General features: G+C 39.3%; 4 protein-coding genes across 6 annotated transcripts in view; 2 read left to right on the plus strand and 2 right to left on the minus strand.

The window, feature by feature from the left end:
- The window catches only part of ap1m3 (adaptor related protein complex 1 subunit mu 3), a 44,700-nt gene extending 33,762 nt beyond the window's left edge, over window positions 1–10,938 (minus strand). Inside the window, exons 1-3 of the mRNA XM_005923920.3 lie at window positions 10,712–10,938; window positions 2,723–2,879; window positions 2,047–2,114 (exon numbers count right to left, since the gene is read on the minus strand). Of these exons, the coding sequence (XP_005923982.1) occupies window positions 2,047–2,114; window positions 2,723–2,879; window positions 10,712–10,753 (267 nt within the window). The 5' untranslated portion in view covers window positions 10,754–10,938. The remainder of the gene's footprint in view (window positions 1–2,046; window positions 2,115–2,722; window positions 2,880–10,711) is intronic.
- A 775-nt stretch (window positions 10,939–11,713) lies between these two features.
- Window positions 11,714–20,580, minus strand: cunh1orf210 (chromosome unknown C1orf210 homolog). Its single transcript, XM_005923919.2, has 4 exons — window positions 20,394–20,580; window positions 14,701–15,235; window positions 14,311–14,496; window positions 11,714–13,331 (listed from the first exon to the last, which is right to left on the minus strand). Exons 2-4 carry the CDS (start codon window positions 14,747–14,749, stop codon window positions 13,129–13,131), a joined length of 438 nt encoding a protein of 145 aa, XP_005923981.1. The 5' UTR covers window positions 14,750–15,235; window positions 20,394–20,580; the 3' UTR covers window positions 11,714–13,128.
- Window positions 20,581–35,438: 14,858 nt separating this feature from the next.
- tie1 (tyrosine kinase with immunoglobulin-like and EGF-like domains 1) lies at window positions 35,439–59,249 on the plus strand. Of its 2 annotated transcripts, XM_005923917.3 has the most exons (24): window positions 35,439–35,785; window positions 36,712–37,008; window positions 37,168–37,275; window positions 37,372–37,527; window positions 38,153–38,284; window positions 40,120–40,260; window positions 40,393–40,521; window positions 40,984–41,129; window positions 43,751–43,895; window positions 43,977–44,141; window positions 44,680–44,820; window positions 47,713–48,015; window positions 48,430–48,720; window positions 49,034–49,230; window positions 49,313–49,459; window positions 49,546–49,609; window positions 49,767–49,877; window positions 52,196–52,386; window positions 52,635–52,748; window positions 53,456–53,526; window positions 54,539–54,579; window positions 57,742–57,838; window positions 57,940–58,039; window positions 58,224–59,249. In XM_005923917.3, exons 1-24 carry the CDS (start codon window positions 35,722–35,724, stop codon window positions 58,293–58,295), a joined length of 3,423 nt encoding a protein of 1,140 aa, XP_005923979.1. In that variant the 5' UTR covers window positions 35,439–35,721; the 3' UTR covers window positions 58,296–59,249. The 2 variants fall into 2 exon arrangements, with proteins under 2 accessions (XP_005923979.1, XP_005923980.1); XM_005923918.3 differs by lacking the exon at window positions 47,713–48,015.
- Window positions 59,250–65,126: 5,877 nt separating this feature from the next.
- Window positions 65,127–70,945, plus strand: part of mpl (MPL proto-oncogene, thrombopoietin receptor) — a 19,142-nt gene continuing 13,323 nt past the window's right edge. The window contains exons 1-11 of one of the 2 annotated variants that reach the window (XM_042220666.1): window positions 65,127–65,311; window positions 65,584–65,701; window positions 66,056–66,225; window positions 66,687–66,838; window positions 67,711–67,846; window positions 67,938–68,049; window positions 68,281–68,450; window positions 68,895–69,037; window positions 69,403–69,583; window positions 69,819–69,900; window positions 70,062–70,149. In XM_042220666.1, the coding sequence (XP_042076600.1) occupies window positions 65,218–65,311; window positions 65,584–65,701; window positions 66,056–66,225; window positions 66,687–66,838; window positions 67,711–67,846; window positions 67,938–68,049; window positions 68,281–68,450; window positions 68,895–69,037; window positions 69,403–69,583; window positions 69,819–69,900; window positions 70,062–70,149 (1,446 nt within the window). In that variant the 5' untranslated portion in view covers window positions 65,127–65,217. The remainder of the gene's footprint in view (window positions 65,312–65,583; window positions 65,702–66,055; window positions 66,226–66,686; window positions 66,839–67,710; window positions 67,847–67,937; window positions 68,050–68,280; window positions 68,451–68,894; window positions 69,038–69,402; window positions 69,584–69,818; window positions 69,901–70,061; window positions 70,150–70,945) is intronic. The other variant, XM_042220667.1, reaches the window with a different exon arrangement.

Here is a 70,945-nt window from a genome sequence, read left to right on the forward strand (position 1 = left end):
TGAAAAAAAAAATCCATGAATCCACATGGTAGGATTTGTAAAGAATTTATTCGTAAATCAGGGTGGAAAATAAGTATTTGGTCAATAACAAAAATACAACTCAATACTTTGTAACATAACCTTTGTTGGCAATAACAGAGGTCAAACGTTTACTATAGGTCTTTACCAGGTTTGCACACACAGTAGCTGGTATTTTGGCCCATTCCTCCATGCAGATCTTCTCGAGAGCAGTGATGTTTTGGGGCTGTCGCCGAGCAACACGGACTTTCAACTCCCGCCACAGATTTTCTATGGGGTTGAGGTCTGGAGACTGGCTAGGCCACTCCAGGACTTTCAAATGCTTCTTACGGAGCCACTCCTTTGTTGCCCGGGCGGTGTGTTTTGGATCATTGTCATGTTGGAAGACCCAGCCTCGTTTCATCTTCAAAGTTCTCACTGATGGAAGGAGGTTTTGGCTCAAAATCTCACGATACATGGCCCCATTCATTCTGTCCTTAACACGGATCAGTCGTCCTGTCCCCTTGGCAGAAAAACAGCCCCATAGCATGATGTTTCCACCCCCATGCTTCACAGTAGGTATGGTGTTCTTGGGATGCAACTCAGTATTCTTCTTCCTCCAAACACGACGAGTTGAGTTTATACCAAAAAGTTCTACTTTGGTTTCATCTGACCACATGACATTCTCCCAATCCTCTGCTGTATCATCCATGTGCTCTCTGGCAAACTTCAGACGGGCCTGGACATGCACTGGCTTCAGCAGCGAACACGTCTGGCACTGCGGGATTTGATTCCCTGCCGTTGTAGTGTGTTACTGATGGTGACCTTTGTTACTTTGGTCCCAGCTCTCTGCAGGTCATTCACCAGGTCCCCCCGTGTGGTTCTGGGATCTTTGCTCACCGTTCTCATGATCATTTTGACCCCACGGGATGAGATCTTGCGTGGAGCCCCAGATCGAGGGAGATTATCAGTGGTCTTGTATGTCTTCCATTTTCTGATGATTGCTCCCACAGTTGATTTTTTCACACCAAGCTGCTTGCCTATTGTAGATTCACTCTTCCCAGTCTGGTGCAGGTCTACAATACTTTTCCTGGTGTCCTTCGAAAGCTCTTTGGTCTTGGCCATGGCAGGAGTTTGGAGTCTGACTGTTTGAGGCTGTGGACAGGTGTCTTTTATACAGATGATGAGTTCAAACAGGTGCCATTCATACAGGTAACGAGTGGGGGACAGAAAAGCTTCTTACAGAAGACGTTACAGGTCTGTGAGAGCCAGAGATTTTCCTATGTTTGAGGTGACCAAATACTTATTTTCCACCCTAATTTACGAATAAATTCTTTACAAATCCTACCATGTGGATTCATGGATTTTTTTTTCACATTCTGTCTCTCACAGTTGAAGTGTACCTCTGGTGCAAATTACTGACCTCTGTCATCATTTTAAGGTGGGGGAACTTGCACAATCGGTGGCTGACTAAATACTTTTTTGCCCCACTGTATCAGTGCTGAAAAGATATGTATAGGGGAAAAACAAATAGATACGCTTACACTTCATAGTCAACTGGTTAATACTGCAGTTTATTAAGACCTATTCCAATAATTTATACAATGAGCTGGTTACATTTATTCCTCTAGCAAGAAAAGAGCTGTTTGTTTATCTGGCCGTCTGCTAGCAGAATTATGCGAAACAGCTACTAGGCCATATTTCCTGAAATGTGTTGGAAAGGTAGAGGTGGAGATCAAAGAAGGAGTCTATTACAATGTGGTACCACTCCAGGTCACGTTCTTATAAATGTAAGAGTTTGGGAGGGAAGTATTCTGTGAGTGCCATTGTTGTTTTACCGTACATGTCACAAAGTACTTTGCAAGAAATACAACAAAACCCAAACCAAAAACCAAGACTGTCGGTGCAGAAACACCAACTGTTCCTGCATTTCATCAATAGAATCAAACCAAATGTATTGCCTACATAGAAAATCAGACGACTTCATAATGCAAATGCAACTTTTCCATCCTTGGAATAAAAAGTATGAACTGTAAACATCACACTCACCTGTACTATTTTATAAAGGAAGGAGTACACGAGAGCAGCATTAGCATTCTTCTTAGTGATTGCCACCACTGAAAAAAAACTGTTAAGAAACAAAGTTTTATCTACAAGAGGCAAACGTTTTTTAATCTGTTAGAAGACATGAAGCAGGCATGTTTTATTCTTTACTGGGAGTAATTATGAGACGAATGCAGCATAATTGAAAGTTAACAGAATGTGTGAGACTTTCAAGCAACTAAAAACATGGCCACAGGGTGGTAAAAGAGCTCAGCTGTGTAATGCAGTGCACTGGGAATACTACTAACAACTGGAATATGTTCCTGAATTAATAATGTGTAAGTAAGACTGAGTGTGGAATATTGAAGACAGTGAATAACACATCATAGTGAACCTGTGTTCAATTTTTTAAGTGGAGAAGCTCAGAAGCAACCTGAAACACAGGACTTCTTATAGATCTGTCCTGGAAAGATGCAATTAAGGTATATGTATTACATGCTGTAAATGATTGATGGGAGGGCTGTCACTTTGAAGAACTAAAGCAGGAATATCAGCCAGAATGGAAAACTATACTGTGGTAAAGTGGAGAATTCACATAGATATTTATAGTGTCTGCAGTGAAGGCTTCTTTTTAGCAGGCACCACAGAGCACATCACGCAGCAGTAAACTCTCTTTGGATACAGTAAAGGTTGTTGTGTTTGATCCACATGAAGTGTGCGGAGCCATGGCTGATCAGCGGCGTCATCTCAGCGTCTTCTTCTCTCTTCATCAGAATGGGCATGAACTGGTCGATCACATTTATGTCCATGTTTCCCATGTAGTTACGGCAAATCAGAACCTGGATGAGTAACATAAAGACACACAAGATACAGAGGCAGAGGATGATATTAAAGAGGACTTTGTCATTAAATATTTATAGCTTTTGGCAAAGATACCAAACCTGCACTCAAGCTTAAAGAAGCTACAGAAGCCAGTGGCTGACAAAAACCCTCTAACCTCCTGAATGGGGTTATATTTATTTTTTTCATCCTCTGTGGAAATGTGCAAAATGTGTTTCCAGCTTGAATCTCTCCTTTGTAGTTTTAATGGACTGATGGGTATCTGATCATGAATGATGAATGACCAACTTTTCAACTTGAAAGAAGAATAAGAGCAGACCTTAGCAAGGGTTGGAAGATTTCCAGGTTTGAAATGATAGCCAAGGCATGCAATGTCCCCGAGTCCTACTAGACATTTATGGTATATTCTCCTCCTTGCTGTCAATTGGCAAAAAATCAATCAATTTTAAAACCAAATTTAAAATAAATTTTCATTAATTCTTAGCCTTTCCCTTATAAAAATTCATTTTATGTCTGAAAGAAACAGTACTAAGATACTAAGTGATAATAAACTAATAAGAATTACTATCAGTTCAGATACCCATTCGCATTGATACCTTTAACCATTTATATGTTTGCAATTACCAGATAGCAACATTAGCCGTTTCTTAAGTCATCATTGAGGTTGTGGCTAGCGGATGATGTTAAAAGGTACATTGTGACAAATTTCTCCACTAGCTGTCCAAGTTCTGTTTTATTACCCCTCCCAATTCAAGTGCATAATCCTGGCTATGGTGGCCACTGTAGGACAAACAACTCTGGCTGCCATTTGTCTGCATTAAGTGTAGGCTGACAATAGTGTCCATGTCCATTTACTCAAGGCTTTAAAACTTTGTGAAAGGAGTCAAATAAGAAGAGATGAGTCAGTGAAAATTAGCACTGCTGTAGGCTCATAGCACTGTTAGCTGCTATTAGCCTAGTGTTAGTGAAACTTTGGTTGAAGTGTATCTAATGTTGTTGGACTCTGTTCCTTAGCAAATAAATGCAAGAGTGAAAAAATTAAAGGGTTTATTGGAGGGATTTTTAGGACACTCAAACCCAACATAAAGCAAAATGTTAGTTTGTAACCAGCTATTGTTGTTTAGCCAATCTACTGATAATAAGCAATTGGTATAATATCAAGAATAGATAGGCATGGTTAAGCACTTTTTTGTGTATTAGAGCCCCAGTTTAGAAAATATGGCTTGAAGTTAGAAGGAAGAGGATACGTTTTTCATCAGATGATCAGTAAAGAAAAGTGCAAAGTCGTGAGAGGCACAGTACTACCTCAAACCACCTATAAATATTATTGTCCTTTTTTTGGGGGGGGGGGGGGGGGGGGGAGGGGTTGGCACCACGTTACTGTACTCAAATCATTCTTTACCAAAAAAAAAAAAACCTATTGATTTCTTTGTCATTTTTTCCTTCCTCCTTTATTTAAAAAAAGGTGTCAAATATTGAGTATTTTCCTGGGTATCGGTATCAAGTTTTAAATTCTAGTATCACGACAACTCTATTCATCACTATATACCCGCAACACTAATAGCACTTCCATCACTCACAGACACACTTTTAAACAGTTGCAAATTGGAAAATGTGCAAACACACATCTAACAGACCTTTCCCAATGTGAACCTTGAGTCCTCCTCTTTGTCAGTGACTCAACAACCATCGAAAAAGAGCTGGAACCGGTTTGTAATAAAAGGCGGGTGTGAGCTTACACACCCACCACAGCTACTAATCTAGTTAAGTGAGTACATGTTTGTGATTGAACTTCTAAAAGTAAAAAATGAAAAAATTATGACTGCACATATTCTGTTTTTTGGGGGGTTTTTTCAGACCACTGTCACAAGAGATCCTGATATATTGACTTTGCTTTAGTTGACTTTATAAGCCAATTTGCTACATCTACACAAGACACAGTGTCTACTTTGTGAAGGAAAAAAAACTCCACTGTGGACACAATGAAAATAAAACACAGCATGAAAAAGAACAATATGTGACTGAACCAAGAAAAAGATGACCCAGAAACTCTTCTTACACTGTTGTAAGTCAAGGATTTAAAATGATGACAAAAGTGTGCACGTTCATATCACACAAGTGCAGTTTTAAACTATGTTTGAGAACATTTTTCAGATCTGTTCTATATTACACACTGGGGGGTGGGGTGTAATTGTATCAAGGTCTGTCTTGAGACTTAAGGCTGAATGTTGTAACATCTCCAATCAGCATGCGATGCTAGTCACAGATATGACAAGACTTGCTTCATTCAGCCCAGAGAAAGCACCACACCTCCTAATTTTAATGAAAACATACATACACACGCACACAGACACACACACAGACAAACATAACAAGATGAGTTAGCAGTCTTTCTAGTCTCCGGATGCACACGGTGAAATGAAGAAAGAGATCAAAGCTTGTACGCTTCAGGGATCTAGATGGCAAGCATACACACATGCACGCACACACACACACACACACATGCATGCACGCACACAAACACAAAAAGCTTCCCATCTTCTTTAATAGAGGAGCCTCTGTTGCACAAAGGTCACAAAGGGGCAGATGCAACAAAGACAGGAGGAAATAAGAAATAAAAAAAGGACATTCCAGCAAAGTAAAGTAATCTGGGGGAGAAGAAGGATATGAACAGGCCACTGATCAGATTCTATGAGAGGAGAACACACACAGGCAACAGTTCAGAGGTGACCAGACAGAGAGTGAGCTATAGGCAAGTCTATATCAAAAAAGAGCTGCAATATTGAAAGCCCATGGAAGAGTGTCCTTTGAATTGCCAGTTTTAAAAATCACACCTTGATGGAAAAAACACCAGCACACATATGTTCCAGACTTGACTCAACAGCAGGTTAACTATGTGGTGGTCATAATCATTTCTGGTTACCGCATCAAAAAGGGGAATAATTAATTACTTAGTCAACATCTGCTGAGTCCAGCATTTTTGATTTGATAATTCACTTATTTTCTTTGTTTTACATATAACAGTATCAATTTCTAATTGAAAAAATTGAAAAAATAAAGTACAAACAGCCCAATATATAACACTATAACACTTGCCTCCTACTGCACTTACAATGGCATATAGAACATGTGGACCGCAAAGAAAAGGCCACTAACATCGCTGGCCGTACACAACCAATGTGCACATACTTGACAAGTTGGCTGAAGTTAATTTCTATTTGAGACAATAAATCAATAAAAGACCAAGAAAGTTTATCACTCTTTTCATTTACTGTGATGAGCTGTGACGAGTTTCTTATTGACTGCTTTATCCACCAATTTTCCTCTGTGTAATTCTCTCTTTTAGTGCATTGATGTCCACCTTTAAAAAAACAACACAAAAGAAAACCCACCTAAATTGCATCTGAGAGACATTTCACATCATCCGATTATGATGATTCTGAAAATAACTAGTCTGTGATAACAATAATGGTGACAATCATAAGAATGACTTGTAAAAACTTTTATATCACCTTTAGGAAACGGAAGTGTCAACATATCACTGCCGTGCCACTCTGGTTCAAACGTGTGTCAGTTAAACTCATATTTCCAGAAAAACAAGCAGTGCTGCACTGTTTTCAGCAGAGAACCAATCAGTTAGCATATTTCATGCCCCAAAGCAAAGCACAGCTACTTAATAATCCAGGTCTCTTTAGAACCAAGTGGGAATGTATCCCTTTCAAGTTAATCCGCAGTAGTGTCTGCTTAAAGTTTGGGAAGTTTTGCTGGAATATCAACGTGCATCACAAATATTTTTTATATCTAATTGTTTTAAATGGCATTCAACTGTGACAGAGAGCTAAAAATCTTTATGTAGAACTTAGTTAAATTGTTTCAAAACCAAGAAATGTTGTTTTGTTCAGTGGGAACAAAAGGAAAAAACTAAAAAGGAATTAAGAACAATGGAAGCATAATATAAAAACTGAAGTATAAAATACAGCCAATTAGCCCTATTATAAACTGAATTACATGTGCTGATCCATTCTTTGTTTAATCTACAAGACAAAAGGCAATTCTTGGCATTATAATTGGCTTTTACCAGCACAACAAAGTATTATATATTAAAACCATCAGTGGTCTTAAAAAATAAATAAATGAAATAAAACATAATCAGCCGGGGAAAATCGCTGTGGGGATTTGATGGGAGTTTGTTACTGGGTCACACAAGCCAATCAATGACTGTTTTCAATGTTTGAAATCAATAGAAAGCACTCACTGCTAACCTCTAAAGAAACATGGCAACAGACACCCCTCGCTGGGCCGTATGACTGGAAGGCAAACAGGAACAAAACAAAAAAAACAAGAACAGTTTGTGTCACCCATCAACCCTCTTGTAAATTTCACTAAGCCCACTAAATTCAATCTGACTATGAGATAAATTCCTGTACTAAAATAAATTTCTATGTAGAAAATGTTGAATGACATTTCAAAGCTGCTAGTAGTTAACAGTACACAACTTGTAGCTGAAATAATGAACCATTGAAAAGTACAAAAATACACCACTGAGTTGGTCCATCAACTGCAACCATTAAATATTGTTAATACTCAAAGGGCCTCGAGAAGGGGGCTTGTTGCAGCTGCAGCATTCTTTGTCCAATAAGACTAAGTCTACAGTGGCAGCTCTATCAAACTCGTACTTCTGCTTAGCTGGTACAGTGTTTACTATATTAATCACAGTTTAGTGTGTCAGCATGCTAATATGATACCCAACACAAGCAGATGATGATGAGAATGTCATTTGTTTTGGATCTAAATAAGTGACTAAATTACAAATGTGATCTAGCTGTAAGTCAGTCCACAAACTGTTACACTGTTAGCAAAATGTGTATTACCCAAGTCATGCACATTCATCCTCTAAGGTCATGGAATCTATCTAAAACAATCTGAAGGTGATCCCTCCAGTAGTCTTTTCTGCCTGCATATTCTCCCTGTGCTTGCATAACCTTTTTCTGGGTACTCTGGCTTCCTCCCATGGTCCAAAGACATCCATGGGTTAGGTTAACAGGCAATTCTAAATTGGCAATAGGTGTGAAAGTGAGTGTGAATAGTTGTCTGTCTCTCTTTGTTATTCCTGCAAAAGACCGGTATCCAAGGTGTGCAGGGTGTAACCTTCCCCAAAATCATTACTCTTAGTGGGTGCCAGTCATAGAGGATGTGATGTATGGATGGATGGACAGATGGATAAATCAACCAGTATGAAAATAATTAAATTGGGATTCATGGTGGACGCAATTAAATTAAACAAATTAAACAATTAAACAAAAAGCTAATCAAAATGAGTCAGTCTTCTAGAAAGGTTTTGCACATTACCATTATGATGTTGATGAATGTGCATTGTCCAACATAATTGAATATATATTACACAAACTAAGAGCTGTAGCCCCTTGAGCAAATATACTATATGTCTGAAGATGTTAGCCTCCAGCTATTGGAATCTGCCATTACTCATTACAACCCAAAAAGTCAGCTTGAGCATGTTCGCTCATTAAAAATTCTATTGGGAATCACAGAGAACAAATGATGCCATGCTGATTTCAATAGCCTGACATTTAGGTCTACCCAGCAAGTGCAGTCTAGCGCCCATGAGGAGGCACCGAGGGCTTGGGGTAGGTTGGCACACTTGAAAACACAAAAATGCTACAGACTTCTGCAGTAGCAATAGTTCAAAAGGTCTATGGATTTGTACAGTTAAGCAGGTTACCTATGTATCCATAACTGCTTTGGGTTAATGACTACAACCTTAATATTATTTTTTTTTATCTACAGTGTCACTGGGACTGTTCTCATGCTTTTTTCCATCTCAGATTTGTTTCACAATTTTCTGCTACAACAGAGGACCTCATCTAGTCAGGGCAGAGAGAGGGTGAAGACTGAAGGCAAAGAGATACTACTGATTTGCCTCAGGGCAGAGATAGATGGATAGATTGCAAGAGAGGGAAAGAGAAAACCTTTATTCTGTACGATAAGACATCCAGGCAACGACGGGACTGATCCTTCTCCCTAATGGGTAATGTTGTCAAGCATATAAGGCTTCTTCAGCAATTCTTTTTTTTTTGGCCCCACATAAATTAACTCTACAAGCTAATAGAGTCATATGAAGTAGTAAGAAATTGTAGAAATACTTAAAAAAAAAATACAAAAATTAATGAAAGCAGCAAGTACTGCGTCATTTATGATCCTCATGACTTTCAGTATCATTTCAACAAACACTGTTTCATTGTCCTAAGAATAAGTTACGGTTAGAGAAAATGCATGGTGAAGATAGTCTTATCCTTTTAATGAGTTATTGGGGTCATTTATAATTCCAGCTGTATATTTATATGTAACATTGTGATATTTATAATCCTAAAAATGTTTCCCACTGTGAATGTGTACAGCTTTTCATAGTGTTTTTCCGGGAAATAGGCTGCCGGTGGGGCAAGGATAATGGAAAGGTCTTTTCCAGGCTCATCAACAGACCCTAAAAACAAATATATATATTTATGCATAATTTTTTAACCATTTTTGGCAATATTGCTTTTTCAAAATTATTTTATCATTACTTTCCACTTTAATCACCACATTTTAATGTTTTACAGTGGAGCACAGCTATTAGGTCTAGAGTAGCAGGAGCCCTGAAACTAACTCCAATCCTCTTGCAGAAAAATCACTGTAAAACTATAATTACATTAAACCATTTTAGAATAGCTGTCATAGATAAAGGAGAGAGTATATTTACAACAAACACAATAGGAAGTCTATACAACATAATAGGGTCAGAATTTACCACACTCTGTCATTTTAATCACTAAAATAGTTTGGTCAGGTGGTAGACCAAGCCTAGCATTATGGTTACAGATACTTGTTACTTGTTTTGTCTAACTAAACTTACACACATGTTAGAACTGAAACACTTAAATCAGGTGTTTCAGTATTCTGGTAAGATGATCAACATAAAAATAAGTATATTTTTTGCAAAAATAATAAATAAACTTGAGACTTGTCTCCTAATGTGAACGTTAGCTGGTTTTCTCAGGCTTTTACGAGAGCAAACCAAAACAGTGATGGGTTTGTAAGCTACCCAAACAAACTAGATCAACTAAAAACATCACATTTTGCTGTGGGTAGTTGCTTTTTATGACATTTATGGTTGAAATTATTAGATTGGACTGATTAAGGTTATGTAATAATAATAACATCAAATAAGTATTCATGAAATACATAAAAGTGACAAATCCTTACTTTTAGGACTGCAGATTTTTTGTAATTATCTAAGTTAACTGATGAGTACAAATTTACAAATAAATGACATTTTCACCTTGAGATCACTAACCCTCAAGCATTTCACTTGAGTTTGTCTCTTAAGATGTATTTCTAATGTATGTCATCTTCATGTCCACTCACATATCCCCATTATTTTAAACTAACCACTGTACGGTTTATTGCATGCCATGTAAGGGCTGCCCAAGGTAAAGTTTTAGACCTCGAAATAGGACACATCACGTACAATAAAGGCTGCATCGCTGCACAAGAACAAGCCCTCTGTGTATACTGAACATTGGTGAAACGAGTTTGACAAGTTGAGCTTCTCTTCCTGTCTGCTCTGTACGGGTGGTTCAGAGTTAAATTAGGAAAGAGTTTTCGACAAAGAAAAGTGTATGCGGCATGTGATGTACAGCTGCAGATTACGCCAATAAAAATGAAAATATCCTGTGCGACTTTCTCCCCCCCTTTTTTGGCAAACTGACTATCTTGAGGCAGGTGCTGCGTTGATAATGTCAACTTCCTCACCAACAAGTCGCCACAAACTTACCTTTCCCTTCAGGTCCAGGATAAATATCGCTGACGCCGACATCTTCACGGAGAAAAATCCTCGAGAACAAGAAGTAGGCTAAATAATATCTGGGTCTACTGTAAGATATGGGTCACTTGAGTGGAATACGATTCGCTCCCATCATCCTCTTTCCTCCTCTCCTCCACACTGGACAGTCAACGCGTTTCGCTGCAACTCGCTGCTTTTCCGGATCGTAGCATCAAGCTAGCTACTGTCACGGAAATACGACTTCCGGCTATTTTCTTTTTAAATAAATAACTCCAAATACCTTAATCAAATCATATTTTAATGTTTCTGTTCTTCATAAATAATACATTCAGTGGCACATTACTTTAAAAATAGTAATGGTTTCGTTTTTTCTACTCCCACAGCCCACAATAATTTTGCAGGAATAGGCTGATTTACATTACTGTGACATTAAGACGATCTATATCTATAGATTAAACAGCGTAAAAAGAAGTTTAACCTTTTCTGAATGAAAGGAAAAGTGATGATTAATGGGAGTGGTAATATTATTATAAGTATTATTTAGTTATTATTTTTTCTTGATTTTTGGCATGGTAGTGATGGGTGCGTGGGTGGGGGGTTTCTAAGACATGAGACACACCCATCATAGCAAACGACGTTCCATTATCCATTTATTTTGAAGGCGAGATCGTCTTTTTCCGGTTTCGGTGTCAACTTTACACGCCGCGTTTCCGGGTGCCTCGGCTGACAGCTTCACAGACCTGTCAGCCCCTCTCATCATCGGCGTCGTCTCCTGGGATCCGAAGCGCTGCAGGCCTCTGCTCGAGGCGCACTTTCAGGCGTTATTATGGTTGTTTATAGCATCGTCGCAAAGTTTAAATGGACAGGTGAGTGTAATGATTCCACTCTGTGTCCAGTGAGACAAGCAAAATACACAAATTAATGGTGGAGAAATAGCCCTCAGAAATAACCCCGACAGATTTCAGTTGAAAATACATGACAATGCAGCAAGGGTTTCACTTACAGGTAGATATTTATTGAGGTCTAGCTGACTTTGTGTACACATCTCAGTGCAGTTTCTTAAAAACAGGATTCAAAAGGTTGAAAAGTAACTGCAAGTACTGCTTATGATATATGTGAGCTGCAGTACAATTTAATTTAAAAAAAAAATGACTGTGGCAGATTTAAAAAAATAAAATAATAATAATAATAATAATAATAATAATGTACCGTAACAGCACAAATGAATGATATGACTCTTGTAATTTTCTTGTAAGGCAACATCCAAAACCATACAATTATTACAATGAAAGTCAGAAAAAACATTTTAAAAGAAAACGGTGCAAGTGTTGTACCGTACATGGTACTTAAAGTACTCTCACTGAGCAAAGCAATGTATGCTCTTGTTGTCAGTCTTACTTAATTATGGCTATGCGTCGGCATGCGATTAATTAATTAATTAATAATCAGTGCTATCAAATCAAATCAAATCAAGTAATCAGTTAATCAGCTAAAAAAAACTGGCTTAGCTATGTTTCCCACACCAAATGCAGCTTTGCATGAGAGGCGTGAGAGGAAGCTGTACATCTATACTGTGTTACACTAAGGCCTCACAAATTAGGCAGCTTGTCACTAATCAGTCACTGATTCAGCTATGACCTGAGGCCATTCGAGTAAAGGGGGAATAGAACTCAGCACACTCTCAAATATACCAATGAAGAGAAATAAACGGAGTTCTGGAATGGGGGAAAAAATCTTTGAAATGATGCTGAGATAATTGAGAATTTTGAAAGGACAAGTGATCAAGAAAATCGTATGAAGCTGATATCAGAGACTGGCAAAGAATTATGAAAAAAGCTAACTATCCCTGCTAACAGGAAAAATAGTAGCTTTTGAAGCTGAAGGCGTACTTCCTATTTTTCTTTTTTTTAAACAGGGTATACTTCCTTTTTTTTTTACAAAAAAACAAAACAAAAACAAAGGTGTATTTCCCTTTTTAAAAAGGTGTACCTACGTTTTTTTTAAAGGTATACTTACATTTTGTTTGGTTTTGTTTGGTTTTTTTTAAACAAAATTTACTTATTTTTTTAATGGGAGATTTGTTCAAGTACATTTTCAAAAATCCAGCAGTTTCCATGATATGTGTTTGTAACGCAAGCCTATTCTCATAAGAACATGTTGAAATGTTCTCCCACACTGAGAACTACTGCCATGATAATGCGCTTGACATCAGGATATTCCTTTCCAAGCTCTCCAGAAATAATGGATTTTTTTTATCTTTATGCATCTTATCAGTTGTTAACCAAGGATCAGTTTTTGAGATAGAAACTATGAAAACCCATGGAAAAGGATCAGATGGAGTGAAACGGATAGCTCACTTCTGGCCCAAATACCAGAACAGTGGTTCAGAAGGTGTGGAGACATCCCTTCTAACCAATGCTAAACTCACTGTCATAAATCTCTTCCTCCGTGTCCTCTTCTATGTTCTCGGCCGCTCTCTCGGCCCTCTGTCTCTCACTTGTCGGGATATAGTTGTCCTCAATGAAGCCGTCGTCATCCTCCTCGCTCACTGGAGGCATACAGTGAGGGTGCATTCCACGTCCTCCGTGCATGGTAAACCCCACTTCCAGGCCTGAAAACAATGAGAAAAGAAGAAGAGAGCAAATAAAAAAAACCCACAGCCAAGAATCATTAGAAACCAAGTCCGGTAAGTCATTCTGTCCAACCATGTTATCAGCATTTGCAAATATAAAAAGACTCGCCGAGTAAGTCAACAGAGCGCAGACGGCTTTGGATTTGAGGTATCAATTTCTATGAGCTCTTAATTGCTGTATTAGCTCTTAAAGACACAGTTCTTCTAAACAGAAGATCTCCTGCAGCCTAATAAAAGCCTAATAAAAGATTTTCAAAAGATAATTGTGCAGTCTGGTTTTGCTTCAACTGTAAGTCAGCATTTCTCATTTTTGGAAACATTATGCAAGCTATTTGCCTGGACATGGCATCTGAAGTACAAAAATTAATTGTGCCCGTGTTGTTATGTGTTCATTGGCTTAGATGATATTTTCATTTCTACTTGGAGGCAGTTCAATGCACTGTGAACACAGCACTGGACACTGATCTCCAGTAGTGTTTTTGTCTTTTTAAACTCAGATATTTAGTCATTGTTGTGCTGCGTTTTGGTCTCCCTTAGCTTCTAAGGACTGCTTCTGTTTTTATCTGCTTTTAATTTCTGACCATCTACAGGAGCTGGTTGTTTATTTTGTCCACAAGCAGCAGGGCCGGAAAACAAAGACAATGAGCTGGAAACCACTGTAGCGCTAACACTAACTGCAGAGGTAGCCTATAATTCCTGTCATTCATCATACACATAATCTTTTGGTCTATTGTTGATTTAAAAAAAAATGCTTTAGGCTGTGACAAAGCACACTATGAGCACAAGTACACTTTTTTCATATTGCTATTTTTCTTGTGTAATGCTTTCTTATCCAATCTGTTGCATGAATTTATAGATGTTAAATGTACTCTGGGCATTGGCTCAGCTTTCGGTTTTGAACATACAAACAAATGTCAGCATGCAGTAATCTCTAAAATTGAATTCATAAAAAGCAAACCTGATGGGTCACAGTGGCTAATAGAATCACTCTCCCTCAGCCGCGTGTGTCTGTAGCTCGCCAGGAAGCGCCGAAACACCTGATATTTAGCCATAATGGCAATAATAACAGTGACCAAGATGGCTGCGACGAGGACGGCCACGAAGAACTCCCAGCTGTGACCGGTCTGTTTGGCTGTCAAAGTGTCTGTAAGAGAAGACAAGGAGTCCCATTCCAGTTAATCAGTGTGGTTTTGAGGTGGCACAACTGTGGAAAGAACCCAGATACCCGCATTAAGCTTCAACTATGGGGAACTGTATTTACTGTCTTCTGCCGTTAGAGCAGATGCAGAGACAAATTTCCTGCTGATAAACGTTCTATCTGACATTACTAAAACAACTGAACTCTTACCATTTTTTGCTGCTGTTGGTAAAGCTGTGTCATTTAGTGATGGTTCCATTTAGCTTTGCCTCTTATTTGTACAGCCTCTTCTAGAAAGAGACCTCCACTTTGTAGTTCAGTTTGCTTCTTGATGAATGAGGCTTTCCTCTTGCTTTGTGGCACCATTAACTCAAGCGTGAAACCATGGACTGCAGGCGTGTCAAACACATATGTCACTCTCTTTCTACAAGAGCCAGCAGACCCTTGAACTCCTTTTAATTGAAGCTGGCACTTTTCAGTGGTTTGTGTTATATTGCCTTGATCTAATTAAAGCCACTGTAGGATTCAGAAGTGATGTTGTAGGGCTGGCATCTCCCCAGATGAGGGAGTTAGTTGTCTGTTGACTAGTGAGGAGTTTAACTTTCAGAGCGCCGCTTGGCGGCAAGGTTGAGTGACTGGGGGGAGGCCTCAGTTCAGCACCAGCTGAATGGTGCTGGTATCGTAATCGGTTTATGCATGCAATGAAATATGAGCTACAGACCTCTTGCTGTAGTTACATATGGATCTGGAGAAAGTAGAAAAGAGAAGAAAAGAAGCATGAATATTTTTATTTTACACACTTTCCTACAAAGGCATCTTACAAAACTGGGGAAAAAAGCTCCTCAGTTATGTAGATTACCAGTAAACGATACCCATGTGCATTGGTGCTTTGAAATCTTTGTGGCATTAAATGCATATTTCATAACTAAGCCACACAAAACCAAACTGAACAATCAAACGGCTTAAATATTTCACTAAGTATCTATGGAGAGTGAGTGTTTCATCATTAAAGGAAGCTCTTTTAAAGGTTCTTTTAAATACTGAAATTATCACTCAGCACGGGCTGTCAGGAAATCAGGAGGATATCATGCACAATAGGAAAAGTGTGTCACAAACAGGAAGTCCCACATACTGTAGAACCCTTCCTTTATGCTACACAAAACACTGGCAAAATGAGTCATCTGTGAGTGTGTGTGTGTGAAGGAATCTTAACTTCGCATGTTTAACAGCTTCCTACAAAACTTCAGACTTAATGGGCAAGAAGATCTTACATTTGTTGTTTATTATAGAAAAATTAAAATGGAATTTCATGGAAAATCAGTGCTGAGAGGAAATTCCATCTAATTTGAGCCACATGGGAAAAGTGCAGCATCTTGGGACTTCACTTCCATTTGTGTTGTGTAGCAAAAAGAAATGGGGAACAGCCTGCCTAGTTTGGCTGAAAGCCAGAACTCTCTACTGATGTCTGCAAAGATCGCAATTTTTTAAAGCGATAAAACAAATCTTGCTTTTATGAAATGAAACAAACACATTATTAATACACGTGTGATCCTCCCTGACAGAGCCAGAATCGGCGTTTCCACCCACTTTTTCCCCCAAAAATTAGCTAACCAGCTGTCAAATGTATCATCATATTTCCAGAATTGGCAACGCACACTGGATTATAAACCCCCGTGTTCTGCTTACATTCAGGAACTCGCTTGTTCCACTTGTTGTATTTTGTTGACAGTAGCATATCAGCGATGTTCTTAATGCAAATACAAACCTGTCGTCCACAAGAGAACCTTTATGCACAGCTATTTGCAAAGTAGACTCATATTTGCATGCACAGCACTACGGGCTGACCCCCTGTATTTACACTGGAGCTGCAAAAATGCAGTCAAATAAGTTTTGCTCTTGTCCGTGATGTCCATTCTTAACTGTTTTTTACTAGGACCTACAGTATATGTTTATGTTTGTGATCTAGATTTTAGATCATAACATTTTTTATTTTTTTATTTTTTTTTGGGGGGGGGGGTTGCTAAAAACCTTTATATTGACTGTAGATAGATTTATAGCTCACTATAAATATAGAAATGTGTCTTAGTTAAATAAAAGAAGCAACACTGTATTGACACTTTACATCACAAGGCAATTGCCCTTTGCCTGTTGGAAGGCAGTCTTGTTTCCACATAATCACTGTGTCTCAGATGGACTACAGTTACTCTCATACAGATTAGAAAAGGTTTGCAAGTATTGCCACCAAATTTATAATTGCAGACAAATTGTCATAACATTCCAGTTGATCTGGGTAGGTTTGCACTGATGAGCACAGCTTGTCTGCGATGCATCTATCTGCACAGCCGGTTCTCACTCCCGACGCGTAATATACCGACGATTTGTCATGTCCGGAAGCGTTCCATGGGAACGGGAAAGGTGATATCGTGGATGAAATCGAATAGAATGACGCTCCTACGGTAACACACGTTCCAGCTGTGCAATTCAGCCCTAACCATGACCACCACCTTAATCATGTTAGATAGTGTTTTCCAAAGCGATTTAAGTAAAATAAGTGTACATGTGTAGATTCATTTCAAAAGGTTCTCATGTTTCCTAGTTTTTCTGAACTTGTAATATAGGGACGTGTTGGGTGGCCAAAAGGGTAATACACCGACGATTTGTCACCTAGCGTTTAATGTTACACTTTGGGAGTTGTTCTGCAATAGATGCATCGCAACCGCTTGCCAACCTCTTGGATTCTGGGTGTATTCCTATATAAAAACATGGTTGATAAGCACCTATGCTATTTTGTAGTTAAATCGTTGTCTTGCAGGGGCTACCTCTCTTTTTGTGGGCAAGTTAATGTGAATGTGAATTTCTATTTTCTTATACAACAACAGATTTGTTATTTTTATCACATTGCCACAGATGAACCACTGTTTACACTAGTGTGACTGTAGAAAAAGCAGTTAAGTGGCAGTAAAAAAAATCAACATGTAAACTGTAACTGTTATAACATCTAAATTAATTTTTGCAAACCAAACTGATGCATCTTGGTTTGGTTTGCAAATTGGCTGGACTGATTTATAGACAGCAGTGATGGGAAGTGCTGGAGTAGTCATGAATATTGCAGCCTGATTTTATTCAGAAGGCTGACCCACTGAAATTAGGCCTTAGTGACTGGGTGACCTGCTCCGCCACAGTTCACAGGAAGAGCGCAGAACATTGGTTCTCACAATGTGACAACTATGACTTTGGTTTTTATGACTTTGTTCCTGTACCAGCTTCATAAAAAAAGTTCAAATCAACTATGGTTTATAAAGATGTAAAGACAAATTTACAGTGTCTTTCTTTCCCCCAAAATAGTGGTGGTTGTTTTAAAGGGCATGCTTAAAATTTCTTGTTCGCTTTCTTGGCTCTGAGGTGATTTTTCACAGCAAGAGAGCTCCAGCTCCTTAGCTGTGGCCATTAGGCGACTTCCCCTTCATCTTCTTAGGCTATTCTCTTCAGCAGTGTTGGCTGTAAACACACCGACAGAGCTGCCTTTATCTCTTCCCGTTCTGTCCTCACACAGGCGTAGCAAAACATACACATCAACCCGGAGCCAAGAATATGTGTGTCAGAGTGTGACTGCGCACTGCCGCAGTACATTTGTTTGTGCTTGTATGCGAAGTTGCGTCTGTGAAAAAGCTGCATTTGCGCCTGTGTTTGAATATCACTCTCAAACGCAAGGAGCCAGTTTTTGCAGCCTTACTTTGTTTCGCCTCTCCAAATTGTGAGTCCAGCGTCAGTTTGTAGACGCTAATGATGGCCAGAGGGCGTGAAATGCTCTCCCTGTCATCAAACTGTGTGTGATGAGGCTCCTTTGAAAAGGCTAAATGTAAGCGGTTTGATGCTTTCAAATCTGATTACGCAACAGGAGGTGACACCAAATTATATGGTAAACTTCTTTCAACTTATGTAACAGCGAGCCAGAATCAGACATGAAAAACAGGCTTTTTGATAAGCACTTATCACAAAAATGGATTTACTTTTCAGCTCACACTTTACGCTATCTGCCTGGCTGAAATAATCACCAATATTTATATTCAAACCACAAGCCGTCCTCTGGGTGACCCTCACCCCAACAATCCACAGTGCAGCGTGCAGGCCTCCCCCTTTGCCTCTTATCCCACTGCCAAGTTTTGTATTTTTGTCTTCCTTTGTAAATGTGTGGAGGAGTCAGGCCATGCTATTGTTTGTCTGTGATGATAGGCACAAGAACTAATTGAGCAGTGGGTTTAAAAACAGCTGGCAGAGACATTGTTTATTAGCCTGATTATTTAACTCACATACTGGAAGTATGAAAGCTACGCCCTGAAAAATGATTAGTGTATTGTGCTGGCGTTGTCTAACTATACCCAAGATCATAATAGCTTAAATGAACTCGCAAATGACATGTTTGGTTTTTGTCTTTTGGTCCTGGAATAATGGCAGTGTCAACAGAGAAGCCTCAGCCACACAAAGAATAAACCCAAGCTTAGGGATGGCTAATTAAAAAGATAATAATCAACCTGCAGCAAGACCAAAAACTACGTTATTTGATATTTTAAAGTTACTTTTAACACTTCCTTAATGAAACTCCACACATTTAAAGAGGGAAATTATAGACATGTGCTGTTTAAAAGAGAGAGAGCCGTTAATGGTGTTCTTTTGTTTGGGGTAAAAACAGCAGGTGGAAAACATGTCAGTGAGTATTCAGCAAGGGTCATTCGGACACTATATGAGTAAAAGAGTTCATAAATTGTGTGCCATTTTGCCGTGACTTCATGCGAAATAAGGTAAAGGTTTGAGTAGCTTTAAGATGAGTAGCAACTACAGAGTGGGAGAAAGGGTTTAAAGGTTGTAGTGTTTGACTGTTCTCTTAAAGGTTATAATTTTACCCAAACAAATCACTGAGATAAAACATGTACCTGCTCCAAAACCTTTACATTCACCTTTGGTTAAAGGTCGGCATCAAACTCCTTAGGATCTTTGAGTTTTTATTATATCGGTTAAAATGTTTTTGCTGTTGTTGGGGTTGTTTTCTTGAGATATGAACTCTTTTAGCTGCTGTCATATGTTAAACATTAAAGTCTTCTTCTTTTTTCCCGTTTACAGTGACAGCTGGGTAAAAGCCACTAGCTAAACCTTAGCTAAAACTAAAGCTAATCCTCACCTGACTTGGCTACAATTTCTGCTGTCTCTCTTTGGCAGAGAACTTGGTGCTGACAAGTCCTACAGCTCACAGTTTACCAAGCCTGTGGTGTTTTATTCGGAGCCCGGGCTCCAATACAAACAGTATTGTAGGAACTACACACAGCAGAAATACTGCTTATTGCTTTTGTACATTTTGAAGGTGGTGCAGATGCACTCATTTTCGATGGTACAATATACTTTGAAATAATAAAGCACAGCAGTGAGCACACAGTTCTGAACCACTGTGTGCTCAGTTTGTAGGGCAGTGCAGGTCATAGAAATGTAAACACGCTTTGATATTGTGTTTTTTCTGTCTATAGAAAGAATGGCCTTCAGCTGCTGCAGCACTAAATGACTCCACTGCAGGAAAAAAAATATGTTACTGATTTCCACTGTTAATGAAAACCATATTATTTTTTTATATACTTCGGATTTTTCTGGCAATGCGTTCAGGCACGCATTGCCTGTCCTCCTCCTTCAGTCGTAACCAGTCGAGTTGTAAATAAAAGTATGTTACACTTCATGGTTTTGGAACAGCTAAATACTCCTTATTTTATTTATTTAAATTTCTCCCATTGTGATATTGTTGCACAATATTCAGATATAATTCCTTGTCTCAGTTCACAACCAAACCAAAACACATATCCCAGTGTGTGGAAGACACTGGCTACCTCTCTCTTCTACAAGCTGTTGATTTAAAGCCTTACCTGGTCACCTGTCAGAGTAGATCTCCGTGGCTCGCACATTTCATGTCGACCTTAGCCACATTTTCTCCTGCCTTCCCTATGAAATGGAGAAATGTTATGCAAAGGTTGAGCGAGGTGTGCTCAGCAGCTGCTTCCGAGAACATCCAGTTAATAGGTAACTTTGTAACTAAGGTACGCTCTCTCTCACTCCCGCCTCCTGCCTCTTTTCTGGCCAATGGCACGGCTGACCTGGATGGAGCCAATGTTGTTGTTTTTGCACTGCCAAACCAGGAAGAGGTAGAATTTGACTTATGAGCTGTATTCATATTTTCTTTATATGTAAATACCCACATACAGGTGCAACTATATGATCTGGTCTAACCTGTTTTTTGTTTTTTCTTTCTCAAACACTGGTATCCTGTTGCTGTGGATCATATAGTCTTGTTTGTTACGTGCTTTGTGCGTCCCCTCTTCTTGTGTATCGTAACTGTAGTTTAATGCCACCCCTTACTATTTAAAATGCAAACTATTGTCCAAGACCTCCTGAGATCAGAAAGGAAATCAGACAAGATAGATTTTTTTTGGGTTGACAAGGAGTCATGTTTATGTAAGACGCCGCCCGCTGGAGAGGACAGACCTCTGAAAGGCTCTGAAAGGAAAAGCGAGGTGACCCTGAAAACAATAGGGCCACTTCCTGGCCACTCATCAGTGCACCCTGCATCTTTACATCTCCCTTCCTTACTCTTCCTCTTTCCCTCCCTCCCTCCATATGTTCCAGGACGCTTCAGCTGGATGTCTTGGAGCCGATGACATATATGTAGATAGGTTGGGACACTGAAATGATTGTGTGTGTGTGTGTGTGTGTCCACCACCACGTCTAAGGGCTGTTTGATGTCACTTTCAGCCATGCCTTGCGTAAACAGCATTCCGTGTTTTAGTATATGCTGCAAAGACCTAACCTGTGACTACACTTGTGCATTGTGGGAAAATCAGTGAAGTGCAGTAGCAGCAAAGAGTTAAACTGTGAAAAGGGTGTCTTCCTGTACATGCTGAGTAGACACAATATTTAATGTCACATCTGATGATGAACATGTTCAGTATTTCCTCTCATTTCAACCCTGCTTCGTTCTTTTCTGTTAAATACATCGGTATATTAACCAGCTAACCACTTACTTGATCTGCTGTTTGATGCTGTAGTACACAGTACATAGCATTTTTTTCCTTTAATGCTACTTTCTGCCACAGTTTGAAACACCAATGATAAGAACTACAGGAAGGACCTGAATCAGCAGAGAATACATAAGACCATAGAAATGAGCTGAAAGATGTTTAAAGATGCTGTAGATGAGCTGCTTCAACAGACTCTGGGAATGAATGACGTTGTTGTTCAGTGTGAGTGACCTCACCCTGAATCGTGACTTTTAACGTTGTTCATTTTGCGTGACGTGCTGTAAAACATCTACTGTATTTAGCATCTACTGGATTTGTCAGTAAGTTTGGCAAGCATGTGTTTTTCTTTAAATCACTTGTCTTTTGGTCTGAGTGCTATTTCAATAAAGTAAAATGTGAACAGAAAAAAAATCAGATAGTAAAATTAAAGGTTTTTTTTCAGAAACCTTTCAGAAACCAGAGTTTAGTGGTGAACCAGTCGTCCAAGTCCAAGGATTAATGCTTCTTCAAAGCATCTACTTTAATCAAGCCCTTACCTAATTCTACCCTGCCTTAAATGTAGTCTTTGTTAAAATAAACATATTAAAGCAGCTTTAAATGTTAGCTTTAGTGGAAGTACTACACTTTTTTGCTAATGAGATCATTTGTTGTAAAGAAATATGCCATCAACAATGTAATTTGAAGTACGATTTTTCTCAAAGCATGCAAAACTTTATGTAAATAATGAATTTGCTAATACATTACTCGTTTCTCCTCTCCTTATTGCAGTTATGTCTGTCAGAATTTCATTTATGTTATGTCTCAACAAATTTAAAACTCATAAAAGGTTCAGGACAACATATTTACATGTGCAGAAGAAAATCAGTTTGTTCAAAAAAGATCCAGATTTTTCATGATAAGATACAAATGTTTTGCTGCTAATGCTTTGAGTCCATCTACAATGTAAACAAGGTTAAGGTCATCAGTGGCAGGTCTGGAACTGTTCTCAGACTCTGGATAAGACTGTAGAAGGAGGCCAGGGGCTTTCCCCACTTGTGCTGGCATGGGATGTTTATTCTTTGTCCTCTAAGTGAAGTGTTGGGGTCTGAGGTCATGGCCCTTTCTGTAGGGAAGATGGGAAAGCCTTGGTAGGTCCTTAAAGACGAGGGAAATAACAACACGTGCTGAATTGTACATAACAATGGACACTTGGACATGAGGAGGAAGTTATATGTGAGAAACAAACACACCACTGGACATTTAGTGTGCAGAAGAGACAGTCGCACAAAAAAGCATCCAAGTTTGTCTACTCCAATTTAATTTTCTCTAAGTGTATTTTTTTGAAGGCCATGCATACATCTGTATACATTTGTGGGTTTGCATATGTAAGTGTGCTCCACCTAGAAATATGATCATCTGCACAAGGCCGTCTGTACATGTGTTAAAAATCTGTACATTTTATAATTAAACTGTTCTTTTCTTTTTTTAAATTTGTAATTTTAGGGGGTCCTTTATTAGAATGATTGCATATAATCACTGAATTAATATAACAGTAATTCAGGTGTCTTCTAATGAGTTTCTGCAAAAATAGACCCTTTTGTCCTTCTTTCCTTCATATCCTTCACTCTTCTGTAATGACCCAGTTACAGCGCAGAGGTTGTGAAAGTTTCATCCAGTTTAATCTAATATAAGAGTTTCCTCACTAGCTCTTCTCGTTTGTGTGACGTTACATGCCTTGCTGGCACTAGCATACAAAATCAAGAGTGTGTTTGACTTGATCTCCTTCCATATCTTGCAGGTACAGTATTGTATACACCGTTAGAGAAGAAATGGATACTCTCAGTATCACTGTCCCAGCTTCTCTCTTTGATCGTGCTGCAGGGTATTTATTTTCTGCTCTTTTACTCTTCAAGGTGAATGAATACTACTTATCAAATGACCTACTGCATGTAAAAACATAAAGCTGAATACCTGCCAACTTTTAATACATTGAGGTCCATGTTTAATGACCTGAATGTTTCCTCTTTGAGGAAAGTGACTTACCCAAACGCTGTGTTAATCAGTAGGTGCTATCACTTTTCTGTTTGTTTTGGATGTTATGGTTGTGTGAATGTGCAACAGACTTAAACAGCACCCTGACTGATAAACGCACTGCTTAAAAATGGCCCCAGTAGCACAGAAACACACCCTATGTGGAAGTGAAAATATTAGCTGTGTTATAACTCTGTAATGTAGACCTGCTAGTGTTGCAAAATCCATGTAAAAGTCAACTTGTAGTCAATTTTTTTAATAAGCTCCAACTGCATTTTTCTAATCCCTCCGTGAAAGTTATAAGAATATTTATGTGAAAAGTGAGAGTGTGGCAGGATTCAGTTATGGCTCAGCAAGAAATCTGACTTTTAATTATAGACTGAAAGACTCCTTTTTCAGGTTTGCCATGCAGAAAAGCACCCTCTCTGCTAGTATCCACTTTATTTAGGGTGCCCACTTCTTAGGTTTACACTAATATTAAGGTTTGCTGTTGGTTACGTTTAAAATAATGTTACATGGAAACCTTAAAATATTCAATTTAGTTCTGTTTTATTTATGCATTATATTAATGCACAACAACACTCAGACACTCATTTGGGGTCATGCTGAATAAAAAATTGAGTCTACTTTGAAAATCTTGGTCGTCCTATATTTCAAGATCTGTGCAATGAAACCGCACACTCATTGGCTAACAAACTGTCAGTCACAAATCAGTAGCCAGTGTGAATGCGCCCGCTCTATTCTCTGTCCCTGTTTTTTCACTGCCATGTTGGTGACAGGGGAAATGGTCATGTCAACACTTCAAAACAGCTGTTTACAAACCAAGCTACATCTAGACCCATTTTCTCTAGCAACTAGAGGTTTTCAATGAGCTTTAAATTGTAGGTTACAAGCCCTACAATATTAAACAAACAAAAAATTAGAAAAAAAAATACACCAATCAGATGACCTGATAAAAGCAAACAAGCACTTCCCGAGAAAGGGAAGGAAAAACTCCCTTTTAACAGGAAGGAACCTTTGCCAGTACAAGCCCAGGGGAGGGGAAGCCATATTCCACAAGTGGTTAGGGGTGAGCAGAGAGAAACAGGACTAACGACATGCTGAGGAAGAGAGCTACTATTTTTGAACTAATAATTAAATGCAAAGGGATGTATAAACGCATAGAGTTTAAAAGGGGTGAGTGAAGAGGAAACACTTGTTGCATCATGGGAAGCCCCCAGGAGCCTAGGACGATTGCCGACTAACTAAGGGAGGGTTCAAGGTAACCTGAGCCAGAGCATACTATAAACATGTCCAATAGGAAGGTTTTAAGCCTGATCTTAAAAGCTCTGCTGTTGGTTCCACAGGAGAGGGACCTTAAAGTTGAAGGCTCTGCATTCCACTTTTAAATATACTAGGAACTGCAATTAAGCCTGCAGTCTGAGAGCAAAGTGCTCTAGTGTAATATAAGAGCTTTACGGTGTGATCGGACCTGATTTTTTTAAGATCTTGTATGTAAGGTGAAGGACTTTAAATTTGAATCTGGATGTAACAAGAAAGGATTGAGGAGAAGATAAAAATAGAAGAAATAGTTTCTGTCTTTCGGGTCCCTGTCAGTACTCTTACCACAGCTTGAGCCTGAAAATAATAAATGCATGAACTGGTTTTCAGCATCAATAATAATAATAATAATAATAATTGGATTTATATAGAGCTTTTCAAGGCACCCAAAGCGCTTTACACATCCAGTCATCCACCCATTTCCCCCCTTGTTGGGGACAGCTACAGTTGTAGCCACAGCTGCCCTGGGGCAGACTGACAGAAGCGAGGCTGCCATGTCGCGCCATCGGCCCCTCTGGCCAACACCATCACTCTGACACGGGATGTTTCTAATTTTGGAGATGTTGTACAAGTGAAAGAAAGCTGTCCTACGTATTTGTTTAATTAAGCCTGTGTTTCTAAGCTAAAAAGAACTAAGACATGAAAAAAGCCATGCCTAGAAATAAAATTAAAACTGTATTTTAATTTTTCAAACTGAATATCCTATGCCTCATTCTCCTCTTCCATCTTAAATATACAGTCTTTTGGTAAGAACAATGCAGTGTAGCATGGCAGACTTTGTGGATGGGGACCTGCTCCCTCAGTAGATGTGAATTACTCCTTCCAGGGTACTCCAAATCTTACCTGATCAACCTTGACTTCAAACAGCATCGCCAAACCAGCGAAAAATTGTCTTTATAAAATGGCTTTGCATAGCAAAGTGTTGCATTTCTTGGAGGTTCCTGGTACTTTAAAAATAGTCAGTTTCCTGTAATAACAACACTGTGTTAACTTTTGCATGTAATACAACTTAATCCAAGACTTATCACTAACTTCCTCAGTAAATGCAGGGGCATGCATGCTTTGGCACAAGCAGCCATCCAGATCTCACTTGCTGTGTCCCTCCTTCTCACCAGACGCTGGGAACAAGAAACTATGGCCCCCAGACCTGTGTGGCTGAGTGTGCATTTGTGTGTATGTGTGTTTGTCGAACAAGCTATCAAACAGGAGCCGAGACCCGCCACCTCCACCCCCGCCATCACCTCCACAGTCCTTTTCCTGCCTGTAGGGTGATTCCTGCCCCTGCGCTCCCTCCACTTCCTTCACACACATATCAGCCTCCAGCAGCAGTACCTCTTCCTGAATCTGGCTCAAGTTCTCTGGATACTGTGGACAAGCAACAACAGCTCATCCATCTCTCTCTGTGTGTGTTTCCATGCCTCCATGCACTCTCTTGCTTTCCCTCTCACTTGCTTTCTCTGCTTGAATTCTCACTTAAAAGGAACGCAGCCTGAGAATATTTTAACACATTATCTTTCATCATGTGTCCCCAGGTGACACATAGTTGACTTCCGGGGCCTCTGCAAATATATTCTCAACATACATATGCATAAAATCTTACACTCCAGCTTAGCACTCTCAGGGTGTTATTTAACTTCCTCAAAACTGCCTATAATATTCCAGAGACACGTTGGCTGTACTCAGTACCACTCCCTTTCCACAGTTTCCTCAATGCCCATGTTCACGTGGGACAGATAGTCTATTTCTGTAATTAGGATTTGTAGCCCTAACTTGTATGATAATACTGATGAAAAACGAGCTCAATATATAGTGATGGCTAGCCAACTAATAAATCACAGAAAAATTAAGCACAACAGCCATTCGGCGAGTGGTTTGAATTTGATCACATTCATACAAAGAATGTGGATTTCAAACAAACCCAATAATATGAATAAAAGGTGATTTCAGTGCTGTAACCTGAACTGGAACCAAAACTGTGACCAAACCACAGAAAGAAGGACAGGAATTTGGGATATAACAAAGGTCTTTTTCTTCTGGGAGTTGTGTTTAAACAAAAAGGGTTCAGGCTCTCAGGATTATATGTGACATTTGCCTTTATAAACACCACAGTAACATCAAAACCATTTTGCCTGTTCTGGAAAATAATCCCCCCTCCCCAACCCCCTTTTTAGTTATCTGGCTGTGTCTGTTGACTGTCTGAAATCACGTTATCCTCTGTGATCCCATAGTGAACTCAGAACTTTTTTTTCACATTATACCTGCAGGTCGACTCCATGCTGTTATGATTAGGGCTTCCTCAGTCTGATCCAGAGGCTTTCCATAACATCATTAATGAGGTGTGTGCCTGTGTGTAAAGTCCATCTACCTGTTCAGGGTCAGAAGGGGCCATAACATCAACATCCATCAACATCCTGACAACATGGAGGGTTTGGTTGGTGTCAAAATGACAGGTCACTGTGCTCTACAGCTGGTGATGGACCCAGATCACTCTTTTCACATTCGCAGTGCCCCGACCTCACCCCAGCAAGCAGATTGCGAGAATTGGGCTGGTGGTAGGTTGCATACCCTCGATTCTGGACCATGTTTTCTCTTCAGTGGATCTGATGAATGAGCAGGAAAATAGTCGCAGCTTTTGTAACAGTATTGTAGTAGTACTAGTACTAGTAGCGTGGTGTTGTAGTTTAAAAAATGTTTTATAGTGGTTTTTAAATTACTGACACACATCCTCATGTAAGTGAATAATGCATTACACAAATATATTTTTTAACCCGAAATCATAAATATTAACAGGCTTGTTAAAAATTCTTTTCAGAATTTTCTCCAAGCACAAAGTTCAAGATTTGAGTTAAACTGTGTGAAGTCAGCACACTGTAAATGTCACAAAATGATCAACTAGCCTATTGAGCAACATCAGTGCTTTTAACAGGACAAATGGGTAAACTTGAGTTACTCATACTTTTATGATGCGCAGTGCTTTGTGAAACATGTAAGGCTTACAGTATCATATACTGTCATGAAAAAGGAAACTTTTCATGGGGCTCTATGCGGTCCTGTGAAAACCCAAGTGCACCTAATGATTCAATAGCTTGTACAACCAACTCTAACAGTCATCATTTGCTGTAATACTTTATCAGTCTCTCGTATCATTGCGGAGGAATTTTGCCTCACTTTTCTTTACAGCGTTCTTTCATTTCACTGAGGTTTGGAGAGATCCCTCTATGCACGGCTCTTTAAGGTCCTTCCACACAATCAAGATCTGGACTTTCATAGGACCGTTGCGACACCTTGATTCTTTTGTTTTTCACCCATTCTGTTGTATGATCGTTGTCCTGTTTTGACTATCAGACAATCTCACATTTAACTCTATAACTTTTTGGCATACAGAGGAGTTCATGCTCACCATAATGACCAGTACCCAGGTCCTGGGGATTTGCACTGATATGCTGTGTTTGTCTTTCTTGTGGCCAGACATCTTCACTTTGGTCTCATTGGTCCAAAGGAAATTGTTGCAGAAGGCTTGTGGCTTGTTGAGATGCATCTTTGCAAACCTACGCCGTGCTGCCATGTTCTTTTTAGAGAGGAGAGGCTTTGTCTTGGCAAGACTTCAAAACAAACTGTGCTTTTCCAGTCTTTTGCTGATTGTGCTGTCATCAGCTTTAACATTAAACATGCTAAATGAAGTCTGTAGAGTCTGAGATGTAGCTCTTGGGTGTTTTGCAATTTCTCTGACCTTGGTAAATTTCCACTCTTGAAAATTTTATTGCATTGTGTTAAAACACACCTGAACCCTCCAGATCAGAAAACTGCCAAATTTCTGCTTCAACAGAGGTACTCTCACTTCCTGATGATCGTTTAATTATGTACGTTTTGATTACCTAGCTGCTATTTACCCTCTTAATTCCTATGGAAACTGTAAGGGTGGACTTGGTTTTCAAAGAACTGTGAAAACTTTCTTTCCTACATTTCTGTACATCTTGTAAGTCCTAATCTAAAAACTCTTTTTTTAAAGTTTTTTTATTTTTTTATTTTTTTAAGATTTAAATACCAGTTGTGGCATGTTAAGGCTCTTTCTGCCCAGACAAGTTTTATTTGGTGGAAATGGTCAAAAGACAGTCCTGCCAAACCACACTGTTGGTTTTTCATGAATGTGACAGTGTGAACATAACCAATTTTCTTTTTTATGATAGGATGTGATAAATATGACAAACAGCTGTGCAGTGGGCCAGAAACACTGGCAAGAATGTCTTCCCTCCATCAGTGCTGATTGGAAAATGTATTTATATATCCAAATTCATTACATATACAACACAGTCAGCTTTACTTTGTGAGACAAGTGGTAGAAATAGAAACATAAACATGAGAAAACATCATAGAAACACAGACAAAATAAGCGTAAGCATGAATGAAATGAATGAATAAAAATGCTGAAATTGCCACAAATCATATAGTGAGTGCTGCGAGTGCCCTTCAAACATGCCACAGACCCCTTCGCCCTGCCAAAATGCGCGCGCGCGCGCACGCACACACACACACACACACACACACACACACACACACACACACACACACACACACACACACACACACACACAATGCTGCATGCGTACAAAAGGGGACAAGGGACAAAAATACACATTTATACACACAGTGATCTGATAGAATAAGCTTTTAATGTTGTCTAATATTGGGCCTAATGACATGCTACTATTGCCCTCACATTAATTGATATTACACAGACTCTTGAGGACATCTATTTGAAAGAAAAAAAGGAGAAGCAGGGACTTGTAATAGCTTTTTAGAAATAAGATAATCATGGCTGGTGCATTACCAGTGATACAGTGATCTTTTATCTGCCACCTGATTAGAAAACACAATGATGCTCACAGTCATATCCACTTGTGTCAAAAGCATTGAGAGGTGAACATTTCTCAGATAGTGAGAAACAATCTGCCAGCTGTCAGTTTACATTTTCTTTCTTTGAAGCTCGAGACACTTACAAATTGGGGTAATAGCATTCTGGTCACATGGTCCACAATCACACAGGAATATCTGGATGGTAACACCATCCCTGCTATCTAAAAGTTAGTCTATGTTATGGCTTGAATTAAACCATCAAGTTAATGTCTGTATAACTCTATTACAATGATAATAAGATTGCTGGTGGAGCCTGAGGAAATGGGAGGCATAGAAAGGAAGTGTTCCTGTCATGGGCAACTTGAAACCTGAATCACGAGGCCCTAAAACCTGCCAGTAACTCACTTTGTATCTTCCTCCCAAAGGAGAAGGTAGTTTTTGTGTGCATGTGTGGTAAAACAGGGGTGAGTGTCTATACGTGCCTGCAAGTGTACATTTAGATCAAATGTAGCCCACTACTACATCTTAGCAACTTTTCCCATCCCATGCTCACCCCATCCACACTGACGTTGTATATTTTTGTACCCTGTCATGTCATTTCCCATCATTCCATGTCTTGAGCCATCTGTTGGCAGTATTTACCCCTTAAGGTTACTTAAGTGGCAGCTTTTCTTTGTGTGAAAGTATACAGTGGAAAGCGACAGGAAAGATAAGAGGGAAAGGGAAACGACATGCGACAAAAGTCGAGATCTCATGTGCTGTGATCTGAACTTCTGTCTTCACATCTTTGCTCCAAGGAGGTGAACAAATGTCTCCAGTCACTTTTTTTTAACAACCAGATTTAACAGCTGCACCTTTCAGATGTGTTCCTGCGAACGCAATAACAGATTTGAGTTTCTGTGTTTCAAGTGTTTGCACCACATGTGTTTCGCTAAAGTCACAAATGGTACCAATTTGCAGCATGTTTTGACTGTGCATCAGATCTTCGGTTCAGATACCATTTTTGGATTCATGATTGCTCCTTGATGCAAGTGTTGGAGAAATAAACAAAGACACATATCTGAAAAATGTATGTCAATTTGTGGCTGAGCAGTTGCAGCAACTTTCTGACCCCTGCTGAGTTAAAGTCCGTGCCAAAAAACTAAACAAAAAAAACCTTTAGTTCTTCATTTCTTCACATATTAAAGAATTACAAATGTAGTAGTTAATCTGTGGTATTTTTGGATATAGCTTCTTTTTTACTGACTCGTACAACAGATTTAAACTAAAAATCTGATCTTTTGAAAGCATGAATTTATGTCAATAATAATAAATCGTCACTTACAACAGGGATGATCCAGGGTCTGAGTCACAGCTTCATGCAACCCACAGTTGACCAAGGTTAATGGTATGATGGGCATGGGTGACATAAAGCATACTCTGCACACACAAGCTATTTTTCCTCACAAGCAGACGTGCATGGGAAAACTGGAAGAATGTTTATTTATTTTTCAGCTTTGTGGCACATGTTTCACTAATACCAGATTGCACTCCCTGGCTGCTTTGTTTTGTACACCTGTTCAACTGCTCCTTACAGCAATCAGCCAATCTCACAGTAGCAACTTTGGCATGTAGAAATGGTCCAGATAACCTGCTGAGGTTCAAACTGAACATCAGAATGGGGAAGAAAGGTCAGTTAATGACTTAGTGTGGCAGGGTTGGTGGTGTTAGATGGGTATGGGTCTGAGGATTTCAGAAACTGATGATCTACCGCAAATTCAAACACAGTTATCTGTAGGATTTACAGATGGTCCAAGAAAGAGAAAATATTCAGTGAGCAGCAGTTTTCTGTGCTAAAATGGTCTGTGGATGCCAGAAGTCTAGAAAGGCTACAATGACTCATTTAAACACATAAAATCAGAATATTCAGAAGAGCGTCTCTGAATACATAACATATTAAACCTCAAAGCAAATGTGCAGCAGCAGCAGAAGAGCGCACTGGTTGCCGCTCCCCTCAACTAAAAACAGGAAACTGAGACTACAGATTGTATGAGCTCACAAAAATAGAAGAATTTGAAAAATGTTGCCTGGTTTGAAGAGTCTCAATTTATGTTGCCATATTTGGATGCAAGTGTCAGAATTTGACATGAAGAACATGAAAGCATGGCTCCGTCCTGCCTTGGATCAGTGCTTTAGGCTGCTGCTGGTGGTGGAGGATATTTTAGTGACACATTTAAGGCCGCATGGTACCAACTGAGCTCTGTGTAAATGCTGCAGTCTGCCTGAATACTGTGTTTGATTGTGTCCATTCCTTCATGAGCACAGAGCACCCACCTTTGGATGCCTGCTTCCAGGAGAATAACACACCATGTCACAAAGCTCAAAGTGTTTTTTGAAGATACCAGAGTTATCAGTGAGTTTGCTTCAATCTGAGTTAATAAAAAGTCAAAAACTAACTGTGACACTCTGTGGGTCATCCATATTAAATTCAATTTAATTGTCAATTCAGTTTCATTAATTTGTAGGCAAATCTCATCAAGAGCAAGCAATTGGTGACAGTAGGAAAGAAAAAACTCTCTTTTAACAGCAAGAAACCTCCGGCAGAAGCAGGCTCAGGGAGAGGCGGCCATCTTCGGTGTCTAGTAGGGGACAATGAGCGAGATGGGACAAAAGACACACTGTGGAAAAAAACCAGGGATTAATAATAACTAACGAATAAATGCAAAAACAAAAGGCGGGTGACAAATCAAATATCCATAAGACACTGTACCACAGTGTCTATGGTGTGTCCACGCTGCATGTGTATGCATTTGTCTTCTCCCTGTTGTGAGTGTGCTGTCATATATGAGTGGACAGCTTCGGCAGGAAGTATTGGAATTGTATTTAGCTCCAGTCACCTTTATGATAAATACTCTTTATGCATTCTCTGATCTGTGAAGTGAAGGCTGTATTTATTTATTTTTTAAAGTTGAAAGCTGAACACCTCTCAGTTCCACTGGAGCATGATTGGCTTGCTGCCCATTTTCTCTAAAGTGAGTGTGAAATATAGCTGGGATAATAGTTTGTAAACCTTTCAGGTTGTCAGCACAAAGTGTTGGAAATCCTGCTTTTAAGAAAAAAACTGTTGAGAGATGATCTGTACGAGAGCGTAAACACATCTAAAGCCTACGCTGAAGTAGTGCCGTAGAGTTATCAGCCCCGTGGAGCTCATTATCTTTGGGGAAATTCGACTTGATTCAGTGGAGGTATTTAGATTCTACCAATCATTTTCACACAAATCCCAGAATCACCCTGTTGCTGACAACATATACACAAACACCCTAATCATGCATGATTTACATTACTCTAAACATCCACGATCTTAAGGAATGTTTATCAGAGAGCACAGCTTATGGTAAGATGAAGGTCAGGGGGGTTTGTAACTGCAGTTGGGGAGGAATCAAGGGGGTTGTTTTAGGGGGCCTGAGAGGTGTGAGTGACACTCTTGCTTAGGCTCCCAGGGCCCAGTAGGATCAGTGCGTGTGGAGCCAAGCCAGCTCGCCACACAATGAGGGGAAATGGGAATTTAATACAAACTTTCTCACAAAGTCTCTCAGACCTCCCGCCTCTGTTGCCGGTTTCACTTCCAGACACCCCCAGCCTCGCAATCACCACCTCCTCCACCTCAACCACAACAAGATGTCAGAAACCTCTAAGAGATGTCGAGTAGCGCGCTGCCACTTGACGCCATTTTCCCTCCAACTACAATAAATAACGTAAATATTAAAGCTCACGATAACATGAGTTTTAGATACAGCAGTTCAAACATTGCACACTTTTCTTTAATTTTTTTAAGTGATTCACACACAATTACAAGTCGGCACAGTATATATGGTTAAGAAACATCACATTCTCTGTTACTTGCTGCACACAACGGTGCACAAAGACATGCTATTGTTTGTCGCGCTGTTGGTAATATTGTTATTTTGAACCTGGACAGAAGACCCACTGAGCCATGTCTTTGTCTGGTAGTGTCATTAAGCGAGTGGCTTTGTTGTTCCACAGTTCATAATTACTGTGGAACAACAAAAACTAGAGGATACAATGGCTTGTGTTGGGTGAGCAAAGATGAATGGCTGCAGTTCTGCATGCTTACCATACTGCATTTCCTTCATTTTTATATACAAACAAACAGTATTCTGTTCACACATGCAGTTGCACTGCATATGCATTCAATAGAGGGTTGATTCACTCCAGTGTTCCATCATAAATGGATATATAAAGCATATCTGTGCACAGATATCAAAACACACACACTGCACACTGAGGCATCTGTGTTGACCTAGCCTTTGGTCTTTTCCCTTCTGGCTTCCTATAGTGGCTCCACCAAGCTGTGTCTGCAATACGGAACTTTTTTATGTCCTTGAACGTCTTCCTTTCTGCACGCCTTCCTCAGTTGTTTCTCTCAACTGCAGTGACATAGTTTGCAAGACTCTGCAAACTAAATATATGAAGAGTAAACGAATGAAAAAAGGCTCACAAGGGTGTGCACAACTAGTTTAAGGGTACACTTTGTCGCACATTGCTCTACTGTAAACTTTACTGTTTGTCTTCCACAGCAGTAAGAGCCTGTTCACGTGACATTTCACTATCACTGCTCTTCCTTATTCTGAAGCACATGCAGGGGAAATAAGAGGAAATAAGAAGTTCTGATTTCTGTGCAAAACAGGACCATGCCTCCCACAGCCAAGTGTGAACTTCACGGCCTTTTGTTTGCCACAAGGCCCAAATGGAATCACTGTAATGTGTAGCCAAAATAGTTTTAACCTGTGTGTAACCATTTCAACTTTTGATTCCCCCCCCAACTTGAATCAACACCACATCTCTTTATTCTGGATAGTATTTTGACCATTGGATATCGTTTTATTTATCCATTAAGTATCAACACTTTACAAAGCTTATAAAATTGCAGCCTTTGTTTTGTTTTTTTGGGTAATACAATAGAATGTTCCTTGCAGTCTAAAACAGCCTGTGTGTGCTCCCGAAATTGAAAACAGGAAATCTCAAACAATAAGAAGTTGTGTCAGGTTGTCTGAAGTTGCAAGGGAAAAAAAACACCACACAAGTCCGACAGTTTTTGTGGAGAGAATTAGAAAAGGCGTGTTCAGTTTTTTTCCAAATGGACATAGCAAAGTGAGAGCACTTTTAAAAAGTTGGGATCTGAATAGACACAACAAGCATATTGTTCATCATTTCCTGAGGCTGAATGATTGTGAAGGAAAGAGACTGACTGGCCATAAAAGCTGCAGGGATTGTGCGCTACTCATTGAAGTGAAAGAACAAAGCTGTTGCATTTGGCAAAACGTGATTTTGGCTGCCGAAGTATTTGGTATCTGCACAAGGGCAGCAATTAGGTACAATGTCCGCATTGGAAGATGTTTGGGAGGGTATAGATATTTTGCAGGGTATAGAAGTCAATATATTTTAATAAAATGCATTCATAACTCCTCAAACAGTGTATATTTTAAAATGCTAAATAGCTGATGTTTCATGTTTTTGTTGTTGTTGATGAAACCTAAAAAAGTTTCATCCTAAATCCATCGTGCACAGAACAGCTGTTCTACTTCTAAAACATGATGTTCAGTGTATGCAAAAGCAATTAGACGAGTGCTTAACGTTCAGCATTGTATTGGAACAAAAAGTGACAAAGTTTGAAGTCATATATACACTAATCGTGGATCGGGGAGTTCTGGAGCGCCAGCAGTCCTCCGCTGTCTGGTGACGCTCTTCCTTCCTTTCCCACCCAGAGAAAGCTGAGCTTCACCAAAAGTTACACTCTCTGCTTAGAGTGACAGTAGAGTGAACTCCTAAAACCAGCTGGTTACCGACGAGATTTTACAAACTGAACGGGAGAATTGGAGGCTTCGACGAGTTATGCGTAAAAAAGCGCACCGTCGTGACGCAGCGTCACCGTTTTGGATGCAGAGCTCACCCTGAAAAGAATCACACGCCGGCAGTTGATTTCCAGCTTTCCCCAATGAGGATTACAAATACCAAGATGATTCTGTGGGTGTTTGCGTTGTGCTTCTCTACTTTATCAGGTAAGAGTGAAACTATTTCAAAACCTGTCTGAGTAGCGAGTAGCTTACAGATGGAGCAACATTTTCGAGAAATCTTATATTAACGGTGTGTGTGTGTGGGGGGGGGGGGGGATGAAAGAACTAACGTCCAAGTTGTACAGATATAACGAAACCTTCATCCACTTATAGTTTTTAAGCTATTTTTTTTTCGATTGCCTGAGAGCGATTGTCAGCACAGCGCGTAGATCTATGTACCCTCAGGGAATAAGGAGCTCATCCATGTTTCCTTCCATTGTTCTGTGGATTTGGGGCTCACATACCAGGGAGAAGGAATGCTGGGCAAACTCATGTTATTGGATTTGGCACTTTTGTTAATGAATCACTTCAAGAGGCGTTTATGTTTGAACCCAAACCCCAATCGGTATTTTCGTTAATCTTCGTTGATCTTCCCCATTTTAACGCAATATGAAAACAAGGCGTTATTAACAGAAAAAAAGAGTTGCAATTTTTCCCTTAGATTCAATATTTATTCCATGTGTCTGATAGACGAGTTTTATGAAATTTATGAAACTAAGTTGACACAATCATCTTTAATTTAATGCAGAACTTCAAATCTGACACTTGATCAAAACTGGAATGAAACAGTAGTTCCACACTGCTAACGACTGAGCACTTTAACAGCTCCAAGATGACAATGGAGTAATTTAGTAATGTGTACATTTCTAGGGAAAAGCAATACAAATTGAAAAAAATATGTAAAGATGTAGTGTATGTATTTTCTGTCACTGTGTGAATCACTTAACAGCTGATTAAAAATTATGGGTCTCCCCCCTGAAAAGACAACTCTCCATCTCTCTGAATAATTAAATAAGGTTTGTTACACATGATTAAAAAAAAACTCACACTGCTGCCTTACATCAGAGAATGACTAATGCTCTGTTTTACAGATGCTGTGATTGACCTGACCATGTTCTCTGCAGCCATGATCAGAACACCCGAGAACTTCTCCATCTCTTGTATCAATGGAGAGCGCAACTCTGCCCAGGCTAAGTTGGACATTAAGAAGGACAACAAAATCCTCATGTTCTCCAGTGTCCCACAATATAAAATGCACAAGTCCGGAAATAAAATGGTTGTGGCCAGAGACTTTAGTCGCCTAGAAAACATTGGCATCTTCTACTGTGAATCTTCTCAGGACTTTCCCCCAGTTGAAATAATCACAATGATTAACAACCTTGACAACGGTGTGTTTGCACTTCAAAAAACAAGACTTTCTTCAGAGAGATTTATTTTATTGCTTAAATCCATTATGCATGAAATACATGTTTAAATGCAACTACTTTCAAGGGTGTGCCATTAAAAAAACAAACAAACAATAACAGATTCTTTGTTCCTTACAACAGATTTCGTTCCAAATTCCCTCACACTACTTGCTAATGTAGGTGAGACAGTTCACCTCACTATGCACTTGCTCAACCCCCAAAGGAGAGATGTGACCTGGAAGTACAACGGTGAGTCAACGTATGCAACTCGGTACAGAGGAAGGACATTTTTGTGCAAACGCAGGCTCAAACAATGACATTAATGTTGTCGCTTGTTTCTTGCAGGAAACTACTATTATATGACACACTGGATTGACATGTTCAATGAAACTGTTGAGCTAACGGTGGAGAATGTAAAGCTTGACAATCAAGGTATCTACAGTGCCAGCTACGTTGGAGACACCCCTCTTAACGGTGCCTGGATGAGGCTCATTGTCAGAGGTTTGTTGGTTGGGTCTCACACACACACACACACACACACACACACACACACACACACACACACACACAATCAATCGGTGTCAGATTAAATCAAGGGTTTTGTAGCATGTTTTGGCTCAGATATGCAGCTGAACTTACAAAGGATTACACAAGACATGCTAAGGTTGACTCAATGCACGTTCTGCTAGACTGATTGAGATGCACAAGATTCCCCAGCTCAAAATCTTTCTATTTATATGGAAGCTTGTGGAAAGTTACTGTTAAATACTAGCCTACCCTAAACTGTGAATTCACTATAGGCTACATCTGCACATCTTATTTGGCAAGGCATGTGCAGCACATATGTTTGTGTCATTTCCTTTATCTCAGTACCCCAAAGAAAAATTACAGCATTAACACTATCCCCACCCTCCACCTGCAGCCGGCTTTTTCTTTTTTGTCTCCACCAGATGCACATTTTACTGTCATTTAGCATGCATTCTGTACTATGTATCCTTTTTTTTTTTCATTTAAATAGGTCACATGTGCTTAAAAAACACACAAAAGGCGAAATACATATAAATGCTATCGAAGCTGTTTGAAGTCTCTGTGCTGTTCTAAGTAAAGAATCTGTGTTTCTTTGCAGGGTGCCCCAGTCAGAAGTGGGGTCCTAACTGTATCAGAGATTGTCAAGAGTGTCTTAATGGTGGCGTGTGTCATGAAGTGAACGGAGACTGTATCTGCCCTCCAGGATTTATGGGAACACACTGTGAGACAGGTTTGTACTCTACTCAGGCAAACATCTGCATCTGCAGTATTGTATAGGAGAACTTTCTGTTTGTGAATGAGATCAATAAAAAGGGAGATAGAGGAGGATAATACAAAAAGGGTGTGCAAGGTGAAAAAGCAGTGTTAATAAGTCACATGAATTATGTTGACTCACTTACACATTTGGAATAAATATGCACAATCAGAGTCAAAGCCTCGCAGTCTGACTCCTTAACATAAACAGTACCAAAAAGAGACAGACAGACTGTGGAGCCTAAGGTTGAAAAATGAATCAGCAAAAACACTGGCAACCGCGTTAGGCTGATCGAGTGAGGCCGAGGAACGTGCTCCGTCTAAAGCAGTAATATAGCCTTGCGCAGAAACGCTGTTGTTCTGAGTAAATTATTCCTTGTAGGATCAAAGCAATGTTACTTTGACTTCTTAGAGAAAAGATGCAAGCTTTTGAGTCGAAATTTCTTAGATTTATTACCTGAGTTGAAAGTTAAGCAGCCATTAGAGTGATGGATGTTTTAATGGTGTTTGTATCACTAATCAGCCTCTGTGCAAATGACACTGGTTAACAAAAGATTGTGTATTCTGGAAAGCACCTTGGGTCACGTACTCTCAAATGCACAAATAGCCATAGACTCCATTACTGTCATTATCTGTATGCGGTAGCTATTTTGTGCTACATGTTTTTCTGTATGCACTTTATTGTTAGGGCTATTATATTTAAAAGCACATCTAGCAAGAGGCACATCAGTTTGCTGAAACTATGTAGCATTAGTTCATACTACTTACTTGTCTGTATATGAACAAGTATTTTTTTCTCAATATACTAGGGTTTGTTTTTTTAAAGAATTTTTATGCATGAATGAAATAGATTAGCTTTTAACTAAGCATCTGATTTCATACATCAACCAATCAGAAAAAAAGAACTCACTAAATGTTATATTGTAAACACACACTAAAATGAGTTCACTCATTAACCACTGGTAGAAAACTAGTAGATCATCGAAATATAAACATATATAAATCTTTTTTTTACATTTGGAAGGAAAAGGCATTTGTGGGTTGAGCAGAAGGGTTGCGTACGTGAGTTGCGTCCATGAAAAATCCTCTTCCTCATGCTGTGGGATGTCATCCCATTCTTCAACCAGTATTATCTCCAAGTCCCGGTGTGGCTCTGCTCGTCACTCTGGCACTAACAGCACGCCCAAGCTGATCTCTCAGCTGTTCAATTGAGGTCAGGAGTGCAGGCGGGTAGCTCCATCCTCTCAACTCACAAGTTCTAGAGTCTCTTATAAAGCCCACTCTGAACGGGTGAGCGCTGTCATCTTGAAGGACAGAGTTTGGTCTGTCCTTCAAGATGGGATGGTCTTCTCTGGCATTGGCAGAGAGGAGTTTTTACAGGGGAGCAGCTCACATACTCAACTCTGCTGCTCAACTCATAAATGCATTTCCTCATAAACGTGGCTCCATTTAAGGTCAAATGAACAGGCTTTTCAACATAATTGAACAAACATAAATTTCCTAACTTGTTCATGATCATTTTTCATTTCTATTTGGTGAAGTTCACCCAGCATTGTCTTGTGTGTTGAGCTCCGTTATAGTTATAGATAGAAAACTACACATGAGGTACACTGAATTTAAATCTGTCACTAGAGATACCTGAAGACAGCATATTCTACAAATTCTGAAGTTCTTGGCAGTATAGTAAAACATTTAATGCAACTGTGAAACCAAGAAAAAAAGAGTTTTAGAGTTTTAAGGCATGATACCGCAAAACATGAGGAATTTAAACAAACAGATTTGTAATTTTTTTCTTTCTCTGATGACTTGCAGCCTGCAGAGAAGGAATGTTTGGTCAAAACTGCCAGGAGACATGTGGTTCCAAGTTGAACTGCAAGGGGCTTCGATTCTGCCTACCAGACCCCTATGGTTGTTCCTGCGCCAGCGGCTGGTTTGGGAGCCACTGTGAGAATGGTATGATACATAATTTAAATAAGATCATCTGTTTTCTTTTTTTTTTATGCCATTTTCTTTTAATGGAGTTTCAATAATGACCTTATCGAGTCTCACACTATGACGTTTTATTTTCTTCTATTCTGTTGTCAGCCTGCCATAATGGCATGTATGGGCCAGACTGCAAGTTTAGCTGCAAATGCCAGAACGGAGGCGTCTGCAGCCGTTTCAGTGGATGCCAGTGTCCCAGAGGGTGGAGAGGACAGCACTGTGATAGGTCTGGTAGGTATCTTAACAGCTACAGTAATATGCACGTTTTTTTTTTCCCACTATTTCAATTTTATTTGCATTCTTCTTGAAATATTGTATATAGACCAGCTATGCAACTTAATAAAACTGTTGCACACACCACACACAAACCATAATGAATGATTTAACTGAACAAGTTACTCTTGAATGTGCAACCTTTTTTAATGCTAAGGGTCACACAGCCTTTGTATTGGCACCTGAATTTGTCAAAAGTGTATTTTTCCTATTTCATCACACACAAAAAGTACAACCACTAGGGGATGTGATTTCAAAATTTGACCAATGGGTGTACTTATATAAATGTTTTTACAAGCAGAGTTGCTGCTCTTATGATCTCTTTCTTTACCGTGCTCATTAGTGAAGCATCATTTTTTGTCTTTTTTTGCTGTTCCTTTCTTTTCGTTTCCTGTCCCGTCTCTCTCTCTACATCTTTAGACTGGGCTCCTCAGATTTTGGACTTGGATAGGCATTTGGAGTTGAATCTCAACTCCAAAGCCATGATCCTTTGCTCAGCCACAGGGAACCCCCTGCCCAGTCACAACAGCATTGAGTTGCGAAAGTTGGACAGCACAGTACTTAAGGTAGGAAGACCAGCAGTTGCCAGCAGCACTCCGGCAAGGAAACCTCACAGTAAGCCTGAATACAAGAGTGTTAGTTCAGGCTGAATATCTTGGCAGACCTCCGTGTCGGCCCATATCAGCTAATGGTTCACCTGATATCCTTCTACACATTCATCTAAGTTACTATATGATATTTGCCAAGTTCTTGCTTGAGCTGCTTAATGGCTCAGTCACATTAGGGTAAAAGCAGTACAGCAACCTCTGTTGACCAGGAAAATGATGTGTTTGCTTGGTGATTACAGTGATTTTTTTTTTTCCATTCAGCAGCTGATTACAAGTAGTTGCAGCAACTAAATAGTCATCCAGTTGGAGGAACCATGCCTCCAAACTATCATGGTTTGAATCAGAGTGACTGCAATCACTGTCGGACAGATTGTTGAACATCTGCAAATAACTGCTGCCTAATTAGTAAACACAGACTGCATGCCAAGACTTTGCAAACCATTTTTTGCCTGCAATACTCAGCTCAACTAGTTGCTAAATGGTTATATTGTGGCTATATTCCTAAATAAACTGTTCGCAGTTAAATCACTACAGCAACTACGTCACTGTTAGTGGATTCTGATTGGACGAAATGTAAGCAGTTAATGAGAATTTCTGTTTAATATTAATTTCTTCATAAGTGGATGGCAGCAGATTTGCAATAGATGATAACGTATTTGGGTTTTTTTTTTGCTAATTTGTCACAGTTATTTACTATATAAAGAGCAACCCAAACCCATTTAGTCCCAAAGACTGACTGCAGACTGACTCTGTCTTATCGTGTCATTTTATCACCCCAAATCCACTTTGAAGATAGTAACTGACTGCGGGTGGTCACAGACCTCGATGCAAGGCTTGTGTTGTGGTTAACAACTTTCCTGTAGTGTGACTGTAGCATTAGCTTTCCCACATTTTTGCACATCTGCAAGCTGCTTTGTAGCCCACCGCAACCTAGGCATCTCCATCTGATGTTACTAATGCCTGCTCTATTCTGGAAAAAGGCATTGAAGTCCCTCAAAAAGTGCCAAATATGGACTGTGGAAGTGGAAATAATCAGTTCTGATTATACTGAATAAGGAAAGATTTATTCATTTAGGACCAATATTAACTAAAAATGTAGGTGTGGTTAGCCAGGCTAAGGTTAATTAGGGCCGGATAGCTTCAGTGATAGAAAGTGACATAGCTGGCCAGCTATATATATTAATTGTATTAGTTTCTTTTTTAAATTGTAGTTCTAAATTGGAAGATTATTGTGATATTGAAATATAAAAATAAAATTATATTATGTTATTTTTTTCATCGCTCAAAATAAGCGTCGCACTCGCGGAAGCCGGTATACCCGCCGAAACGCCGTGCATTTATCGAGACTTTCAACCCCAGGTAGGCCAATTATGGATCTTCGGATCCACCTTATGTCAGCAGCTATTCTCAACCGTGAATTATGTTAAAAACAAACACCGCTCACGCCTCACAGACGACAGCTTACAGTCCTGCGTAAAGATGAAAGTGACTTCGTACAGCCCCGATTTCCAGACGCTGTGCGCAGAGGTTCGGGAGCAGAAGTCTCATTGTAAACGTACCACAGCAGACCCGACGATGTTTCCATGAACATGCTTTTCAGCATCTCTTTATTGACCACTTTTCACACACGGTTACTGTACGCATACAGCCGGCTGTAGCTTTTCAGACACATACCAACAACAGGCGTTGTTGCACAGACGTTAAGGCAGCGAGGCGTGATTGCGGGTGCCACTCAGGTGCGTCCGCCTCGCCTGGAGCGTCTCTGCAGACCACGCCCCGCCACACACATTAACCAGGTAAAATACATATTCAGGCAGAATTTTAGTTCAGCTGGGTGTCTTTCCTTTTGTTATATTTCTTTAAGAGTTCAAAATGTGTTAATTACATAAATAAAATGTAATTTTCTCTGTAGCACTTCATGGATTTCATAAGCAACACAACTTTGTTCACACAAAGCATAAAGCTGAAAAACAATATATACAGTGTTATCTGCATTTTAGATGTCAACAAGTATTTGCGGCTCCCAGTGTTTTCTTTTGCGTGGAAACCGGGTCCAAATGGCTCTTTGGGTGTTAAAGGTTGCTGCCCCCTGTTCTAGTGTAATCGAGCAAGAAAATGTATGAAGAGTCTTCAAACAAGTCCAACTGTTTCTTTAAATTTGTAAAGTCTCTCTCTAAAAAGTAAAGAAAGTGTAAAATAGAACAAATGAAACAACTTTTATTTGGGGTTTAAACTTTGTTTTTATGTCAAGCCCGATGAATGCAAGCTCGAGTCATGTTCTGAGGAAGTCAGCAGCACAATGGCCCAACCAGATAAGGCTGTATCACTCCACAGTGCAGCAGTCACCATGTTTTGCCTTTAAGTGATATGTTCAGTTTCTGTGTTATTGTTTCTCCGCTGTTTCCTTGATAATAGACACACACTGTTTAAAAAAAAAAGAAAAGGAAAATTTGACCACCAGAATTTTCTCAAAGTGTTGGAAAAAGTCAAAATGATCCCAGCAGATGGATCTAAAAAATTTTTTTAAAAAAAATTGCAGCATATTTCATTGCCTCCCTGTGTTACACATGTATTTGCAGGCCTCTCGTACTGTCATGGACTCAAACAGGAGCACTGCTGAATTTGATATCCCTAACCTGAGCGCTGAACAAGAAGGCTTGTGGGAGTGCAGGGTGTCCACCGATGGAGGCCAGGACTCGCGTGAATTCACCCTCACTGTTAAAGGTGTGTGATTTATGACATTTTAAAGTTCTGTACAGACAGGTGAATTTCAAAATAATAAAAAAAGATCCTGCTTCTTTTCAGTGCCCCCGATGCCCATTACTGCTCCCAAATTGCTGGAAAAGAGAAGCAAGCAGCTGCTGGTGATGCCAGTGTACACCTCTGTGGGAGATGGCCCCATCATCTCAATCAGAGTCCTCTATAAGCCTGTGGAGAATAAAAATGAAGACTTGTGGTCCTCCATCATAGGTATACGGGAAAAACATATTCATGTAGTCACACAGTCAGTCTTTATCAGAAAGAAGAGCAATCACAGATAATTATTTTTTTACTTTTTCTTTTATTGCATTGCAGCAACAAAAACAGAGATTGCGTAAATCTCTGTTATTTCAACACACTCTCAGTTCAGCCAAAGATATAATGTATTAGCTAAAGCAAGAAGCATGATTAGGACAACAGATTGCACAAATTTAAAATAAAAACTGTTCTCAATAGAAAATCTAAAAAAGTTAAAAAATAACAAATTGTATTTGTTAAAAAAACACCCCAATCGGGTCTATAAACAAAAGAGATCTTCTCAAAGGACATCGTGTTCCGTTAAGTTTGAGTTCACATCTGTTTTTCCCCCACCTAAAGACAACAAATGTTAAACATATGTGTTGAAGTGTATGTGTGTAATGTTATTTAAAACACTTCAGACACTCTGTGTTTCTGCTTAATAATCCTACTCTAAAAATGAATGAAAACTTTGGCTCACCAGCCTATCCTAAGTCAATTTTCCTTTCAGTTTATAGTGACAAAGAGCCTATCACGCTTATGAACCTGGAGCCCTCAACACGCTACTACGTCCGTGTCCAGCTGAGTCGTCCTGGGGAAGGAGGAGAGGGGGACCCGGGGCCGCAAGCCATAATGGAGACCGACTGTCCTGGTGAGACCTGCAGATAAATTTTACAGACCACACAAACTTTGGACATGTGTATATTTATCTGGGAAAAAATATCAATTTTCCTGACCACAGAACTTAAGCGAGCTCAATTATTTTAAGTCTGGTTAGTGTAATAGTGAAGTGTTTTTCCCATGCCTGACTCAAGTTTAGAGCAAATACAGAAAAATGCAAGTGGAATGATTTATGGGTGTTTCTTTTAAAAACAACAACAACAACAACAACAAAAAGCAGAATACCATTAAAAAGTGTAATTTTTTATCGGCCTATTAGAAGTCATGACCCCGTTTAAAGCAGAAACAACCTGTATTCAAGAAGCAATAGCAGGTTTATTCCTAAGTGAAGGTTGGGCAGAGGGAGAGAGCATATTAGAAAAAGCAAGTGCAGAAAAAAGAACATGAAAAAGTGTTTTGAAGTGCAGTTAATCGTAGTTCTACTAAGCTTGAGTCTCTTACAATGTCTGAGGTCCGCGTGTGAAATGGATCTAAAATGATCTGTTGATGATAGTTTATGCCTGTCTCTTGCACAAACATAAACTATTGACATTAGTGTAAATTTTGGAAAAGCAACACTAAATAGATTCTCTTGGCTAAACTGAGGACGTTCCATTAATGTTTAAGTCAAAAACTGGAATGGAAAATGAAATAAATAAAACTGTGCATCAACAAATACTGGATTTATCTTAGCCATTTGTCCATTTTATTTTGAAATGTACTGCCATAAAGGGACTTGAAGTCTACCTTTGGGGAAAATATAGCATTCTGAGCTGGTTAATCACAGACAAAAGGACAGAGTAACGAGGTCCATATAACTGAGGGGCGGAAAGCAGACAAACACAGCGCTATTTAAAGCTAGCGCTGTTGTAAACTAACTGCTGCTCACCCCATTTCTGTGAAAACTCAAATTAACATCAAGAAAATCACCTAGCATCCATCAATTAGGATACATGGGTAACACTAAAATATGATCTGCAACTTAATTCGGCTTAATTCCCTTGTGATTGAATGGAATTCAAAATAATTTTATTTGAAATTATAATGTAATTATGTTACTTACAAAGCAGGTGCACTAGAATTAGGGGGTTCAAATTCATTTGTAGTGAAAAAATCCAACACAAAACAATATATCCCCGTCTAACTTGTAAGTATGGAGGTAAAGGGCACAGGCCATATTATGGAGGGGGTTAATCTTGCCTTTTTACATCTTTATTTAATATTCATTATATTGGTTGCATGATAGATGTTTTATTATTCAATATTCCCTTTGACTTTACAAATATGATTGTGCATAAACTGTTCTTCTTTTTTAACTTTTCACTGTTGAAACATACAACACACACACACACACACACACAACACACACACACACACCACACACACACATATATATATATATATATATATATATATATATATATAATATATATATATATATATATATACACACACACACACACACACACACACACACACACACACACACACACACACACACACACACACACACACACAGAGCTTTGTTCTGCATGGCACAGATAGATTACACTCGGGTAGGTAGCCGTTTTGGTTCAGGGTCCTCTCACTCTGTACAACACTCACCACCACGGACCATCACACTTCCTCCTCCTAAGTTTGACAGTTGATGCCACACACTGTGGAACCCTCCTTTTGCCTACTTGATGGCACACCAAGATCCTGCGTGATGAACCGAAAATTTTAAATTTCATCCTTCCATCCATCTATTTGCTTCCGCATATCCTTTTCAGGGTTACGGGGGGCCTGGACCCTATCCCAGCTGTCTTAGGGTGAAGGGCAGGGTACACCTTGGACAGGTTGCCAATCTGTCGCAGGGCTAACACATAGTTAGAGACAACCAATCGCACTCACATTCACTCCCACATTCACACCTATGGGCAATTTAGTGTTTCTAATTAACCTAACCCCACTAACTGCATGTCTTTGGACTGTGGGAGGAAGCTGGAGTACCCGGAGAGAACCCACGCATACATGGGGAGAACATGCAAACTCTCTGCTGTGAGGCAACAGTGCTAGCCACCATGCTGCCCAAATTTTGATTCATTAGTCCATAATACCTTCTTCCAGTCTTCAATAGTCCAATGGCGGTGCTTCATGGCCCAGAAAAGCCTCTTTGTCTTATTCTCACGTCTTAGCAATGGTTTGCTCCTCATCCTGTCAAACCTGCAGCCTGAAGTCTTCTCTTCACAGTGAAACTGAGACTTGCTTACTACGACCAATATGAAGCTGTGTTTGAAGCTGTTGTCCTGTGAGCTGTCTATCACACAAACTTTTAACTCTCAGAAACTTGTCCTCTGATTCAGTTGTGGCTTTGGGTCTGCCACACCTCTTCCTGTGAGAGTTTCTGCGGAATTAGTAGCACCAGCTTTCAGTGCTTAATCCACCATCATTGCTGCAGAACAGTTTTAAATTGGTAGCCCATTTTGTGCTCCCTGAAAAAGGCCTTACAGTATAATTCTGAAATGTACATTATTTTTCAGTTTTGAGTAGCCCTACCTTTTTAAAAAAAAATAACCTCTGGCATATTCATTGGACTTGAATGACTTGAATTGCAATAAATAAGTGGAAAAATTGGGGTGCTCCTAAACCAGTAGTGTGTATATAATATATTTATAAATTGAACAATAGAACATCCATCCCAACTTATTACCTCCTTATTCTTGTGCACCTCACTCTAAGTATTTGTTGGTAAATATAATATAATCACAATTTAATTTCAAACACAATACATTTGAAGTCCATTTAATTTACAGTGAAATGTTTCATATTATAAAGTGTTACCAAAAAGTGTACCAATAGATCGTAGTCCCCACAGCTCATCTTGTGTTCTCTGTTGCTGCAGAGCCCACAATTCAACCTGAGATTGACAGCAGCTCGGTGGAAGGCCGCAATGTTACTGTACGCTGGCGATTACCCGGCAGCAAAGCCATTAATGCTGGCAGAGCCACTGGCTTTTTAGTGCAGCTCTTCGGGCCGCCACGCTACAGTGAGAAACTCCAGGAGGTTGACACCCTGCTCAATGTGCTCTCCACCAAGTTCCACAACCTGGAGTATCAACAAGACTACACTGTGGTGGTGCGCCTCATCAACTGTGGCAGCCAGGGCCCGCCCTCCAAACGCTACCATTTCCACATCAACAGCCAGGGTAACTAAAACCTGCTGGTTAGAGAAAAAAAGCTGCAAAGAAGTTTTAAAATGTAAAGCAGTTCATAATTCACTTCTCGCAGCTTGTGGCACAACATTAAGTGTATTGCAATATATTGCGCCCTATAGGTTTTAGCCTTGGTTTAAACACTCGGCTGTATTTGGAGCTCGCCTTTTACTTAGCAACTCTCTCTCTGCCCAGAAGTTGTGTGTAAATTGAAGGGGGAAAATAGCAGCTGATAGATGTAAAGCCATAATCTATGCATATGATTCTTTTAAATCCTTAATAGTCAAACGTTCCTCAAGTAACCAGTCTTGAAGTGTCTGGATTAGATTACCTGCTTGATTTCAGAATGTGTGGTAAGAAAGATTATTTTTGATTGATTGTAACAGCTCTAATGTTTCTGTATCTAAGGTCCATCATCCCCACTCAACGTCAAGGCCGTGCCTCTGTCCATGTCAGCCATTCAGGTGAAGTGGCAGCCCCCTGACGACCCAAATGGAGGTATCATTAAATATATCATAGAGTACCAGCCAGTCGGCCAGGTGAGCCCCCACCCTTGGGTGGACACAGACGATGGGAACAAGACCACCAAAGATGTGACGGCACTCAATGGCAGCACAATCTACCAATTCAGAGTGAGGGCTTTCTCTAAAGTGCCAGGAGAGTGGAGCAACTATGTTCAGGCAAAGACACAGGGGGATGGTAAGCAGGAAGCTCCTCATAATGATCAAGTCACATAGAAGGTAAAATATAGACGGCAACATGCAAAGGGTTCCAAATGAGACTGTGTTATATTCTTAAGTTTGATATTTTTGATAAATTTTAAGTCTCAAATATGGGACCTCATAATCTTATGTCCAACCTCTTCACTACTGTATTTGGTTGGCTCCTCCAGTTGACCAGACCACCCACACATGGATTCCATGTTTCCAAAATTCCATATTTATCTCCCCCGTATTTAAATCTTCTTTCTCTCCTCTTCTTTTTTTTCACTCTGTCTTTTTCCCAATGCTAGAAAAAGCTTCTCCAACCTTTACCCCTACCACCCTGGATGTGATTGGCCAGCCCACTGACAGTTATCAGCTGTTAATTGCAGTGGTGGGTTCAGTGACTGTCACCTGTGTGACTATACTGTTGGCACTGTTGGCTCTTTTCTTCATCAGGAAGACGCTGCTGAACCGTCGCCGCACGTTTACCTACCAATCTGGATCGGTGAGCATTCATTCTATTCCGGTTGACTTTGCAGCCACTGAGAGAAATTATTTTGCTGACTATACACTGTTTATATCTCCAGGGGGAGGAAACTATTCTGCAGTTTAACTCAGGAACTCTGACCCTGACACGAAGGCCAAAGCCCACGCCAGAGCCCCTCACCTATCCAATCCTTGAGTGGGAGAACATAAAGTTTGAAGATGTCATTGGAGAGGGAAACTTTGGCCAGGTGTTTAGACTTTCTGAACGTTGCAGTGTTCCCTGTGGTTGCCATTCTCTTCGCAACACTTGAGCTAACTGTGGTTTCAATAACAGGTTATCAAAGCCATGATCAAGAAGGACGGCAACAAAATGAGCGCAGCCATCAAGATGCTGAAAGGTATCTGAGCCACACATTTATCATTAAACTGATACAGATATAGTCGTTAGACATAACATTAAGACACCGTACGGCATTCTGATGTGTAATTTTCATTTCAAATACTGCTTTGCTTGCACTTTGCTTAACAATGCCCATCATGTTGTTCTTCCTGCAGAGTTTGCCTCAGAAAATGACCACAGAGACTTTGCAGGAGAGCTGGAGGTCCTGTGTAAACTAGGCCAGCATCCCAATATCATCAACTTAATAGGAGCCTGTGAAAATAGAGGTGAGTGAGCAACATCTAGTGGCCGTAATGAGCATTGACACACCATTGGCTATTCGGGAACAGTAATTCACAGGTGAAACAAACTGCTGTTTCAGTGTCACAAGTATACGACTGCCTTACAGTTTAGTGACCAATTTGTATAAACTGTATACTACAGAAATCTATACATCAACAATCTGATGTTTCCCTAAACAAATCCAGCTGAAACCCAACAACCATACAATATGACTTTCCTCAGCAGATGATGTTTGGTCACTTCTCGTGGAAGCAGATACACCATCTAGTTTGGTTGTTGGTGTGATTTCATCTGTAGCATATATACCAAACTGCATGATAGATACATTGGTATGTGTCAGAAAACACACCTAGAATCGCTCTAAAGATTCAAATAGCCTAAAGAAGGTTTTCTTTAGAGAAATAGGTAAACAATATGGTGCTAATATACAGCATCTTTATATCTTTATCAAGATTTAAATGTAATCTTATGCAAAAGCCTGTGTTCAACAAACTGTACCCTCAACAGATTCCTTATTCAGCTCATTCCTTCTTAATATGCAGCGCTGTACTTGAACAGGTTAAATTCTTCTTACTTGAGATGCAAACAGATACGCCCGTCCCATCTGACTCTCTGTCATCTGCACCTGGAAAACCCCAGAATGTGTCCAAATGAAATAATCTTCGCCTGCCAGAAGCATTTGCGCTATCACATGTGTTTGATTTGTCCGCGCGCCTAACAACCAAACAGCTGTGGCATGCATTAATGTATTTGTATAAGGTTTCCTTCATGATCCCTACCTTGAAGTATCAGTTTACGCCAGTGTCTTCTAAATTGAATCATTTAATTACTTCTGTTTGATCAAAGACTGGAAGCACATGAGAAGCACCTCTGTGCACCTCTTGTTACAAACAAGTCGACCTTGAAAAAATAAACGCTCGCTTCGAAGTAGCGCTTAGCTCTGCAGACCTTATCTCTGCAGACCTTATCTCTTCTTTGTTTACACCCTTGATTAACAATCATGAACATGCATGTGCACACAGATGCAGCACACATACTTGAAAAGATTTAAAGAAAACCTCGAGTGTTTTCTTCATTTAATTTCATGGAAAGAGCAACAGAGGAAGGAGGGGGTGAGCACGAGGGAAAAGAGGTCAGGAGGGAGGAATGTTTCGAAAGTGGGGAGAGAGGAGAGCAAGCAAGTAAAAATTTTAACATCAAAGAAGATTTCGACGAATGGTCATCAAGAAAAAGTGCTAATTGGCTGGAAGTATTGCTACTGTCTGTGTAACTGCACTTCCTTTGAAAGGAAAGCTGTAAAGAAAAGTCGCTGGCTAGAAGAGGAAACACAAACTTGACTTTTTGTCAGTTTTGCATTTAATGTCTTTAAGGGAGAGATTATGGTGTCGTTTTCAGCTCTCACCCTATCTCGTCTTACTGAGATCTGGAACAAATTTGCTCTCCTCCTGTACTAGAAAAACAAGGTGTGTCCGGAAGGAATTCACCGCTGAGCTACTGAACACAAGAGGAGGGAATAAATTGAGACGATATTTGATATACTCTTAAAAGTAGAAGATAACGATTGAACGAAAAGGTCACGCCTCTCCACAGAGCTTTCATAGCAGTCTCTCTCTCTCTCTCTATTCCAGCTATGTGCTAATACTAACATGACCTCACATTCTTACTGAGCTTGGTTATTCTTCAGGTGATGGGGGTTTTGGAGCAGATGACCTGTCACCGTTCCATATTGAGAAACTCTTCTTTTGCAAGAAACATGGCATGTGCTTGATTAACAGACGCTTTTGTAACTCACAAGTAACATAATTGTATTATGTTCCAGTTCTTTGACCACTCTGCCCATAAACCCGTTATTCTTTCCTTTCACATATGGTACTTAGTAATTGTGTTGGCACTGTCCCTGGTCCTAGTGAAATCAACATGAAACTCTTCCAACAACTACAAATGCCTGTAGGAACTCTGGCTCTGGCTGGAAGCTGTAATCTATTAACAAAGCTTCAGCCATCTGGTTGAGTTCTGTGAGGATTTTACAAAAGGTCTGGTGTACCTCTGCTGTGTCAAAGACCAAAGAGTTGAAGGTCAAGCCCAGTACAAGCTGTAGCTGGGTCTCTTTCCAGGCAAATCCAAGCGAGTCAGCCAAGGTCAAAGTCATAGTATGTTGTAAAAATAATACAATTTCATTAAAATGGTCTGTCTGAGCCAATAGCAGTTTGCACAGATGGAAGGTAATATGTTTATTAGCAGGTGGCATGGCCTTTTCTTATTGACAGAGATATCAGTCCATCTGTCTCTCTGTCTGCTCCAGGTTATCTGTACATAGCCATAGAATACGCCCCCTATGGTAACCTCCTTGACTTCCTGAGGAAGAGTCGGGTGTTGGAGACGGACCCTGCCTTTGCCAAAGAGCACGGTACTGCTTCCACCCTCACCTCCCAGCAGCTGCTGCAGTTTGCTGTGGATGTTGCGAATGGGATGCATTACCTCAGTGACAAACAGGTAGGAGGAGGAAGGATGAGCAACCTTAGCTGCTGTTTTGTGCCTGTTGGTGATGGTGCTTTTTTATTTCTGAACAAATGATCTTAGATCTGATCAAAGTCTCAGTTTTGCATGAAGTTGTGACCTAAAACTAGATTTTTTTTTTCAGATTTGTTTACAGGTTCATTTTTAATTTTGCTTAAAATTGTTGTATCTGTATCTTTGTCATGACACCGCTTCCCCCCCCTCCTCTGCTCTCTTGGTCCTAGTTCATCCACAGGGATTTGGCAGCGAGGAATGTTCTTGTTGGGGACAATCTTGTGGCTAAGATAGCAGATTTCGGTCTGTCCCGTGGTGAGGAAGTCTATGTTAAGAAGACAATGGTGAGTGGTGGGGGTTATGTTTTGGTTTAGCCTTGCAGAAAGCACCGGTTGCTTGAGACTAAAACAAAGCAGTGTTAGATGTTGCCCCCCCCCTTTTTTTTTCCTTTTATTAGAGTGGATTGCATGTGTTGTTCTCACCTTTCACATGCTGAAAACGGCAGAAGACAAAGGAGCTGTACAGCAAAACATTTATCAGCAGGCTGCTGCAGTCTGTGACTGCATAAAGCCATATCTTTAGGCTGTCAGCGTATCTGTAGATCTGCATTAACTCACATATGGTTAACTAAAAAGATTATATCAAGCTGATCAAATGAAACAGTCCAAGGGGATAAGAGGTTGTTATTTTTGTTTTTATAATTTCAGCTGTTTTTGTTGTTTTTAATGGTATAATACTGTTCAGACAGTCACTGATTTTCACAATAATAGAGCGCCTGTAGAGGGCAGTCATGTTTAGGTTTGTAAACTCCAGCACGTGCAGTGTTTGTAGAGCAGATTACCATCTTACTGTAATGGGCAATAGACTTAATAATATAATGTGGCACCACTTTATAATACAGTTTAAACCCTATTTTTCTTATTATCATTTCATGCATTCATCTTTTCTATTTAATACTCAAACATAAATGATGTCAGAACAAGATTAAAACATGCCATAACACACCAAAGCCGCAAGATTTGACATGAATCTGTTGTTGCTTCACTTTCAGGGGAGACTGCCGGTACGCTGGATGGCCATTGAGTCCCTGAACTACAGTGTTTATACAACAAAGAGTGATGTGTAAGTCTTTTACATTTTTTTTTACTAATATGCTGGGATATATTATTCCTCAGAAATGAGAACTATTGGTAAAGTGGTTCACAAACACTTCCTGAAAAACATGGTTTCCGTATTACAATACATAGGTCTTTATAATAATTCCTCCCTCTATTTCTTATTTAATATCTTCAGAAACCTTATTTGCTACTACTCCCAGTAAAGTTTTGATTAGACATGCCACAAAGTGCCTCACCACAGAAAACAACAAATCATCCGTCTGTCACTGGTGGAGTGATAATAGTGTGCTGCACAACTGATAAGCACAATCAGGAAGCCCTGGGTACAACTTAGCAGACAGACAGACACGTTGGCATGTCAACTGGAACCTATTTATACACAGCAGAGAGTGCAGCATGGCCAACGGAAAAGTGTGAATGCTGCTCAGAGGGCCAGAGAGTTGTAAACATTTGTAAGAGACACAATGTGAGACGTCGCGAAACGTGCTGCGGGGAAGAAATCGAACAAAACAAACGGACAGGCTGACAGCACGAACAACACTTGTCTGCCCATATGATCTACCACACTGTTCTGTGAAATATGAAAGCCGTGGTATTTCTCTGAAGAGAAATTTGCTAATCAGATAGCAGGGAAGAGGTTGTTTTTCTGACGCTCGGTTCCCCTTAAGTTTCTGCGTTCATTTTACAAACAATCTTCATTTTAACAATTAAAGAATCAAATATCCTCCTGTTATTCTGTTTGATGTTTGTGGTTGTGTTAAATACTTCCATTTTGAGTAAGAGGTATCTATATTGCTTGTAAAAGCATGATAAGCAGAATCTTTCAGAATTTTTTGTCATCTACAATCTGTATATTTTTGCAGCTAGCTGCTTTGCAAGGCACCAGATATAATCAACAAAGATATGATCGACAAAAAGAAACATGAAAATGCTTCCAAGAGCCAGTATTTAAATTGTTTAAGCTTTGTTACAGTTTTACTAAGCTTTGTGTCTTATCTTTATATCTTCTCTAACAGATGGTCTTTTGGAGTTCTTCTCTGGGAAATTGTAAGCTTAGGTAAGCATACAGCCTCATATAGTGCAGAAACTACACCATTTACTTCTATATTTTTAATACAGATGTCAGAGCCACATTGTGACGGGCTAACAAAAGTTGAATCCCCATAAACAGTTTGTAATGAAGCATCTGCTCTTTCTAGGGTCTATGGGAAAGAAAAAATAAATGATCTGAATTAAAACCAAATGAAAAACAGAATGACTTACATTTGCATACATGTGTAAACACATATGTGCATGTAAATACACGTGACGACCAACCACACAGTCAACAATAAAGTTTGCAGTCATAATCAATTGTATTTATACTATAATGTTTATGCTTCCTCTTTGTTACTGTTTAAAAGGCAGTACAAAACCAGTACACTTCCCCTTATAGACCTGCGTCCAGTGGCAGTCCTAGCCTGTTTGGCGCCCTGGGCGAACACCCCCTCTGCCCCCCCCCCCCCCCCCCACACACACACAAAACATATTAAGGATTGTACATTAACATAAAACTGTTGTACACACACACACATATGAAGAGAGAGAGAGATATGCATAGTATGCAAACTACCAAACAGCCATCATAATTCGTCATACAATGAGAACAGGACAAATCAACAATTGACAATGACTAATTAATATAAATCTGTAACATAATGTATTGTTTGGAGTTTAGTCTGTTACTGTTGCTATTTTTTACCATTTCTTCTTGGAGCAACTGTAACCCACATAATTTCCTTAGGGATTAATAAAGTATTCTGATTCTAATTGTTTTAGGATGACCTGCCATTATCCAATGACACATCTGCTTACCTGTATCTTTTGCTCGTTTCTCCTCCTCTTCTTTTCTATTTTTTCTTTATTTCCCGTTCTTTTTTTTTTTTTCTAATTAGTAATGTATATTTTCCTATTTAATTTTTCTTCTCTTTTTCTTTTTACTTATTTATTTCAATTCTATATTTTTATTTTTATTTTATTCAATTTCTTTTATTTCTTCTATATATTTCAGTTCTTCTATTGCTTTATTTTTTTTTGGTTCTTTTTAATCATCTTCTTGTTTGTTTGGAGTTTAGTCTGTTACTGTTATTTTTTACCATTTCTTCTTGGAGCAACTGTAACCCACAAAATTTCCTTAGGGATTAGTAAAGTATTCTGATTGAATCTGATTGATTCTGATGCCCTTACTCCCAGCAAATGGGCGACAGAAAACCGATCGGTGCCTATGCCATTCCCAATATGCGCTGGCTGACGTCGGGGCAGCATGAGTACGAGCATTTTTTTTTTTTTTTTTTTTTTTGCCGATGCCCGTGATGCCGCCCCGGGCAACCGCCCGTGTCGCCCGTATCTAAAACCGCTACTGTCTGCGTCAATGTTATGACTCAGAATTCTTTAGAAGTTTCATAATGTGTTTTCATATTCAGGGATTGTCAAAGCTGAGGACCTCTGTCTTCAGGTGATGTTATTTAAGTCACATGTGCAGTTTTACAGCAGCCATTTTTTCAAGAAAACGTTTTACGACCTCAATTGCAAAAACGTCGGGACATTGTGTAAAATCTAAATAAAAGCAGAAGGCAGTCATTTTAAATTTTATTTCATCTTTTATTCACAGTAGAATATAGAACAAATATCAACATTTTTAAGCTGTAGCATTTTACTATTTTATTAAATATTAGAACTTGAGTTGAACTACAAAGACATGACTGGAGGAATATTTTATAACTAATTAGTTTAATTAGCAACATGACTGTAACATGACTGGGTGTAAAAAGAAGACCTTACACAGACAGAGTTTCTTAGAAGTAAAGATGTAAATATCTGTGTCTACAAATTGTTGAACAATCTCAGAATAATGCACTCAGTGTAAAATTGCAAAGACTTTGAACCATGTATAATCTACAGCAGCAGTCCCAACCTTTTTTGCGCCACGGACCGGGTTATGTCTGACAATATTTTCACACACCAGCCTCTAAGGCAGGGGTGTCAAACTCAAATACACAGTGGGCCAAAATTCAAAACTGGAACAAAGTCGCGGGCTAACATTAATATTTATTGAAAAAAAAAATCTTCCTCCAGATATAAGAATGAATCTTTTCTTATGGACTCAAACAAGTTTTGCTGAAAAACTGAATATGGAACAAGCAAAGCTTAATACTAAACAATATATATATTAGCTGTATAATACCAGTAGGCCAGCTCTAATAGTAATTTGGTATGGCTTCGCGGGCCAAATGTAATTAGGCTGCGGGCCAAATTTGGCCCGCGGGCCAGAGTTTGACACCTATGCTCTAAGGTGTCGCGGATAAATACAACAATATAAAACCAGTACTGGTAACAAAAGAAGACGATTTATTTATAACACACGGGAAAAAACCCAGGGAAACCGAGTTAATGATAAAAACGATAAAAACCAATAAAACCCCTGAAAACCATAAATTTCACACCTGAGCCACAACTTTCGCAGCCCGGTACCAAACGACTCACGGGCCGGTACTGGTCCGTGGCCTGGGGGTTGGGGACCGCTGATTTACAGTACATAATAGAGTACATCGACAAAAGCTTCAGGAAATCTGGAGAAATCTCTGTGTACAGTGGACAAGGTCAAAACTCAGTGCTGGATGCCTGTGATCTTCAAACATTTTGAAAGGTGTCATTAATTAAAGATGTATACAGGTTTTAGATCAACATATGCTTCATCCAGACAGCATCTTTTTAAAGGTAGACCTTATATATTTCAGCAAGCTCAGCCTAAGCCGCATACTGCAGCTATTACAACAGCACAGAGTTTGGGTGCTGAACTGAGCTGCCGTCAGTCCAGACCTTTAAACGATTCAAAATATTTGGTGCACCGTGACAAGAAAAAAAATGACCAAGAAGACCCAGGACTGTTGAGCAGCTAGAATCATATGTCAGACTAGAATGGGACAACATCCCTCTCCCAAAAGCCAGAAAGCTGCTCTACTCAGTGCACAGACTCTTGTTTAAAGAAGCGGGGATGCTACACAGTGATACATAAATATATCCCTGAAACATTTTTGAAATGTGGTGTTGCCATCAAATTCAAAATGAGACAATACTGAATAAAATACGGGTCTGTGAGAGTGTTTTTAATTGACATTTTACACATCGTCCCACGTTGTCCTATTCAAGTTCTATGACGTTCTGTGTGTATGTGCTTCAGGTGGCACACCGTACTGTGGGATGACATGTGCTGAGCTTTATGAAAAACTGCCACAAGGCTACAGAATGGAGAAGCCCAAAAACTGTGATGATGAGGTGTAAGTAGTCTGTATCTTATAGCTAGTGATTATCAAATTACACAGCCCATTATGGCACTGGGTTTTACCATATTTATCACTGTGTTAATGTTTGTCTCCAGTTATGAGCTAATGAGGCAGTGCTGGAGAGATCGGCCCTATGAGAGACCCCCCTTCTCCCAAATCTCTTTGCAGCTCAACAGGATGCAGGAGGCCAGGAAGGTAAGGCTTCATTTGCATTATGTTGGTAGAAAGGGAAGAATAGAGAAAAACATCCTGTTGTTATTATTTGGGCATAAAAAACAGAACTAGAAATGTGGGCTAAAACAGGGTTTTTGTTGTTGTTGTAGTAAGACACTTCACTTGCATTCACTTTCTTAATCATGAGGTTTAATCTGTTTTTCAGGCTTATGTGAACATGGCTCTCTTTGAGAACTTCACCTATGCTGGGATTGATGCCACAGCCGAGGAGGCCTGACTACCAGCCCCCCCAGACCCTCGCAGGCCACAAAGCTCCAAGAGAAAATCACAAGGGAGGCTGCCACGTTACTGCCACCCCCCACCAACTAGGCGTCAAGACAGGAGGACTAGGCGCTCTACTTCAACCACCCAGCTATAGATGGAGGACTGTGAAAGGACACTGTCTGGAAGTACTACAGGTGTAAGGAGAAGAGGCGTACTGCTGGGTCCTTGATGGATAGATGTGTCTGCTACTAACCTTGTGGGAACTATGAACCCCTGTCACAAAAAAAGGAAAGAAGACAAAAAGTCTTAGAGAAACATATACAGCATTCCATCTTTTCCTTTTCCAGCAGTTATAATGATGGAAGTTTTTCTCTGAGCACTGATATGGAGCTATGTGACTTGCTGAAACACCACAGGGTCTGTGGGGTGTCCGTGCTGGACTTTTCCCCTCCATTTCTCAAAATGGAGAACATCTTTTCACGGAGAGAAAATAAAATAAAAAGACAGTGCTGTCAAATAAGACACGACAAGTTCTCAACGCCGCTCAAGTGTCAAGACAATTAATTGTGATGGAAAGATGTCCAATGTAGCACTTAAAAGTAGCTTTACGCTGTCATCTTTGTGCTTTTACTATTTGCCTATCACTGCCATATGGATGTAACTGTATATACTTGCCTCATTTTTAATAGATCAAACTCTCCTATTATAGGAATATAATCAGAGTTATAGACTGATTTAAAAACCATGATGGATTTCATGTGTTGCATGCAAATTTCTATCGCAAGAGAAATTATTTGGAAGCCTACAAGTAATACAGAGAAGTAACCTTTGTAGTTTTTTTTAACATTATAAAAATGTAACACTGACGATAATCCACTCTGTGAGTATGTACAGTATCTGTTCATTAACTGGTTTCCTTAATAAAGGTTTTATGTGGTGACTGGATTCATCGCCACAAGTAGTTTAATTCCTTTTGTCGTAGTTCAATTTTGTGCGACTGATCTTTTTTTTCAACTTCAGAAAGAGGTGATTATTTTGGTGTGCTGGCCCTTTTAATAGTTAAGATGATGGGAAGAGGCCAGGCTACTGGGGACCAAAGTGAACTCAGGAACACTGGCTGCCTGCACTGAGCTGATCTGTCACTGGGTTTCCTTTACACACCAACCACAAGCACAGAACTGTCAAACATCGTAAAAGCCTGCCAGCTTCCTGACTATGGCACATGTGTAACAAGGGAACAGCAGTGGCCCTAGATTTATTTTTATACCATATTACTCAAAAATCTGACCTTTGAACGTAGGTTGTCTACAGCTACTTCTGTTATCCAATAGTTTGCCTGTGTTGAAAAAAAAATTACATATTTACTTGTTAACCAGCTGCAGGTTTCACCTTAAACTGGGTTTTTATAAAAAGGTAACTGAAAAAGAAAGCACGGCAACAGACTTTTTAAAAACATGGGACCTCCCCTGACTTGCTGACAGGCGTATTTTAGATATCTGGTCCATCTAAGCAGTTGTCAATAGAAACAAGCAAAGCTAAGCAGCACAGTTGGCTGTATTATAGTTATTATTTCTCAATTCAATTCAATTGAATTCAAATCACAACAACAGTCACTTCAAGGTGCTTTATATTCTAAGGTAGACCCTACAATAATACATACAGAGAAAAAACCCAACAATCATATGACTTCCTATGAGCAAGCACTTTGGCGACAGTGGGAACAAAAAACTCCCTTTTAACAGGAAGAACCAGTTGAAATCCAGGATTTAATCTTTAATGGGCAGATATTTTATCATTCTGGGTTGGCTTCTGTTCTGCTACATGATTATGAAGAGAAAAAAACACGTTTTTATGCCCAGTTTTGGTGGAGAGGAGTGTGGTGTGAGTGCTAATGTTAGCTTAAAACGTTTATAGCTACCCAGCCATTTTTTGTACAGTATAAATTAGTCTTCTTTGTTGATTCTTTCCTGTGTCACCAGTGTGCTTATTAATATTTTGTGATTATGTTGATCGCCTTGAGGCAACTGTTGTTGTGATTTGGTGCTATATAAATAAAACTGAATTGAACTGAACTGAATTGTTGGCCTTCTTGATAGTTAGCAAACATCTTGGTGTTTGGTCAAAATGATAAGGTGCTTATGTCAGGGAAGAAGACTCAACTACCAAGCCAGCTCACCTGAGTTCTCCCACATGCAAGACTCCATCCTGAAACAAACGGTTAACTTATTAAAGGCTTTTCTGTTTCTTTTCCAATTCGGTTTGTGTGATGCTCCACTGAGATGGCTCTTTTTGTTGTACTATATTTCTGAATTTCTTCAAGGATCCATTCGAAAAGGTGCAATAAACTCGGTGGACGTCATCATTTCACAGCAGCAGGTAGCTAACTTGCACTCGCAAAGTGATGCAAGTCCACATAAGCATGCTTTCCAAGCTTTTCCTGGCCAATCTATCCACCACTCTTTAACTGCATGTGGTAAACCACAATACTGACCCATTTCCATTACTCAAGCTTCCCAAGATTTTGCTGGCAACACCAAGAATTGCAAGAATTCCGAACAACTTGTAAATTGAACTAACAACTAATAGCTAACACCTGTCAGCAGAAAGGATACGCTTTGATTGTGATCTTAAAAATAAAAGTGCTGGACTCACTATTGAGTCACACTAATGTCACACTAACACTAACTCCACATAACCTTTTTCACACACCTCAAATGTATTTATTTATTTACTGTATTGGCCAAGACACCATTTGGCATTGTAGAAAGGACTTCAGCTGTTGCTGACCTATTTTGACCTCATTTTGTACAAATTGCTCTTAGATCCCAGTAAAGCGCAACTGCTTTCTCTTCTGTGGTTTTCCTTAGAGTGAAAGTGGCATATCTAGGTGAAGAGGTACTAGTATTAGTTTTGTTACTTAGCAGTACTTGCTCTTATTGGCCCATTTACAGCTCATCCTACCCTTTGTCCTAGAGGCATAGGGTCCATCATTTACATTGTTTACAACTTGTAACATGTTTTTTGAAGAGCTTAGGATGCTTTAAACAACAAACTAGAAGCTTCTCTTTTCAGCTTTTGCTTACAGTGGCTTGCAAAAATGTGACAAAATGTGGAAAAGTTCAAGGGAGCCGAATACTTTTGCAAGCCACTCTATATGTACATATATTAAACAGTATTCCTTTCCAATGGAAAAATCTTTGTAGGTATTTCACTGCAATTTTTTTTACAGTAAATTATGTATTTTAGTGTTTTGCCCAACATGCATGAGTTTTTCACTGAACTGTGTCTTAAAATTTGTGGTTGTTATATTGTCATAGTTGTGATGCATATTTTCCTCTTCCTTCCCCTTGCATGTCCTTGTGCAACAAATTTGTCTGATCGGTCATCTGTGACACAGCCAAAAATGGGATGTGTTGCAATTTTCGTTACTAAAGTCAACCATAATTAGAGGACAAACATCTTTCTATCATCTTGTAAAAAAACTTTGTGATTGTGGCTTTTGTGTTGGCCACACTGATCATTTCTTTCAGAAAGATAGTATCCATCATAGCTTTGCAGCATACATTTAAAAAAATGAGTAGGTATATAAGGATTCTTCACCTTCAAGTTTGAAGGCTGTTCAAATGTTTTGGTGCACAAAAGCTTCACCAAGTTTGCTTTCAGTTTGTTCAATATTGTTTTCCTAGATACTTAGAATCCATGTGAAAACAGCCATTAACTAGCTCTCTGGGTTCACCACTAGTCGTTTGCACCAATTAGACGAGACATTATATTGCATCAGTGCAGTCACCTGGCCCGTGCTCAGAAACAGGTCCTTCTGTAATTATAGTCAGTGTCCAGTGGCTACAGGATACTTCATTTGTGCTCCTTAGTCATTTGCTCTGAGATATTAGCTTGCTACACTTGGCTATATAAGGTCTCCACAACATTGCCGTTGGTAGACTTGACCATTGTTTAAATGATTACAGTGCTCATGCTTCATATTTGATGCTAGGTTTCTTTCACATTTTGCTTACACTGATTCCTTGTGTTGAATTTATTACTAACATGGAGGATGTCTAAAAGAATTTAAAGCATCTGATGTTACTGTGGCGCTTTCATATACTCTTAGCCCTTAATTCAGTTTTCCTGATTCTTCAGTGTCTGCCTTAAGGTAAACTGACTTGAGGATGACATAAAACTCCAATTTTTAGAAATATGTTTTCTAATAATGTGGATGAGATATCTGGAACTGTATTTCTTTTTTTTACATCTTTCTTCTACACATTTTTCAGTTTTGAGTATCTCAAAGGATTATCTCAATGATAAATAAAGTAATTACCTCAGCAAAAGACTGTAACACACCTGGCAAGAAATATATGAGCCTTTCTTCCTTGAGGTGCACACAGACATCAGCAAAAATACTTTTTTTGTTTTCTTCTTCTTTTGTATTTTTATTTATAACTTTACAATGAAGTGTTTACAACTGTAATGGCAGTGTCTGTAAGTGTAACAGGACCTAAAAGTGACGAAGACGACTTAAGAATGCGAAAAGTTAAGCAAGAGCATAATTTATTGTCTTGAGGTTGAATGCAGAGTCGAAAGTATAAAATCCACTGAGTGTAGACAGACTGCTCTGCAGAATAGGGAAGTGGAGACACGTGGGGGAATTGAGACACAGGTGCTGATAATAAAAAGATACCTTCTAAACGCAGACAGGAAACTCTCACTGGAACATGCTACAAAAATAACATGGAGGAATCCAGACAGAAACCTTAAAGCATAATATCAAAAAGCTAAAACTCCTTCCTAGAATAAACAAGCAGTAAAAAAAAAAAAAAACTCTAAACCTTAAACACAGAGAAGAAGAAAAAATAAAAAGCAACCCAAAATTAACTAAGGATTCAAAACTTTCAAAATCACCACAAAAGCCACAGAATACAACGCAGTACCTATTCATTTATAACAGGAAGTCTACAGGAAAATAGTCTTAAATTCTCTCCAGCTGTCAGAACCTGTTATTTCTCAGTCGCTCATACATACCTTAACAATAAACAACAACAACATAAGTTAGCTTTTTTATATTCAGTCAAGCCAACAGAAGTTTAAACTGAGCATCAGAATGAAGGAGAAAGGTAATTTAACTGACTTTGACGTGGTTGTTGGTTCCAGACAGGGTGGTCCGACTATGACAGAAACTGCTGATCTACAGGGATTTTCATGCATGGCTATGTCTCGGGTTTACAGAGGTTTACTGAGCATCCGTTTTCTGGATGAAAATCCCTTGTTGATGTCAGAGGTCAGAGCAGAAATTTGAAGGAAAAAGGGAGTCAAGCCAGGTACTAACAAAATGCATCACGTGAAGTAGCAGTTGAGTGTAAATGTAAAACCTGTCTTTTCACAATCTGATAAATATCTTGAACAGGATCTCCGTTAGTCTCAGTCGTAGCCTTGGCTTTTGTTCCTGCGCTCTCCAACATACCTTCACACACATAATCCGCATTTCTCAAACACATAAACACATACAAGCTTTTTTTTAATAGAGCTAACATGCAAAATTCATGTCAGAGAAAAGATATTTTTAACAGGACATTAAAATATTTCTGCTACTATCTAAATATTGATTAAGTTTACTAATAAACACAACTCCACAGCAAAGCTTTGGTGTTTAGTTGCAGTTCAGACAATCTTTGTGGTAGGTCCTCAGCCTCAGGTGTGTCTAAACAAACAAACAAAAAGCCAGTCCTCTCAGAGATTGGTCAACTTTGGTAGCTGGCAAATCGCATGGCATCAACCATAACCAAACATTACGCAAGGTTAATAGTTTCTTAATAACACAGTCAAGTATGTGGATACCATTAGTGCATCTCAAATTATAGTCTATGATTTTTTTTGTTAAATAATTCAACTGGAAAGGGTAAACTTTCAAATATTCTCTATTCATTACACATAAAATGAAAAAAAAAATCCAAACCTTTTTTGTTTTAATTTGGATGATTATGGCTTATAACTAATGAAACTCTGAAAAGCAAGTTAGTTAGACTCAAGGTTTTCATTTCACGGTAGCAGAGATATATCAGACATATCTGTGGTGTGGTCAGCACGCATCAAATGATAAGTTTGCTTTTCTGCTCTCACGTGTTTCATTATTACTGTGTTCCAATGACATAAGGTGAAAATTATTTTCTTTTCTATACACGTCTGTGCAAAACAAACAAACCGCCCCCCAAAAAAACCTTTAATATAGTTTTAAATAAGATCTTTCGGCGCTTTCCAGTTGCAAACATCAGAGGCATCACTATACAATGTATATACTACTATACAATATAATCCATACTTTTTCTTGTGGATAAAGCCAGATTTTTCTTTTTTTTATTTCCATCGTGACAAATAATAAAAATTATTTAAACAAAGTTAGCTGGAGGATGAAGTTTAGACGTAAACATGGACTTTTTGAGATGTTTTTGAAGTTCAAAACTGTGCACTGCGCTCTGCAATGCTGCAGTAAGTCAGGAAGCGGTTAATTAGCAAGGTTTTTTTTTTCAGAGGTTAAAACCTCGCTTCTCTGTTCATCAGTAGGAGGAAAACATTGACAGACTGAATTAGTATCTGTTGAATGTGGTCACCAAAGAATTTGAAGCACCCGAAGAACCTCATTTGTGTTCTTCGGGTTCTTCCTACATTTTCCGAGGTGTCACGTTCTCTGCGATTAGCCTTTCACCGCAACCTTTTTGTTTATTTACGTCTAATCAGTCCATCTGCCTCTTCTTGGTGACTACTTCTGCTGTACAGAAAGCTTGCTTCCTGTTTTAAGCACAACCCTTCAATCCTTACCCACCCTTGCCTACTTAAAACCATGCATAGGAAACAGCGTACACAATGTATATACACAAGCCCGCACCGGTGTTAATTTGATGGCCATGGTGGTTTAGACTTTCACAGCGCCTCAATTGAAGATGAATTTCCTCTACAGATTGGGAATATTCCTTAACATTCTGTGGATACAAGCTTTCTTTGTGCCTGGATTACAGTGTAATCTGTCAGAGGAAGGTAGGGCTTGAAGGATGGTTTATTTATCAACACTGGAGTATAAACTGATACTATGCAACCACACACTATTGCCAAAATGTGAAAATGGGAGCAATACAGATACTCAGAGCACGTTTCTTTGTTAGCGGGGCATAAGGCATTAATATGAACTTTGGGCTCCTTGTTAACTTGAATGCAATGCCCACAATGTCTTTTTTTCTTTTCTTTTATTTTTTTTTTTTTTTTGTATTTCCAATATTCTTCATTTATTGTGTTTGTCATTTTTGGAGCAGATGTTTTGCTCTTGAAGGATGAGCCTAATCCAAAGTGTTTCTCTCGGACAACATTGGATTTCACCTGCTTCTTCGAGACTGCAGACAACAGGACTTATAATTTGTTCTACTCTATAGAGTATGTTAAACACTGTGAATCTACTGATCATCAATTCACAGATCATCTGTTTCTGTATTATGAAAACTATTAAATACTATTTATGCATTGTGTTTAGACACCTTTTGATACTTCTGGCATGCTACTGATATTTATTTATTATTCTATGTGCACGCTTCTGCTGTATACTGACTACATTTTTAGGAAAGTTCTTAGTTAGTTAGTTTTTTTATTGATTGACCATTTTAATGGTTTATGCACGATAGTCGCCTGTATTGCATTTCTTCTTACCCACAAGGCAAGATGTTTAAAACTGTTTTATTAGCTCATTAATGAGCAGCCCTGCCTGTTGTTTTTTCTTTCATCCCAATCAAGCTCTCCAGCGCAGAGGTGTGAATTATCTGTCCAGAGAACAGAGAAGGGAACTTTGCTGCACATCTGCTCTTTTCCTGAAGTTATGTGGTTTGTTGACTGCATCCTTACAGTCACTGAATCCTTTACAAACGCCACCATCTACACTCGGACTGTCTCTATGAACGATCATGGTAAGACATCTTGTCTTTTCAAAACTGAATTTTTCATCACATAAAGAGTATTGAAGAAACTTTACTTAGATACTGTATATTACAAAATTTAAAACATTTTCATCTTTTGATAAAGGTGACGAATAGATGCTGAGTGTTATGGGTTAGATCAAAAATAAGCTGGAGTGAACTGGAATTTAGGTTTTGCATCCTTGAATCCTAGTTTAAAGGACGGGAAGGCTTTAGGATGATTTGCAAGGAAGTAACTATGTTGATTAAAAAGAGAGAAGAAAGCACAAATAGCATTGCTAACTTATTGTGGGTATCACCAGTTAACTAGAAAGTCAGGGGCCACCTCAACCTTTGCCAAGGCACTAGTCAATTATTCCCACCATCTTCTCATCTATAATCCAATACTGTGTTCTTCCTTCTGTGATGATGTTCCAGCCCCAACTCCTAAACCCGAGTGTTTTTTCTTTTAGTTCTTTTAGATCCACCAGTTAATCTGTCTTTACACCCAAATGGCCAAGTGGGACAGCTGAATCCTTCATGGACTTCAAACATAAAAGACGTACTAGTGAAGTACAGAATTGAGTACTCCTCTGAGGTCCTTTACAAGGAGTTAGATCTAGAGGTACACACAGCTGCTCTCCTTTGTCTTTCGGCTGTTCCCTTTAGGAGTTGCTGCAGCAGATCATCTGTTGTCATCTGACACTACACCCAGCATCCTCTGTCACACCAACGCTCTGCATGTCCTCCTTTCATAAATCTTCTCTGTGGTCTTCCTCTTTTCTTCCTGCCTTGCAGCTCCATCTTAACCTTCAATTGTCCGATACATCCACTGTCCGTCCTCTTCACATGTTCAAACCATCTCAGCCTTGCCTCGCTAACTTTATCTCCAAACGGCTCAACCTAAGCTGTCCCTCTGATGTGCTCATTTCTAATTTTGTCCATTCTGGTCCATTCTTGCTTCTACTGACTTTCATTCCTCTTCTCTCCAGTGCATACCTCCATGTCTCCAGAATCTCTTCCACCCGCTCCATGCTCTCGGTACAGATCATGTTGTCTGCAATCATCATAGTCCACAAAGACTGAGTAGTCTATTGTGTTTTCATCAGTCACCCATTGTGAAGCCTTAGGGTGCTTCACAAATCAGCTTCCCTTTCTAGACCCTGGGGTTAAGACCATCTTTATAATTCTTCAAGTGTTTACGGCTCAACTGCTGTTCATGACAACTGCATTGGATGTGAACTTTTATACAGCTCCCCAAAGTCTATGAAGGTTTGAAGTTATGCATTTGGTGGTTAGTTGTTATAAAAGTCAGTCTAAAGACTGCCTAAATATAGAATTCCATTTACTGTCAGTTTGCTGATAACCAGTGCCAGAATTACCAAATGATTCCCGAGCTCTGCCTTCTGAGACTGACTCATCTCGTTGTAGCTTATATTTTTGTGGTTACTTTTTTCAAACATACCTTTATGATGATGCTTTTGATTTCTACCTAAGAAAGAGGACACACTGGATTCTCTAAAAGAAGGCGAGGAGGTTAAAGTGCAAGTCGCTATTAAACCTGATTCACCTTTTGATGGCCCTTGGAGCAGGTGGTCAGATCCTGCACGAGCTGTGGTCCCCCAAAGTGCAGGTGCGACCAAGTGAGAATTACAGAGAGAATAAAATGGTACCCATTGAACAGCACCTGGTTGCTCAGTAATGATCTTTTCCATGCTTTTCAGATGACACTGCACTTTTATGCTTCACCTCTGACCTGAAAAATGTCACCTGTCACTGGAATTCGAGCAAATATGATAAAAACAACTTTGAACTTTTTTACCAAATCCTTCACAGGTAACACAAAACACTCGTTCATCACTTCATGAATTATTACGCACAGGTCATTTTTCCATCCACCTGTGTTGTGGCACAAAAGCATCCATCCAAGCATCCTTCCATCTTATTGTCACACAGTTTGAGCACTAAAATACTCAAACTAATCCAGAGTTTTGAACAGGTCAATTCAACAGAAATGTATATGAAACTTTTATTTTCTGTGATTTGACTTTGTTACAACTCTTGTAGCAAGACCTCGAGGTGGACGAGTTGGACTGAATGTGTGGCTGATGAGAAAATCACTGACCAGTGTTGTTTCCATGGAGGAGAGTCCAGGGAAGTCAGGGTCAAGCTCACAAACATCTCAGGTCCAAAAAGGAGAACTTTCTACACTGGAGCATTTACACTCAGCAACTCCAGTGAGTGGCATTTAATTGTTTTATTTCTATCATTCTTGGTTATTTTGCATGTGCGATCTGTGTTTAAACTGAAATTATTGCTTTTTTTTTTTTTTAAATCAAGAAGCAGCTCAGAAAAGTCCCCATTATTAACCAACTGTGCCATGAATGACTAACTGCTATTTTAGTTTGTATGCTGAAGTTTTGCTTCTAAGAACATGCTCATACATTTACTCAGATCTTTCAGTCATATAAGTGATTAATATATACAACAGTCCTCTGGTCAGTTGTGAACATGTTCAGACTTGGTTTACCTCACTAACCTCTCAATTTGGAGGAAAGGCAGAGGTTTGTTAGCTCTTAAGCTTGCCTGGATGTCTTGAAGGAAACTTTCAGTTAGGTTTGTGTTTCCTTTTCACTGATCAAACCTGAGACAAGGTCTTATGAAAGAGTTTTTCTTTGCAGTCAAAACATCCCCACCAACTCATCTGAAAAGAATCCTCAAGAAAGATAAGTTGTGCTTGAAATGGGACGCTCCTCTTCCGTCACTGTCAAATTACCTACAGTATGAATTTGACCACCAGCTGAAAGAATATGAAGGATGGAAGGTAAGTAGCTATGTATGTGTGCGCTGTCTTTACTGACATCCAAGGGCCATGTTTGAATTGAATATATCTTCCTTCCTGCCCTTTAGATTCCTTTCAAAACTATTTAGAATTATCATGATGGCACATATTTCTGTTTGTGGACCAATGATATTAGGTCTAAGCAGTGTCATGGCTGCTGAAGGCTGCTTGATCTTTCCACCAGATGGCGCCAGCGTTGAACTTTTTCAGTTTACGTGCAGCCAGCCCATTAAATCACATGCATGAGTGCATTTTAAGAGACATCTCAAAGGTGTTGTCAAAGAATGCAAAGGAAATAACAGACTCTAATCATATAATAATGTGATTTGGTTCCCTTTCTGTTTCAGTATTTCCGTCCAGAGATGGTAAAGGGCCCTAAGACAGAAGCATGTGTTGAGGTTCCAGCAGGCAGCCAGTACAGAGTCAGGGTCAGAGCTAAACCCGCTGGGCAAATTTACTCTGGCTTCTGGAGTGACTGGTCCAATGTGTTCACTGGTGAAAACCCCCGTGACTCCCTCAGTTACACAGGTAAGCCTCCAGCAAGATCAAAAATTCAATAAATACAAACTTGACCATAAAGTAAAATAAAAAGTATCACTAGGTAGAGATGAGTAGATTACTCCTTTCTAAGAACTAGAAGCAAGTAGTTTATTTAACTTTTAGTAGTTTGAAATGTTATCTTTAAGTACAATGATGTTCTTTGTTGCTGTAAGGGAACAAACAGATATGATACATTTCAAACTTGGATGCATTGCATTTTCAGGCGTGTTGCTCATCGTGTGTATCCCAGTATTTATACTGATAACAGCCACCATCAGCACCATCGTGTGTGCCCTGCACATCAGGTAGATTTTATTTTTCTCACAGCTCATTCAAAATTTTAATCACCTATAAGAAAATCCAAACCAAGATGTTCCCTTTCTTTTATAAGGGGTTTTTTTAAACTAAATTTTATGACATAAAAAGATTTAAGGACATGTTTCCTCTCTTTTGTGCATTTTTATAGGAAAGTCAAGCAGTATTTTTGGCCACCAATTCCAAACCCTGAGAAAGTCTTGCAAGGCTATCTGACAGAGATCAACACGCAGAAAAGGGTAAGTTATTTAACTGCATTACAGGTACTTTCATCCTTGTTTTCTTGGAAAAATGGACTAGAAACAGATATTATGTGAGATCACAAAACTCCTGCAGGCCCACCCATAGCAAAAAAACAGCAACTATTTATTGGAATACTCTGATCTGTATTTTATTTGGTCTTGGAAAATATCTACAGTATGAATTTAGATTAGTTTTGTGACATCTTTGTGGCATGATGATAAGGTTTCACACTCTCGTTATATAAAAAAGTGCTTGCTTTTAAATGAATTAATATTAATGATACTAATAAATTTCATTTTGTCCAGACTCTGTGATCGCTGACCCATATGGCAGATACCTTATAGTCACTGGTCAAATTAATTCAATACCGATAACCTTGCTTAACATTTATGCTCCAAATGTGGATAATCCTGATTTTTTTAAGAATGTTTTCAACTTAATACCGACAGTTACCGCCAACATTATTATTGGTGGTGATTTTAACTGCTTTCTCGACATTTTTTTGGATAGATTATCTACAAAAGCCCCCTCCAATATTAGGTCAGTGCAGACTTTGAATGATTTAATTAAAACTAGAAATTTAATTGATATGTGGCGTTTACAACACCCTACTGAGAGAGCCTATTCATTTTTCTCTCATGTTCATAAAACCTATACTAGAATTGATTATTTTCTGATATCCTCTGAGCTGATGCCCATAGTTGTTGATTCTAATTACCATAATATTGTAATATCTGATCATTGCCCGGTTTCAATGGTCTTTAAAAACATTTTGACCAAAAAATATAATTG

This window comes from Haplochromis burtoni, unplaced genomic scaffold (genome assembly GCF_018398535.1).
Source record: "Haplochromis burtoni strain Fernald_Lab_line unplaced genomic scaffold, NCSU_Asbu1 Contig_53, whole genome shotgun sequence".
Taxonomy (NCBI): Eukaryota; Metazoa; Chordata; class Actinopteri; order Cichliformes; family Cichlidae; genus Haplochromis; species Haplochromis burtoni.

Bases quoted from the DNA above. Each gene is read 5' to 3' on its own strand.
- cunh1orf210 (XM_005923919.2), bottom strand. From the start codon at position 14,749: ATGGAACCATCACTAAATGACACAGCTTTACCAACAGCAGCAAAAAAT. The intron at 14,497-14,700 runs GTAAGAGTTCAG...CTTCTCTTACAG, and splicing joins ACCAACAGCAGCAAAAAATG to ACACTTTGACAGCCAAACAG. The intron at 13,332-14,310 runs GTTTGCTTTTTA...CATTGTTTTCAG, and splicing joins TAGCCACTGTGACCCATCAG to GCCTGGAAGTGGGGTTTACC.
- tie1 (XM_005923917.3), top strand. From the start codon at position 35,722: ATGAGGATTACAAATACCAAGATGATTCTGTGGGTGTTTGCGTTGTGC. The intron at 40,522-40,983 runs GTAGGTATCTTA...CTACATCTTTAG, and splicing joins ACAGCACTGTGATAGGTCTG to ACTGGGCTCCTCAGATTTTG. The intron at 44,821-47,712 runs GTGAGACCTGCA...CTGTTGCTGCAG, and splicing joins AATGGAGACCGACTGTCCTG to AGCCCACAATTCAACCTGAG.